The following is a 72089-nucleotide window of genomic DNA, read 5'->3' on the forward strand; positions in this document are numbered from 1 at the left end:
ATTAAGTTTATTTTATTTTTCAATTCCTATTATTAAGAACTAGTTCTCTATTATATTTCCTTTACTTTTGTAATTCAAGATTCAAGCTTTCTACCTTCAATTCAATTCAAGATTCAGTATTTTCTTTTAATCTCTTTATTTATTCATGTTTTCTTTATTATTTATTGTTCTTGTTTTTTTTGTTAATATGTTAGAGTAGATTGTTGTTCTAGATTTAGGTTGAACCCTAATATGGTTAATACTTAGTTTATTCTTTTAAATTCTCAATTAATTATTTATATTGTTCATGCTTAATTGATTGCGCTTATGCCAATACTAGATTAGAGATAATTACTGTTGTTATTATTCCATTATTTTAATCGCAGCGAGAGTTGGGTTTTAACGGATTTGAATAGATCAATTAAGGGTTTGATATTCATCACGAGAGTAGTTGAATGGATAATTAGGAAGTTAGAGTAATGTGCTTAATGTCTCTAATTTGCATGATTCCATGAGAATAGGCTTGATTGTTGGTTAGAGAAGCCATTGATACTCGAGAGAGGTCCTTGGTATTATTTAGGGATTACTTTTCCTTGTGAGCATATAATTAATTGATTGGGGTAGGAATTTATCTTGTATTGATTATATTAGCGGTGATACTTAATTCTAGAGTCTTTATTATTATTAGATTTATTTTGTTAGTTCATAGTATATATTATTCAACTCATTATTTTATCTTGATTCGGCTATTGTAATTCATAGAAACCATTGTTTAGTCCAACCTTCTCTGTGGGATCGACCCTGACTTACCTTACTACATATTAGGAGGTTTAGTTAGGTTTTTATTATTTTTGTTAGGTGTGCGACCGCCTACCAACGTTCCAAGAGTTTTGGTGCGTAATCTCTTTCACTTTACATTGTTTATTAGACTTAGTGATGACTCTCAAACTATAACACAATCAATTATAATAAAACATTCAAGCAATCAAACATACCGATTTAATTCTTGAATAATTAGTTACCACACAATTTAATGTTGAACCCTTTTTAAACTACCTCGGCGTTAAATAACACCTTAAGCGCATAAAGCACCGCAATCCTATCTCTCAGTGTTTAGAACACCTTAAGTGCACTAGGCACTGTAATATATTTTATTCCTGTGTACTAAGACACTTAATAGCTCAATTCCCGTGTTTAAAGCATCAATAAAAATTATATGAACCATAATAAAATTCCATTTTTATATTCCAAACCAAATTAAACATTTAGTTTAATTAAACATGCTCTCAATCATGCCAATAGTAAAAGTGTGGTTCATATTCAACATGCCAACATAATTAATTCCAATCATCAATTCACCACAAATAATTCATACTTCACAAATCAATCACCAACATCAATTCAATCAACAATTCCTACCAATACCTATCATGATACTACCTTGGAATTAAGTAAACAAAGCCTAACATGCTACTACACACTTAAATAAATACCGAGTACGCGAACGTACCTCGAATATGATTTTAAAATCGTCACGACTACACGAAATCACTCACTTGGAAGTCTCCTACAACCCAAAATTACAAAGAGACATTAATACCTAGTCATAACAAATTTCCAGCAATATATACACTCTTTAAATCACTTTTAAACCCTCTAAAACATGCTGAAAATTAATTTAAACCACCTACTTTTATTCCCAATTAATGGGCAATTAAAAATCCTTTCAAGAAACATAATTCTAACCTTTATATAAAAATTCCAGCTTCATAAAAACTTATAAAATTGTTGTAATTATGTTTTAAAAAACACCTATTTCAATAATTTCAATCAATTACAATCAATTTCCATCAATAAACAATAATTTAGAAACCTAGGGTTTTCAATTTGGGGGATTTTTAATTCAAAAATTAAATCTGAAAATTATATGCATACTAATCATCATTAAAATCATAAAATCATCACACACACCAAAAACAATAATTAGATTAAAGTTGAATTGAATCCAAACAAAGAAGATTTTTTTTATGAGGGTTGCGCACGTACACCATCACGGCAGGGCTGTTGCAGCGCGCCCGCTAGTGGTGCTGCTGTCGGTGGTGGTGGCCGGCTAGTAGGTGGTTTTGGTGGTGGTCGGCCACTCGTGGGTGGCGTGTGTGGTGTGTGGCATGGAGGTGAAAAAATAAAAGGGGAGGGTTAAAATTTATGGGAAAGAAAAATAAGAGGAGAGATAGAGAGATTTTACCGTTGGGTATTCTCCACCTTGGGCAAGGTCTAACTTGCTCATGTGATGGGTATTTATACCCTCTCTCAAAACCCTCCTAGCTTAAATTCCTTTTCTACCCTTAATGATTCCTACTCATATTCAAAATGACATTTGACTTTCTTTAAAACTCCATTGACTTTAAAATTTCCTTTTATAAAATTATTACGCCCCCAAAGTTTTTAAATAATAAAATAAAGTATTTCCAAAGCAATTAAATAAATAAAAATGGACCTTTAATTAATATAAACCTTTTTAAATTAATAAAATACCATAAATAATTCATTTCAAATTATTTAAATACTTCATAAAATAATGTTTTAAATTAATATACGTATAAAAACACAGGGTATTACACCAAGAGCAACCACAACAGAAATATTACCAACCCCCTAACCAGAGACCCCCACAACAAACTCTAGCTCCACCTAACGATCCTGCCCTAGCTGAAATTAAAATGATGTTAGCCAATATGCAGAAGCAGATGCAGAGTAAGGATGCGCAAATTGATTCGTTGATTGCTCATAATAAAATTATAGACAATCAAATTGCGGAAATCTCCTATACTCTACAAACCAGGCAACAGGGAGCCCTACCATCGCAGCTAGTAAAACCTACAGATCATGCGAATGCAATTACTCTAAGAAGTGGTTCAAAACACGATGGGCCCTCTGTGCCCAAAGATGATGAAACTTCATTACAAATATTGTTAATCCTGATTTTGTTATACTAAATATTGTTGTTACTAATACTGCAGGGCCCCAGGGTAAAACTAACTCTTCTGATGATAAATTGAAGGGTAAAACTCAAGATAAGATCGAAGATGTGCAGAGTCCTGCTATCAAACTTCCATTCCCAAATAGACATCTTAAGAATAAGTTGGATAAGCAGTTTGGTAAGTTCCTGGAGGTTGTTAAGAATTTGCAGGTAACAATTCCTTTCACATAATTAATTACATAGGTTCCTGCATATGCTAAATTTATGAAAGATATATTGACTAGGAAGAGAGCTTTTAATGAGGTAGAGACTGTACCTTTTACTGAGGAATGTAGTTCATTATTACAAAATAAACCTCCACCAAAATTAAAGGATCCCGGTAGTTTTTCTATACCTTGTTATACTGGAAATCTTTTCATTGATAAAGCATTATGTGATTTGGGTGCTAGTGTTAGTGTAATACCATCATCTGTGTGTTCAAAACTTAATATGGGTGATTTAAAAGTTACTAACATTACTTTACAAATGGCGGACCGTTATATTAAATACCCCATAGGTATTCAAGATGATGTCCCTGTTAGAGTTGGTAAATTTTATATCCCTATCGATTTTTTTGTTTTACACATGGCTGAAGATACACAAATTCCTATAATATTAGGTTGACCTTTCCTCCACACTACAAGGACCATTATAGATGTCAAAAATGGAAAACTCACTCTTTATGTCAGGGATGATAATATCACCTTTAATTTAGGGAAAGTTTTGAAAGATCCTATGTTAGAGGAAATTTGTTATAGTATTGATGTGATTATATTGATGTTATTTGCCATGATAGCTTACCACAGGTCCTTGCAAGGGATCCCTTGGAGGAAGTACTTTGTTGTGATTTTACTGCAGGTGATGCTAGCATTTGGAGCAGTGAGGTGGATGATATTGAAAAAGCTCTAGCAAATGAGCAACTTGACCCTAAGGAGAGCAAAAAGGTAGAAAAAATAGTTCAAGAATCGAACCCTGTAAAGGTGAAGAAACCTGAACTAAAACCTCTTCCTTCTCATTTGAAATATGTAATTTTAGATGAGTAGGAACTGCACCCCGTGATCATTAGTACTGCACTTGATAAACCCCAAATTTCCAAACTCCTAGAGGTTCTTCGAACCCACAAAAGGGCAATTGAGTACAATATTGATGATCTCAAGGGTATTAGCCCTGAAATTTGCATGTATAGGATACATTTAAAGGAAAATCACAAGCCATGTATTGAACCCTCGAGGAGGTTGAATCCTAATATGCAGGAAGTCTTCAAGAAGGAGGTTATAAAATTACTTGATGCAAGTATTATCTATCCAATTTCTGACTCAAAGTGGGTAAGTCCTGTACAAGTAGTTCCTAAAAAGGGTGGGATAATAGTGGTTAAAATGAGAAAAATGAATTAAATCCAACTAAAACTGTAACAGGGTGGCGTATGTGCATTGATTATCGTAGATTAAATATTGCCACTAAAAACGATCACTTCCCTCTCCCTTTTATTGATCAAATGTTAGAAAGGTTAGCCAATCATAAATTTTTCAGTTATTTGGATGGGTACTCGGGATTTTTCCAAATTCCAGTTCACCCCGAAGATCAAGAAAAAACGACATTCACATGCTCTTATAGTAATTTTGCATATCGTAGGATGTCCGTTGGATTATGTAATGCCTCTACTACTTTTCAACGCTTTATGATGAGCATTTTTTCTGAATTCATAGAGTCTATCATGGAAGTCTTTATGGATGATTTTAGTATGTATGGGTCTTCATTTGATGCATGTTTAGCTAATCTCACTAAAATTTTGAAAAGATGTGAAGAATGCAATTTGGTTTTAAATTGGGAAAAATGTCACTTTATGGTGACAGAAGGTGTGGTCTTAGGTCATATTATATCTGATAAGGGTATACAGGTAGATAAAGCAAAATTTCAAGTGATTGAGCAATTACCTCCACCAGTTAATGTTACGGGGGTTAGGAGTTTCCTTGGTCATGCGAGGTTTTATCGTCGCTTTATCAAAGATTATTCTAAAATTGCTAAACCACTAACTCAGCTTTTACTCAAGGATGCCCCATTTGATTTTACTGACGAGTGTCTTGAGGCTTTTAACAGGATTAAGCAAGCTTTGATATCGGCACCTATCATATGTGCTCTTGATTGGGATCTCCCTTTTGAGATTATGTGTGATGCCAGTGATTTTGCGGTAGGAGCCGTGCTAGGACAAAGGAAGAACAAAGTTTTGCATGCTATTTATTATGCAAGTAAAACTTTGGATGAAGCTCAAGTCAACTATGTCACCACAGAGAAGGAGTTTCTTGCTGTAGTTAATGCTTTAGAAAAATTTAGATCATATTTAATTGGTTTTAAAATTATTGTTTTTAATGACCATGCAGCTTTGAAATATCTTATCTCCAAGGCGGAAACGAAGCCTAGGATTTTCCGTTTGGTACTTTTTCTCCAAGATTTTGATGTTTAAATTAAAGATAAAAAGGGAGCGGAGAATGTAGCTACACATCACTTGTTGAGGATCAGGTATGATGAGGGTAAGGATTTCATTCCTATAGATGATTCCTTTCCCGATGACCATTTATTTGTAGTAGTAGAGAAACACCCTTGGTATGCTGATTATGCCAATTATTTAGTAGGTGGAACCCTACCTCCTGATATGTCCTACCAACAAAAAAAGAGGTTTCTTTATGATGTGATACATTATTTTTGGGATGACCTTTTTTTGTTTCGTGAGTGTGCAGATGGACTTTTTCACAGGTGTGTTCCCGAATGGGAAGTTCACAGTGTTCTAACTAGATGCCACAACTCACCATATGATGGACATCACTGCCCCACAAAGACAGTAGCAAAGATCAATGAGTTGGGTTTCTATTGGCCTAGCATGTTCAAAGATGCTCACTCCTTTGTTCTTTCTTATCATTCTTGCAAGAGGAATGGAAACATCTCGCAACGGCATGAGATGCCTCAAACTGGTATTTTGGAGTTGAAATTTTTTATGTTTGGGGTATTGATTATATGGGAGCTTTCCCTTCTTCAAAAGGGAACCGTTATATTCTTGTAGGCGTTGACTGTGTATCCAAGTGGTTAGAAGTCGTTGCCACACCTACCAATGATGCTAAGGTGGTCCATAAACTTTTCAAGAAAACCATTTTTCCTAGATTTGGTGTCCCTTGAGCTACTATTAGTGATGGAGGCTCTCACTTTCATGAGCGGAAGTTAGATACCCTTCTAAGAAAGTATGGCGTTTACCATAGGACGGGTTTAGCTTACCATCCCCAAACTAGTGGCCAAGTTGAGGTTTCTAATCGGGAGATTAAGGCTATTTTAAAGAAGGTGGTAGCAAAGTCTAGGAAAGATTGGAGTGATAAGTTGGATGACACACTTTGGGCATATAGAACCGCATTTAAGACCCCCATTGTTACTTCCCCCTATAGACTTGTGTATGGGAAAGCATGTCATCTCCCAGTGGAATTAGAGTATAAGGCTTATTGGGTAATTATAGATCTCAATATGGATGCTAAGGTAGCGGGATAGAAGAGACTTGTTCAACTTAACCAGTTAGATGAGTTTCGATTGTTGGCCTACGACAGTGCACGTGTCTACAAGGAGAAGACCAAGAAATGGCATGACAAGAAGATCCTTCCGAGAGAATTCAAATAAGGTGACAAGGTTTTGTTATTTAATCCTAGGCTTAAACTTTTCCCTGGAAAGTTGAAGTCTAGGTGGTCAGGTCTTTTCACTGTGAAAAGGGCAAATAAATTTGGTTATGTGGAATTATATGATGAACATGGAGGTGTTTTCAAGGTAAACGGCCAAAGGTTGAAGATCTACTATGAAGAGGCTACGGTAGGTGCAGCTGAATTACTTCACCTAACCGATTCTACCTCATCTTGATCTACATATGGTAAGAGGTCGTGCGAGACCTAGATAAACCAGCGCTTTGCAGGTGGCAACCCGTATTTACTTGCTTTCTAGAGTAGTTTTTATTTTTATTTACAGAGAGAAGAGAGGAGGGAATTTTACGTGTGTTAGAGTGTTTTTGTATAGGTTTGGAGCCAAGAGTTAGCCAAATTTCGAAGGAAAAAAAAAAAAGAAAAATCGAAGAATAGTGTTGTACGTGCGCCCGACCGGGCACGAGAGCATGATATTGGAGAGGAGAAAATCGCCCGACCGGGCGCTAGAAGAAGATTGATTACGAACAAAAATCACCCGATCGGGCGCGAGAATGAAGTTGGAAAAATCGAGCAAAATCACCCGACCGGGTGACGGAAGAGTTCCGTAAAAGATTTCCCAGGCGATCGGCGCCCGACTTGGTGCGTGAAAAAGAAGAATTATGAAGTTCAGATCGCCCACCGGACCCGAGAAAGAGACTCCCAAGTGTATCATATCGCCTGACCGAGCTAACACACGGTCGGCCGGGCGCAAGTTCTTTTTTACCCTAGATTTCTTCCTTCTTTTCCTTCATTCTCTTTCTTTCCTCTTCCTTCTTCTTCTTTCTTTCTCCTTTTCTCACCCAACTCCATACTTTCTCTCTCTAGAAACTCTCTTCGCTCACCTTCTATCTAAGATTCCTACCTCATTTCTCATCCAAACTCAAAGATTTCTACATACTCTTCACCTTCTTCACATCTATATTAATTTTACTTGTTTTTGAAACAAAAATTTTAGACCCATTCAACCATGGATTCTTTAATTTGATTTAGTTTCTTCTGATTTATATACTTTATTGAAGTTTACTAACCGTTTATTCACGATGTAGTTGCAAGGTTTCGCAATCGAAGTAAGTAGATTTAATTATCCTTTCCGCTTAATTAACTCTACGATATTTATTCTTGCTAGCATCATGTTTAGGATTTATTTTTAATTATTTGTATCATGTTTAGGCGTTATATTAATCTTATTAGTGTCATGCCAAGGTTTTTATTAATAATTGTTTAGTATCATGTTTAGAACGTTTAATTCATTTCTGTAATCATCAAGTTGCTTCCAATATTTATTATGCATGCTTATTTATTTTATATGATTGTTCTATTTGTTTTGATCACCCTATATTGCATGTTTAATTGGGAATATGTAATTGAAAATCACACCTAATAAGATAATTTAGATAATCGGTTTAGGTTCCTAGTAATCATGTTACTTAATTCAAGTGATCACAATAATTAGATTTATGTGTGCATTAAATATTCAACCAACTTAGATTAATTAGATTGGAGTGAATTGAATCTTTTTTGTATGTCTTTTGAGTTCCAATTAATACATGTCGCTATAAGAATCAAGTAGAGGCCAATACGGGCGGCATTGGGTTCATGACTCAATCTGTACCATTGTCCCCGAATATCTAATTATGGTTCAGGTTCGCTATAGAGTTAGTAATCTCATGGATTATGAATGGGGTGTAACCTTCATGGATCAAATCGTTGTTGCCTTCGCTTTGTTGTCCCTTTTGTGGTTGCCTTTAATGATCCATGAACGGTTTACAAGTTCCCTAAAAACTTGTTGGTGGCTCCCTACTTTTTTGTCCCTATCGTTATATGTCAAATCCAACTTCTATGATTATCAAGAATATTCACCTATGCTCCATGTAGGCGCACTTCATGCGACGCCTTACAATATCATAAAGATGTTTTCTATTTCGTACGATAAATTAATTCCACTTGATTGTAATATATCAGGAAAAAAAAAATCATTTTTAGCAAATAATATTAATATTAGTAATAAGAATCTTTAATTGCTATTTTATTTCATAAATTAAAAATATATATTTTTACTGTCTTAAATAAGTTGTCAATGAAAAAGATATAAAAAGAAAAATAAAGTTAGAATAAAATACTTTTTTTAAATATTGGAAAGTGATTTTTGGAGGGAAAAAACAACACGAAGAAGTGACATGTGTCATTCCTGGTGTCCGTTTTAGTATTATAATATATACAAGGTTAGATCCCGTGTCATGCATGATGATCTATAATTATAGGATGATAAATTGATAAGTATTATAATAAAAAAATTAGTCGATGAATAATAACAGTATGTGATATGTTTATTTGATATTTGCATTGTTTTAATTATGACTTCTAATACATAACTAAAACAAAATAGCTTAGTAATCTCATGGATTATGATTGATGGAGCCCACATTAATGAAAAAATTGTTTATTTATTTACGAAAATGCCATGTGAGAAACAATTTTTGTTTCTCATTACGAGAAACTGGGGCAAGCCTAATTAAAAGAGAGCAAAGTTATTGGTCTTGTGTTATGATAAACATTTTTATTTCCATTGAAACATGTTTATATTAAAATGGATGATGTGGCATATTATGGTGATGTGGCATACTTCTAATGCATGTGAAGGGTGCCACGTGGCACATATCTTTTATTTGGAACGTTCTTAAATATATAAGTATAAATATTACAATTGGTACTTGAATACATAAATATAGGATTCTAATGCAATATTTGTGGAGAATTGATAGAACGGTAACCACAACTACAATAATGATGATAGGTTCTATCAATCATCCTTGTTATTAATATTAATCCTGTTTGACTCGTTGATACATACATCTAGTAGATTTTAGTTTACAATGGGTGCATATATGTACACAGGATTGTTTCCCCAAATTATTGTCTTTGTTATTCCCTCAATCTCATAATACAGTTTTTATGTCATTTCTATATTTATGGTCAAAATATAAAGACTTTAACCAATATCTCGTTGACACATATAAAAATATGGTAATGTGAGATATTATTAGATCCATCTTAATATGTAGCTTTATAATATCAACTTTTTATAATATTTGCTAATAGGCAATTAAAAATATTGATTGTCAAAGGTAGGATTTAAAGATTATTGTGCAAATAGAAATGGAAACTATATAATGAGACAGGATGACTAGTAAATATAGTATATGAACCATTTTTGTTGATCCCTTGGAGGTTTTGATGATGATAATTAGCAAACTTTAACTAATTAGTGATGTTTCTCTAGTGTATAAGTATTTGTAGGATTAGTAAACTATGGGAGTTGAAGCAAAGCTTGGAACAAGATGAGCTCGAGAGAAATGCAGTCTAGCAAGTAAGCTTAGAAGAAGAGTTCCATAAGCTGGAAGGAATTGAACCAGTACAGTGATCCCTAACAGGAACACACTCAGAGCTCCTTAAAAAGAGCAGGACAACCAACTAACATGTTAAGCTTGGCCTGCGAAGTAGACTACAAGTGTTGTAAATAAGGAGTGTCTAGTGCAAATGGTCAACAAGAATGAACAAGAGAAAATAAAACAATCTTAGATGAATTTCGGTGTGGCGTGATAATAATCACTGACTTGAAAACGAAATCTGGCACAACCGAAGTGCACAATTGTATTCGCCGGTACGTTCCCTAAGGTTACACACACCACTCCCACACAAAGACACTTTTGGGTGGGAGGTTGGAGACTAGTAAACTTATGCCCCAAAGAGAAGGATTGTGTTTAGATTAATGTGTTTGATGAGTAGTCATCTGATTTTTCAATCATGAATATATATAATGAAAGATGGGATAATCAAGAGTTGAAAAATCCAAAAAGACAAAGCCTTAATCAGAAATTAAGGTGAATTAACAACCTCTTAAATATCCCATTAATATGGAAGTTAAGGGGAAGTTACAAAGGAAGAGGAAGAGAAAGAGTCATTGGTATGCTACGTGCATCTGTGCCCGGTCGGGCGAGATTCGCCAGATCGAACGAAAGTGATACGTAATCTCAACTTGCATGCACGGATGGTTAGGCAAGCTCCGCCCGGTAACACGTCCAGTCTAGCGAGCTTCCACCCGGCAGGGCGAACAAACGACAAAAATCAACTTTGCACTCGCGCCCGGACGTATCAAAAAACACTTGACTCGGGCCCGGTCAGGCGAGCTCCGCCCGATCGGACAAGAGGTCAACTACCTTTCTTCTCTTTACTCCAACAACAAGTTGCAGAGGGACTTGGACTGCGAGTTCTAGGAAGATGCTAGGAGTAGAGACAATAGGTATCATTAGAACCTCGTCTGTGGTTCCAAGAGTGGAACATGACCCTAAGTTTCAATATGCAATGCTTGAGTTCGAAAAGTCAACTTGGAGATATCTTGAAGACTTTACATGAAGACCAAAGTTAAGTTGTTACTGTAGAATTAATGTAAATATGAGATTGCTTGTAATGCATGAAATCTATTAAAAACATGATATAGCTTGGTAATAAATAAATTCGGAAGGTTTAATAAAGATAAACTTGTTTTATTGAAAAAGATTCTCTTATGATTTTATCTTTATAAAACCTGATCTTAAAGCTATTTATCTTTTTCTAAACTTTATCTTTTGTATGGTTTTACAAATGATTTTATAGAATAAATCATTTTTACTCGATTTTGATAAAATAAGATAAATAAGATTTTTTGAGTTTTAAGCAAAGAGTTTTAAATTTAATCATTTATTAAAACCCTACTTCGTAACTGAATATTCTCTATAAACATGAGACTTCATTTTTCTGAGTAAAGGTGAGAGTTTTATGCGTGAAAACCTTAGAAGCACTTAAGAGTGAGTTTGTCAAGTTAAATAGCTTTATCATATTAGTTTCAAGTTTCATATGTTGCTTTTCAATCTTATATTAGAAATTTAATTCATTGTGTTTTAATTAATGTTTCTATGGGAGTGAGAATTCGAGAGAATTCATATTGTAATCAAAGTTGCATTGAGAGGGCTTCTAGTGTGAAGCCGAGTGAGCAGTTTTATGGGAGTATAGCTGGGAACTTGAATCCGGGATTCAAGTTGTTTAGGATAGGTTAGGTTCCTATCGCGTTAGCGAGTTCATATAAGTTGAATTTTGTGAGAAATATCCTATTGTAATATGTTGTAACTAGGAGTATTTTAGCCTATTATAATGAAAAGTTTGGTTAAGAAAAATCCCTAGAGGATCGAGGTGGTTTTACTTATAGTTGGGCCCTAGATGATTTCCTTGTAAATCTCGTTGTGTGCTTAAAGTTCTTTTCAACTTTCTATCTTATTCCGCGAAATTTGTCCTTATCGAAACACACTACATATATAATTCACCTCCTCTTATAGTAATTCAATTATCAATTTTTCATTTGAAAATTAACTTACACTTCGTAAGCTTTAAGCGTAAATTTTCACTAATATAGAGAAATATAGTCAAATTAGATCTTGTTAAAAATATTTCACTTGAGACCGTGAAAAAGCAATTAAGCAAATTGGGCAACTTTTCAGTTATGGATGAAATACTTAGTAAATCACAAACTTTTAAGTTATAAGAAATACACCCGTTACAAGAAATTTAGGCTTGTTTAACGATTGGCTTGTAGAATAGGATTGAAATTCAAATTGGCCGTCCAAAGACAGCTTGCTTATGTATTGATTAAGCATACAAAATATTGCTCAAATGCTATAAACTTGATGGCAACTATGAACCGTCTTTTTAATGCAAAACTATTTGATATTGATTTAGATATATAATACTTCGTACATACATGAGCTTAAAATCTAGAAGCTTAGAAATTGTCGACTCCTACTCTTTCTTGTGGTGGCTCACATAATCATATTCTTGCAAGCTTAGATCTTGGAACCACAGCCAATTAATTTGTCAAATACTTGTAATAAACATGCATGACTTTGATTTACCCTTCAAAAGCAGGGGTTGAGATGGTAACGTTATCTTTATAGAGGTATTAATTTTGGGCATCGGCTGGGTTTTAGTCAGTTTTATTTTGGTCAAGTCAAGTCATTTTGAATTTGATTTATGCTAAATTATTGTGTCTATTTAAATCAAAGTTTGGATCGGGTCACTTCGGATTAAGTTGTAGTTAACGCCTCTTGTTATCATAAGTCAAATCAAGGCTTATATTATTTTCTCAGAATTACCGTTGTTAATTTAGTTAAATTGCATTCTATATATTAACCTAATGTAACTTATTTTATAAACTTTATTAAATTTTATTTTTTTAAATTGAGCTTGATAATTTTATTCAAAACCTATCTGAACTTAATGTTCTTGAACTAATTATCTTATAAGTTTTCGTTAACCCATAGTTTATCTTGCCTGAAGTTGTTTTCTAGAGATAAGTGGAAATAACTTGAATATAATAAAACAGGACCTTAAGGCCTGAAAGGCATACAAATCTATGACTATAACTAAAGTAATAACTATTGACATCAATATTGTCAATGTGTTGACTTTTCATTGAAATTCTTTTTTTTCACTAAAACTGTTAATGATATCATCCTATTTTTCCTTTTAAGAGAAAGTCTTGAAAAGGGTATGTAGACTAATTGTACATTTTCCTAAAAAAATTTATGACTAAATTGACTAATTGCACAATTTTAATTTCTATGGTAAAATTTGACATTCCATTTTTCTCTTCCATTTTCCTAGCAACTTTATATTGCCTCTTACATTGTTTTATTAGTACTAGCTTTATATGCAAGCGCTGTGTGCGTTAATTTCAAGAATTCACTATCTAGATCAACCAACTCAACAATACAAAATTTTAAAATTTTGACATAATAAATTTACAATAAAAACACGTTAAAATTTGAAATAAATAATCATGAAAACTAATTAAACATATAAAAACAAAAAATGAAATTTCTAATAATTATTACCAAAAAAAAAAAAAAAATTGGCATCTACAGAGCTTTTTGAAAAAAATTAAATAAATAAATAAATAAAAGGAAAATGAAACAAATACAGGGTTAAAAAAATCTTTTTGTTAATTGTCAATTTTTCTTATACTTTTTACTTGATCTGATTTAAATTATTTCCCTAAATTATTTCTACTGAAATGAAAGGTATTTCATCTAATTTTTTATTTGTTTGTTTAGTTATGTGTCCCTAATTTTTTGCCCCATTTGACTTTTGATGGCCTCCAAAACATGCCTAAAAACGAATCTAATCTAATATATATATAAATAAAGTAGGCATTTTTCGAGAGCATTTGGAGCGCCACGTAAGCAAAGGTATATTTTCGACCAATTAAAAATTAGATTTCTATTTTATTTTGGAATTAAAAAATTTGTTTGCCACCTAAACAAAAGTGACGAATGAAATTTAAGAATTTGCCTAGTAAGTAAAAACAACGAATATTGATTTATTAGGATTTAATTTATTTAAAAAACTAAAAATTATCTTTTAAAATAATCATCTTTAGATATAGGATTTATATACCTACTATTATAAGATAAATTTTGATAGTGTTTATGATAAGAAATAAAAATTATTCCTTAATTATAATTAAATTAAAATTTGTGATATTTACCATTATAAATTGACGCATCATATGACACCAACAAAATTTTGTATCAATACAAACCAAACCAAGCAAATTTTGTGTCATTAATTTTGTGTCAGTTTTAAAAGGTCATCAATGGCTAGGTAATTCTTAGCCTAATTTTTAAAACCCATGTTTAAATGTATATTTGTGATTATTGCTTAAATTGTGTTTATTTGGGATACTTATTGATTATATGTTTATGTTTTGTTTACTGAATTTTGTTTTTACATGCAGATCTAATTTAATCAGAGAATTATATTCGAGCAAAAATCTTTGGAATATCATAGTATGAGTTTCTCGCCTGATGATCCTATTGGATGAGGAGGTATTATATCTTTATAAATCGTTTACATTTATTAAATCTTTAATGAACCTTTTAGTTTTTATCAATTAATTATATGATTAAAAGAATTTTTTTGTGATTTAGGTAGCTTAATTAAGTCATAAAATTAAATTAATTTTTAATTTTTAACTACAGGGTGATTACATTCATGCCTCAATTAAAGTCAACTTTGTTCTACAATTTTGTTCAAAATTGATTGAAGGAAAAGTTTACTTCATTAGATGTTTTTCAGTCGTTACAAATAAGAAGTAATATCACACGCATTGTCAGCGACAACAAAATAATGATTCAATTTTCTAAAATACTATTATTTGGGTGATTGGGGACGATGAAAAAATTCCAATGCATTGATTTAATTTTGTATAATTACAATTTTTAGATTAATTACACAATAATTATTCAATTTCTGGTAAATATTTTAATTTATTTTATAAGACTATAAATATTAATTTTATATAAATTTTATTTTTGCTAACATGTTCTATTTATCCACTTTTATTATATGGAAGAGTTATGGGTGTGAACAAAGTTGGTTATCCTATCGAAAAAAAAATTAATACAAATTTTTTTACATCGAAATATTACATCTAATAACTATTATTTTTAATGTTCTTATCAAAATATTTATTAGGGGAATAAAAAATTAATAAAAAATTATCTTTAACAAACAATAGCAAAGTAATAAAAAATAGGAAATTTTGATTTTTACCACCTTCAAATAACGACTTTATTGAATTTACCACCTCCAAAAAAAAAAGATTTACTTTACCACCTCATAAAAAAATTAAACATCAGTTTTCCCACCTAAGCCTAACTCCGATGACGGAAACCGCCAGAGGGGCCCGCCATAATAGCTAGTTTTTGAAATTATCCCCAAATTCTCCCGATTTCCCATTGATTTAAACCTAACTTCTTCATTTCTACATCTATTTCGTGAAGATTGAAATTTTTTTTTGCCATTTTCTTCACAAATTCGGATTTTGGGTGATCCTTAACAATCCCACATCCTCAAATTATCAAATTATTGAAGATTGTACTCGGCCCTGAATCAATTGAACTGTTCGACGACAAACAGCGAAAAGGTAAGCAATTTTCATGAATTCTGTTGTAATTTTTTGCAATTGTTTGCGTGATTATGTTACAACTGCTAAGTATAATTGAAATTGCATGTTTTCTGTTATTAATTCAACCCCAATTTCATATTGTAAATAATTAGGGTTCATGTAAGTGTAAATTAATTTGGGGGTTTTTGATATTTCAATTAGGCAGTAAAATTAGGGTTAGATTATGGTAATTGTGTTCAAATACAATTAACTTCAATGAAAATTTGGCAGTAGAAATGGTCACACTACCTCCGAATTACGAGAACAATTTTTTTTCCAGAAGTCGAATCTATTCTTCGTCGCCGTTTGTTTTCTGAAACCTCTGTCATATAACAATCAGGTTCAGGAAACAGAAATTGAAGCAGCTCAGGTACGAGTAATTGTTGTTGCTCATCCACGGATTCGGTATTTATAAGATCAAACACGTTTTTGTTTGCAATCCTTAAGCCATTAAGGATACAAATCAGACCAAAAACCAAGCTATAAGCAAATTATAAGATGAACTTTGGCTCATTTACTACCCAAATTAAGGATTTGTAAAGAAAATTGCAAAAAAAAAAAAACTTCAATCTTCAACAATTTGATGTGGAGATGAAGAAGGTTGTTTAAATAGGAGGAAAATCGAGATAATTTGGGGATAATTTCAAAAACTAGCTGTTATGGCGGGCCCCACTGGTGGTTTCCGTCACCAGAGTTAGGCTTAGGTGGGAAAACTGATGTTTAATTTTTTTATAAGGTGGTAAAGTAAATCTTTTTTTTTTTGGAGGTGGTAAATTCAATAAAGTCGTTATTTGAAGGTGGTAAAAATCAAAATTTCCTAAAAAATATTATGAGTATAATCTAATTACAAACATTATTTTTATGAGATTTTATGTATAAAAAACCGTGGGATATTAGGATTTAAATTATTAAAAAAATATAAATTATCTTATGAAATTAATGGTTTTATCTAAATACCCGATTAATAAGATGTTTTTTTATAACGCAATAAAAAACTTTACCTTCTTTAAACATTTTATGTCTAAAAATTTGAAAAGACATATAATTTGTTAGAGATCACAAGAAATATACAAAATGATATATAGGTTTGAGAGTTTAATTCCAAGTATAAAAGCAATGAATTATGATTTAGGATTTAAATTATTTTAAAAATAAATATTATTATCTTTTCACATTAAAGATTTTATCCTAATATGTAATCAATGAAATATCATATTTACAATTATTTTTTTTTGAAAGATATCATATTATTGTCATATAACTAACAACAACGAATAAAATACAAAACAACAATAAATTAAGTCGCATTATAAATTACATTAAAGAATTTATACTTTTGTAATTGGCAATATCATTTTAATTAAATTATTATTTGTTTTTTTTTTTGTCTAAAATTATTAAATTGTAAAATAAATCAAATAATTATTAAAAATAAAAAAATAAAAACTTAGAGTATATAGGAAAATATATTTTCTTGAGATATATGTATGAAAAATCGTGCATCGCACGGGCTTCCATCTAGTATATTTTTATTTTCATGCACGTAAATAAAAACTTGATATTAATAAAATAAATAATGAGAATCCAATAAAATCTCACATGATTATATTATCTCTTTAGATAAATTAGGTTAAAATCCTGTGCAATGCACGATCGGTAAATATTTTTTACAATAATATTACAAAGTATAAAGTATATAAAAGATATTCAGAAATATTTCGTTTGGGTATATATGGAATATAATTGTCAAACTAGAAAGAAAATATCATAAATTATAAGTAGTTTACTTAAGGATTTTGCACAAAAAAAAAAAAAAAAAAAAAAAAAAAAAAAAAAAAAAAGACGGGAAATTTTTTTACAAGGTAATGACAAGTGTCATGAAAATATTTGCTTTTAATATAGGTTAATAGATGACAATTAATGATCAATTATAAAAATTTGACCCAAATATTAACCATGTGGCAAAAATTTGGGGACGGAGGAATATATTTTATTTGATATGAATTACGGAGTACTTTAGAAGAAAAGGTCAAACTATACTCTATTACATGTGTGTATAATTTAAGTGTGTCATGTACATTGATACTGCTCAAAAATAAAGCAAATTAAAGGAATAAATAAATAAAATAAAAACATACCAAATAAAAAATTGTAATAAGGAGCAAAATTCAAGAACACGTCAAACCATGTATGATTGTATGATATGAAAGTAATTTATGAGACAATGGATAATGCTCTCTCAAATAAAGAAAAAAAATTCAATGAAAAAATTGTCATTCAATAATACAAGATTTCGTACAAAACCAATTTATAGCAGAATCATCCAAATTCTAATCCATATTTGATAAAGTAATTAATTTAGAAGAAAAAAAAAAAATCAATGGATACGCCCCACAGGCCCACATTAAACAAAGTTTTAATTCATGGTGCGACATTTATCATAGCCTAGAATTAATTTACCTTATATTTATTTATCTGATGTGATTTGAACTTATCTGAACTTATTTTATCAGATTTGGTCTAATCTAATCACTTGATTTTACTGAGCTTTGACGCTAAAAAACGTATGAAATTGGGTTTTATTTTGTTTGTACTAGATGGAAGTTCGTGCGATACACGGTTTTTTCATCTAAGATTTTTAATTATTTGATTTATTGTATTTAATAATTTCAGACAAAAACACAAAAGTTTAATATTTATTTTTTTTACTATAATTTATAATGAATTTATTAAAGATAAATAAAATATAAATATGAAATTTTTTCCGTTATATAAAATCTTTAATGTGAAATGATAAATTTTTAATAATTTAAATCCCAAATCATTATTCATTGTTTTACCATATCTTTTATTTCGATAGAATCACCAACCTCGTCTACAACCAACCTACTACATCAATGGATAAATTGAAACTTGAAATGTTAGCCAAACTGAAATTGATATAAATTAAATCTTTACATTTATATAAAATAAATCAAAATATTTACCAATAAATGAAAATTTGTTGTGATATAAAATCAAATCTATGCATTGGAATTTTTTCATCATCTCCAAAAATAACCAAAGCCATCCATATATTAAGTATACAACATCTAATCGTATGCCATTACATAAACAAATAATCGTTAAGTATCCTAAATAAATACAATACAACTAATAATTACAAATATAAATTTAAACATAAGATTTTAAAAATTATTCGGACATTGATGACCTAAAACTAACACAAAATTTGCTTGATGGGGTTTTGTATTGATACGAAATTTTATTTGTGCCGTATGATGTGTTAGATTTACATGTAAAAAAAAATTAGTTCATAAAATATAAACATGTAATCACTGAGTATCCCAAATTTATACAACATAAGTAATAATTAGAAATACTAATTTAAACATAGGATTTTAAAAATTAAGCTAAAAATTACCCCTCCATTGATGACCAAAAATTACTAATACAAAATTTGCTTGATGGGGTTTTTTATTGATACGAAATTTTGTTTGTGTCGTATGATGTGTCAATTTATAATGGTAGATATCACAAATTTTAATTTAATTATAATTAACGAACAATTTGTATTTCTTATCATAAATACTATCAAAATTTATCTTATAATGATAGGTATCAAACTTTATTATAAGCGTTTATCATTTAAATATTTTTTAGTATATTTTTTTTGGATTTTTTTATACTCGTAGCATTGAATTAATAAATTTATCTTTTCCTATATTTTTACTTTATATTTTTCATTAAAATAATTTAATTCGTGGATTATAATCTACGTGGCAATAAAATTTTAGATATATCAAATCTAATTGGTTACTTTTATCTAGGCGGTGACATAATTTTTTAATTCAAAAATAAAATACAAATCTTTTTTCTTATTGGTCGAAATAAGTATATTTCTTACGTGGCGCTCCGAATGCTCTCCAAAAATGCCTACTTTATATATATGTGTGTGTGTGTGTGTTAGATTAGATTAGATTAGATTAATATGTGTTTATTAATATGCAATATTTAAAAAATTTCATTATGAATTTACAAATATTCAACGATTAAAAATCGCAAATAAAATGACAAAGTATGATCAAAACTTAATTTTTTTTTCCTCCCTTCCAAATTAGACGACATGGTTTGACTTTGTACACTATTCACATAAGTTGTTTTGACTTCGTTTTGTGATTTCGTGTTGAGAAAAAGTATAGTCATGTGGATTTTGTTAGATTCGTCACAACATCTAATTTTTAAATATCAAATAATTATAACTTTTGCTAATATGTAATCAAAGATATTTGCATGAGAAAGTGTGCATTGGCAAGTGTGCCTAAATGAAATGTGTCATCTTATATGAAACAGATTCGTAGAGGCGTATGTATCGTGCATGGTACAAAAGTTTCATTAAAAAAAAATAATAAAAAAAAAAAAAGCGAAAAGAACATATTTTTAAAATATAATAAACATATAGTTACAGTGAAAAGAACATACTATTAAATGTAATGAGCATATACCTAGAATGAAAAGAACATACGGCTAAATGATGTTCTTTATCTCCATGTTCTTTAATTGTAAGTATAATGTACTTTAATTTGTGACATAATGTTCATTGTTTATTTTGAAATATCCTTTGAATTTTGTGTTTAGATTATGGTGGGTGAATAATCTGAATATAAATAATGTTCATTATATTATATTATCATGCTCTTTAATGTTATGAATATTCTTTAGATATATAAATGAACATAAAGTTGGATCGGATATTCTTTATAAAACAACGATATGTTTTTTACAAAACATATATATATATGTTCATTCCGCTTTTTTTTATAAAAAAAATTAAAAGGTTGTATGTACCATGCTTGGTACATACGCCTCCACAAAAAAAAAAATCAGAACTAAACATAGCCTTATTGGCTTATTGTTGGTATGAATCGGAGAAACTAACAAAGAAAATGTAGTATGATGATTTTGTTCAATTAACTTCATTCTCATTACAATTGTTTGTTGTTACATTTAATGTCGGCAAATTAGATGATCTAAATTTGTTATTGAATGGCAAACAATTTATTTAAATTTTATATTTAAATTACACAAGTTCACACACACAAAGCATGCGTGTAACAAACACTTTTGTAAGCATCTACGTCGAGGTAATTATTATTGAATTTAGGATAATTTTTAGAATATTTTGGATAACTTTTATCAATACAGCATCAGGGTAAACTTATATATATTGGATAACTTTCATTTATTACAGAGTAAATTTTTTATCGTTTTAAGGTAACTTTATAGCAGATGTAGAATATTTCATTGTACATCCAATTTTTTTTAAATATTTGTATGCGTATAAGCGATATAATTAGACTAGTTTTAGTAAATTTATCCATTTACGTTCTCAAATCTCTTCCTTAAAATACAGGTTAAGTGATGATAATGCCCTGGAGACAATCATTAATTAAACACGTGCTTTATTTAATAATTGATCTCACAAATTCATTCACATGTTTGGACAATGATTGATGTTAATTGTTAATGTATGCTATCCCCGAAGTCCAAAACCTGGTAGGAGATACGGAGAAGTTCAGATTGTTTGGTGGCTGACAAAGTAAATAAACATTGAGCTCATCTTGCTGGACCCTTTGAGGCTTTGATAAAAATTACTCCCTCCATCCCTAAAAGAACGATTCTTTTGGGGAGTTTTTACGGGTATTAAGAAACTTAAGTTGGAAGTACAAGAGTGTATGAGAAAACTAATAAAAGTAAATGAAAAAGGAAGTTTACAAGAGATTTGCAAAAAAGTAGAGAGAAAATATAATAAAAGTAAGTAGAAAAAGCAAAATTTGCATGGGGAAGTTAATTTTGCACAAATATTATTGCAAATTAGAGGCTATTTAAATGCAAATAGGATGAACATTTTGGAACTAAATTAGGCCAAAAAGGTCATTCTTTTAGGGATGGAGGGAGTACTTCCTAATATTGTTAGTAGTTGCAATATGTGGCTTGGCATTGTAGTATTGTACATTTGTACGTACTATTGTTAATATATATCCATATTGAAATTTTAGCAAGTGGAGCTATCAAATCGAGTTTGCAAGTTTGGGGTTCGAATCAGTTATGAACATATTTGCTCAGGTCATCAAATTCAATTGAAAAATAAAGGTTATTCTATTAGGTCAAATTGGTCTGATTCATTTCGATTCTAGGCGAAGAAAGATCATTTATTGTTTCGAATTCAAATTAGTTTTAGTTTGCACTATGTTCTCCTTGTGTTAATTTTGGATTTGTGGCGGATTTGTGCTTGTTTATATTGGATTTGGATCAAGTTTGGATTGGCTGAAAATTTAATTTTTTTGTCAAGTTTTGTCTAGATTAAATACTTTTACTTATATGGTGTTTGAAAATATATATTGAGATTACTTTAACAACAATTAATATTTAGTCAACATTTATCTTTTGTATTATTGTTATTATTATTATTAATTTATTTTATTTTTTTGAAACGACTTATTATTATTATTATTATTTTTTTTTTTGTGCCGGTCAATGTGTGACACTTATTAAAACACGGAGGGATTACTATTATTATTATTATTATTATTATTATTATTATTATTATTATTATATAAAGTTTCGATATAAAAAGTCAAAATATAACATTGAGTAGTTTATCAAAAAGAAAAGTAATGCCTACATGAGATTCTAAAAGACTATGTCAAAGTCCACGCAATTTGACCCTTTTTATACGAGCAAATGAAGTATTTCTTGTTCCTAAAACAGATTAGAATGAGATATGGAAGACATGATTATACAAGAAAGTCAAAAAAAGAACAAGTGACATCTCACCATCAATTTAGCTTGCTTTGCCCACTTTAACCATTCTGAGGGAAATCTCAATCAATAGCCAATACAAATTTCCTAATTGAACAACAAGCAATGTCAAACCCCTTATTACAAGTAACTATATATATTAGGTAGACAATTATATTATGGTTGTTTAATGTTGTTCAACAAAACAATATTTATATTTTAGTAGAAACTTGAATAAATGTTCATACTTTAACGATGACAGGTTGTTTTGTCCCTAATAACTTATTATAGATACGTAAATTGATAGTTTAATTTAATTTTTTACAAAATAGAAATATTTAATTTTATGTCAATATTCTTACTACAAGCAAGTAATTTAAAAAATTAGGTTTTTTTTTTTATTATTTACTGTAGCATAAGGCATGAGTTGTACTTCATACTAAGTACTAGAAAGTAGAAAGTAATAATATCCATTAATTTGGCATGACTTTGTGTGTATGCATTTGGTATATAGGTTGAATATCGATTTAAGAAAAATACTTATCTAAAGTGGGTTAAAATTTTCTACTCCATAATTAAATATCTAGGAAATGGCCATATAGGTGTACCCACATGCATGTTTTTTAAAACATTCAAAGCATAATTTCCAATGGAGAGCGCAAAAGTAAATGGAGCGTTAATAATAATAATAATAATAATAATAATAATAATAATAATAATAATAATAATAATAATAATAATAATAATACTCCGTAATAATTTTTTTGAGTTAGCAAAAATGAAAGTAGATAGCAAAATTGACAACCTTTTTCAATAATTTTAGTTTCATTTCATTCTTGAAAAAAAAAAAACTTTTACAATAGGCAATGCACCAACTTAGGCCCTGTTCTTTTGAGCTATTCTACTCTGCTCTGCTGATATCTGCTCTGTTTTGCTTAAAAATAATAATTAACAATAATAATAATTAATATATAATAAAAATTAATAATTATTATTATTAATATTTAATAATAATAATAATAACTAATATTTATAGATAATAATAATTAATATTTAATAATAATAAAAATAATTAATATTTCATGATAATAACAACAATAAATATAGAATATTAATTGATAATAATAACTAATATTTCATGATAATAATTAATAGTTTATATTATTTTACACATTTTCTAATGTTATAAAAAGAGTAAAAAAAATCAAATAATAATAATGCAATAATAATAATAATAATAATAATGCAATAATAATAATAATAATAATAATAATGATAATAATAATGCAATAATAATAATGCGATAATAATAGTAACGATAATAATAATAATGCGATAATAATAATAATAATAATAATAATAATAAATAATAAATAATAATAATAATAAATAATAATAATAATTAATGATAATAATGCGATAATAATAATATAATAATAATAATAATAATGAAAATAATGAAATTTGCTCTACTCTGCTCTACCCTGCTCTACTCTGCTCTGCTCTGCCCAGAAGCTCAAAAGAACAGGGCCTTAATGCACCAAAACTTTGATAATCAATATATGTATTTGTCTAGTAAGAAAATTAATAATAAGCTGATATTATGGATGTATAAATTACGACTAATCTAGTAAAAATTTAATTGCCCGATTTACTTTATTAATCCCAACTTTTGATTATTTTCCGAACTTTAGAGCGTATTTTCTTAATTTCTTTTATTGATCCCATATGACCAATGAGTCGATGCTTGATAGATGATGAGTAAATTTTATTTCTCTATCTTGACCTCGTTTAAACTTTAAACAGTAGCCCCTTCACTACCCTCTTTCCGGCAGCCCCTTCCCCCCTTTCCGGCGGCCCCTTCTCGTATCTCTTCTCTCTCTACTATTTTGGTGGTGAGGGGATTGAGGGAGGGAAGGAGGCGTTTCGGTGGTGGAGAAAGGGAGGGTTTTAGTGGAGGAGAAAGGGAGGGGCAGTTTCGAGGGGTTAGGGGAAGGGGGTTGTTTTGATAAGGGGGGTGGTTTCGATGGTGAGGGACGGCAGGGGGGCGGGTTAGGTGGTGGTTGTCGAAAGTTTTAGTTTATTTTTTTACTAATTAGGTGTTGACACGTGTCATGGCAACAGGCTAATAAACTGTTGAGACAAAAAAAAAAGAAAATACCCCCCTTTCTAAAGAAATATTGTGTCGCATCCATTCCACATATAACATGACAAATGCTTTATTGATCATTTTCACACAAATATAATACAAATAGCTTTTAAAAATTGTATGATATGCGTAGCTTTCAGATATTCTAGGCTAATTAAAGATGACAATATAGCCGTTCCGACTATTTTAATCTAATTAGAATTTGACAAAAATATCAAATTTTCACACTATCCAAACTTGATCCAAGATTAACTCAAACCGAACATGATGCAAACTGAAACCGACTGGAATTAGAAACAATAAGTGATCCTTATTCACTAGTTACTCGTAATTGGAAGTGGATCAAACCAATTTGACCGGAATGAACACTTGAACCCAGCATTATCCAAATTTGATATTATAACCCGATTTGTTCATGACCCTAACCACCGCACACTCGATTTGAGGTACCAGTGTTGGGCTAAGTGGCGATTCAGATCAATGCCAATTCTCATTATGGATAGTAACAACATTTAAATGCTAAGCCACACTTGTAACTACTAACAATGCATTCATCAAACAAACAATCTAAAGTTAAATGTGTGTAAACAACCATGTTTTGGACTTTGGGGATCTTTTGGAGTCATACATATATTAACATCAATCATTGTCCAAAAATGTGAGTGAAGTTGTGAGTTCAATAACTCCGTACGTATTAAATAAAGCATACAAATTTCACATGAAATAATTTGTATATATCGCAAAAAAAAAAAAAAAAAATAATAATAATAATATATATATATATATAATGGATGATCTAATAGACCATTTGCTTCTAAATATTCTGTATTTTTTCAATATTTGTCCTTAAAAAAGTTCAGTTCATATCTTTGATCAACCATCTTTAATTATATATAATTAAAGATTGTATAGATAATATCGATATATAATTATTGTTGAACTTTCTCTTTTCAGATAGAATATTCTAAAATGGGGCAAATGAAAAATACTCGTAACAATGAAAGCACGGAATATGTTTTTTCAGCTAATTTTTAGCTATCGATACTTTTTTTTTTTTTTAGATATTTATGGAGTAGATTTTAATTATCTGATTCTAATTTTCCAAACTTAACTCAATCAAATTTATTTTTAGTTTAGTTTAGTTTGTTGTGAATTGGACATGAATTCCCTTATATTTCTTACCATAAATAGTCTAATCTTAAATCTTAAATTCTACTTTGTCATCTTTCTAATTTATTTGAATTGTGCTCTAGATTTTTTTTGTTATGTATACCTCGTAATCTATGTTTGATTACATCTCGTTTGAGGGCCAAGATCAAGTGCGCGTCCGAGTTCACCTGACCCTCCACGATTATGTAAAAGAGTCGTTGAAATGTCATTTTAAAGGCGAGGCAGTAGCATTTGCGCGAACGCGCAAATTAAAGGGGCGTGTCCGCGCAAAGGGGAAGCCACAAAACTTCTTCTTCTACTCCATATTTTCTCCACGTGTCTTGTTTTCCTCCGTTGACTCTTATTTTGAAGCCGGGGTCTATATGTTTCCTTCTAGTTGCTTTTGTTCATGAGATGAGATTAGATTCTAAGTTTCTACAGAGAGAAACACATTGAAAGTGAAAGCATAATTAAAAGTTCATCCTTGTAATCTTTGTAATTCCTTCCTCCGTTGAAGTTAGTAATAAAATCTCCAACTCCCATCCCCTAAAGTGGATGTAGCTCATTTTGAGTGTACCACTATAAATCTTATATGTTCTTTACTTGTGCATTTTTAATTGCTTTCTCATTTAGCTTTGAATTGTTCTTTAATCAAAATCAAAGTCCAAAAAGATCCTATTTGATAACATTTTTCAGTTGAATATAAGATTCAAATATATAGGTTCAATTACAAGACTCCATTATTTATATTTTAAATAATTAAAAACAAGTTTTTAAAGAGCTAATTGGGATCAATCAACCACTACCTATCTCCATATCACTATCACCACCCTCATTTATCATCTTCAACGCTGTAAGTATGGAACCATTTGCTTAAAATAGGGACATGTAAGGATGTTGCAATCAAAATGATGAATTATACAAAGTATTGCAATAACTATTACGAGTATGGAAAAAAGATTGGCCATGGACCACATAATTCATAAATGTGAATATAGTTACACTATATTAGATAGTTTGGTAAAAAAATATTGTAGCAATCAAAGCATTAACTTAAAAATAGGGTTACACACTTACTAAGACATGCCTATTAGCCACATAGAGAGGTATGAAGAAAATGAAAGATTAACTAGTGTAAATCCCTAACAGGAATGTTTGGTTGACATAAGATTGAAAGAATAATTTAAACTCTAAAGAATAATTTCAAGAAAGATCATCTATTTCTTTATTAATTTACTTCATAACAAATTTGGCATTACACAATTTATGTGATAGCCTCAATACATACTCATCACTGAGATACTCATAAAGTCATTTTAATTACTAAACTTGGCAAAAACCAACCCAACATGAAAGACTTGAACTAAATAAGTAAATGACCCAATCCAAAACCTAATATTGACCCGAAAATGGAGACTTGAAAGCAATCCAAGCCTGAATTCAGGAAACCTAAATGGAACTCAACCCAAAAACAAAACAAACCTAAATAGCCCAATCAAAATTGTACCAAATCCAAACGGGTTCTTTGTCAGGTCTAATTCACAAATTTTTAGCTATACACTTATGCAGCTAAGCTAGCTGCAACAGCCATATATATGAACATTAAGTACTTAAAAAATGAAGATACATTTTTTTTCCTTCCTTATATCTTAACCCTTTCTCTGCTTCAATTCTTTCTTACCTTTATTAATTTTCTCTCTCCTCTGTTTTTTTCTCAATTCAAAATTTTCTCTCCTCTTTTTTTCTTTTCCTTATAAATTAATTTTGTTTCTTACCTCACTTTCCTTCAATCTTTAAACTTCTTTGCCCTTCTACTTCGGATATTCTCCAATCCTCCATCATCTTCGTCGCGATCATGAATCTTGAGGCAATTTTGAGGGGTTTTTTTTTTATAAAAATGTGAATGTTATAAAATTTTTGAATTCCATCAATTTTGCATTTGTGATTCCTAATCTACCATGTTATAGATCAATAATTATTGTTTCTATGATGAACCAAGATAGATTTAAGGTGGATATTCAAATTCTTAGGGTTAAAATAATTACAATCGAATTTGTGTATAATTTTTGTAAAAAAAAAATGAACACACAACACTTTAAATTTGAACATTTTGTACAAAATGAACATTTAGTACACTAAAAATGAACATTTAGTATATAAAAAAAGAACATATTTTAACAATTTATTTTATCTTTATATTTCGTTAATAATTATATACAATGAATTTGAACCTATATAAATTTATGAAAATTATGTTCATTTTTAATATACTAATTGTTCATAATTTTTTTTTGACATGTTCATTTTTTAACACTAAATGTTCATTTTTTTTTACGTATTTATTATTTTTTTTCTTCAAAATATTCATTTTTAAGGTCGTGGTCCAACAATTTTATAATTATATGATAATCATGCTCATTTTTAATCTACTAAATGATCATTTTTAATATGTTTACTTTTTAATGCTAAATATTCATTTTTTTATTACCAAATGTTCATTTTTTACATGTTCATATTTGTTTTTAGCTACACCAGTGTGCAGCTAAGACCTATTGGGTCTAATTAACATAAGCCATAATCCTCCAGCCCATCATCGCAAACATCAACATCATCAACAAAAGATTAGTGAATTAGTGATGATACAAGAGAATAAGACTACAATCAAATTTATCGAAAAATAATACAGCACAAAGTAGAAGCAACTAGATGAATCCTAAATAAACTCTATTGATTGTCAGAAATTTAAACAAAAAGGTTCCCAATACAATAAGAAATACAGACCGTTAGAGACATCTAAAAACAACCTACAGAACGGTTTATAAAGGTAAAAAGAAAAAGAATTGTCTATGATACATAGACCACTGCTGCAGGCTTTCTCTAATCTACTAGTCTACAACTCTATGGTATGACGAACGCTAACACAATTCAAATGCTTTAATCAATCACACGAGCAGGCTGGCTAAATGCTTTGGAACAGCCAGCTAAACTACACCTCTTCATATACTTATGCTTTTCCAGAGTCGTCTGTATCCTCACCATCATCCTCATCCTCGTCCTCATCATCATTAGACATATTTTCAATTACTTCTGTAATAATGGCCTTGACTTCTCCCTTTCTGTGCATCAAGTCCACGCCAAAATGGGAACCTGCAAAACATATTTACAGCATATCAGCATTGTAAATTGCATCCTGTCTCTGAAGATCATCCCTTGTAACACCGGATTCCAGATCCCTAAACAAGACATATATGGTGGTGCCCTGTATATCTAACTAGAAGGAACATCAAGTAGTTCAAAGATCTTATCCTAATAAGCAATTGTCAGGTAAAAATGTAACTGTATTAAGAATGGAAAGAGCAGTAGACCCGACAACCTAAGTAGGCAAGTAATCAAAGTACAGGCACACAAGCAAGAATAGGGGATTGAACAAAAGCGATCACAGCAATATGCAATGACAGCACAAAACAGTCAAGAGTACTGCAAAAGTACTAGACAACAAGATAAGATAAAAGCACAAGCACAAGCTGAATAAAGGAAGCAAAGACGAGGAAAGCACATGTAGAAAAAAAATTAGAACAGTGCATTTTTGTTAGCGCCAAGGGAAAATGTTACACATGAAGTCAACATATAAACACTCGCTCCATCCTCAAATAATTTTCCTGTTAGGTTTGGACACACATTTAAAGAAAAATAAAAATATCAGGTGTACAACAAATATTGTATATCCGTTGTAAAGTTATTCTAAAATAATTAAAAGTTACCTCGAAATATTACCCCAATATAAACAAAAGTTACCCTATTATATATAAAAGTTAAATATACTTTTAAGTTACTCTCTTTAAATGAATAGAAATCAAATATTAATGAGTGAAAGTAGCTATGTTACCCTTATAAAACTTCTCACGTCTTCCAAAGAAGGGTAAAAGTTATCCCAAATTGACTAAAAGTTATGTTAAAACTATTCAATGTACATTAAATTTGTTGTAAAAACTTTTGTTAAAGAATTTAGTAGGGTGTAATGAGAATGTGAACAAAGAGTCACTGGAGGGGCCTATATCATATAAGTTAAGTATAAAAATTTTCCAATTTAAGTAAACGGAATTATAAGTTATGCATCGACATGTGCTAAGGAATAACGAGAGTAAATCCTACATCTATTTTAAAAGTTCTTAACATGTAGTGTATGGGTAATAGGAAAAAGAGTTTGATATTGTGAGTGTGTAGAAGAAAAAGTGAATGCAATAAGATTGTTGAAAAGTAAGTTTAAATAAGAAAAAGGTTGATAAGTGGAAAGGTGTAAATATTCTAAGATATGAGCGTAAAGTAGTAAATAAAAAAATAGAATAAAGTGATACCATAAAGAACTTTTAGATAGCAGCGTGTTACTCCATAAATTTTTTCAAGTGACATACTAATTTCCGCAGAGTTTTAGGAGAATTAAATAAGGTAATTAAAACATTTTCTCTATTTCTGAAAACGTACACCATTTTGACTTTTAAAATCGTTGACTATACTATTTTAAGTTTTAACCATTGACGGCTAAAATTATAAGTTTGAAAAGGTTTTAAAAACCCAGTATTTTAAGAATATACTTTAACATTCACCCACCTACAATAAAAAAAAATGACATTTATTACACATAATATTAAATAACAAGATCAAAATTAAAAACAATACATCCTCCATTTTTATATAAGTGTTACACTTTGACCAACACATAGTCTAAGGTAATTTAATTTACTTTTAAAAAATAACAAGATGTAAGCAAGGTAATCAAGAAATTAAAAAAAACTGTAAGAATAAATGCTAAAATTAATAGTTTATAGAAAAAGTAAAGGATGCAAGAAGAGGGAATAAATAAAATTAAAAATGGAAAAAAAAAAGGAAAAAAAAAAGTATAAGTGGGTAAGAGTGAAAACAATGAAAAGAGAGATAAAATGTTGATAAAGTAATTTGCCCAAAAAACAAAAGGTCACACTTAAAAAACACAACTGATTATAGAAAGTAGAACACTTAAAAATAAAGGGAGTATAAGAAGTTATGATGGTGTATGTGTTGTGAAACGAAGAAAATAATATCGTAGTGAAGTTTCTTAAAGAATTGAGTAATGTAATGAGCATATATTCTATTAGAAAGTTAAGGATATAAGATGTGAGAGAAGAGGATGTAGTACTATAGTGGTAGAAACTGTGTGAGAAGAAATGTAATTTAAATTTAATATTGAAGACCAAAGGAGAAAGATATAATAAAAAGTATCCAAAATAAGGAAGAGTCACTTCATAAAAGGTACAAAGGGAGCACATATACATTAAGCTAATACTTCCTTCATTATAAGGATTCAATGGTGTACACTTTTAATGATCTCAAACTTCAATTACATATTGTGATCTACACTTAAAGAAACAATCATACGGGATTTTGTGAGATTCATCTCAATCTATTATATTAAAATCTAATTTTTATAATTTTTACAACGGATTTTCTAACGTGTCCATGAGCACACGACAAAAGATTCATTATCAATAAAATTATTCTAACAAACATAATGAGAATCTTTCCATACATAATTAAATTAAATCAATAAATATTGGTAGGAAATACTTCCAACATTCCACAATGATGTTCCCGTTTTAAATCTTTTGACTTTTAAAAATAAGAGAAAATCTTCTAAATTTCTCTCAATCTATAAGAACAAATATAGTCATATGGGGTCTAGTTTCAGTACATTATTAATATCTATAATTTTTGCTAGTATGAGATTATAGATATTTGCAGTCAAAGTTTTGAAAAAACTTACATTAATTTACATAAACAAGAACATCATTCTGAAACGAAGAAAGTATAAATTTGGTAAGAAGGAATTAGGAAGGATATGAAACAAATGGATTCGCAAGGGATAGAGTAAGAAGATTTTTATAGATGACAAAAAGAAATAATCACTTTTGATTCAGGTAGCCAACCCCACTTATGGAATTAAGGCTTTGATTGATTGATTGAATGAATCTTAAAAAATGCCCTAAAGGGTTAACTTATTTTAGTATGATTTAATGTAAAACAAAAATGTTGCAAGAAAAAAAACAAAGTAGGAGGGAAAAAAAAGATATCAGATTGTGAAAAATAGCAGATCACAAATTGGAAGGGAAAATTGAGAAAAAAAATTAGCTCAAAGAGACAAGGTTAGATTCATAGGTTTCTCGTGAAGTTTGTTAATCACCTCTCTCTCTCTCTCCCCCTCCCTCTCTAGTTCCATATTGTACACCACGACCTTTAGCTAGCCAACTTCATGAATCACAAAGTCACAGCCATACCTACATCCCTGAAGCTCATTGTACACTGACAAATAGGCCTACAACCAAAGGCTCAGCAAATACAGTTATACAGAGCAGGCGGGCAAGTGAGCAGGTCTGTTCTTGTAATCTTGAGTAAATATGTGAAAAATATGATTAATTAAGTGAAGGGATAGGATCATGGGTACTGATATTGATAAAAACAATACAAAATTAGTAAGATGCACACCCCACCTTGTCAGGGAAAGAACAAGTTAGGAAGTTGGAAAAAAAATTTGTTGTTGTAGTTAATAGTATAATGATTAAGCATTCACAGGCTTGGCTTCTATTTGGCCTACGTAAAAATATTCTGCACTTCTTTAAATTATCTTAAGATGTTAAAATTAATGTTTCAGTCATTAAGTTGGATGTGACTTTCTAATACTTTCACAAAAGGTAGTGAAATGTACTTCATTTTTTATATATATTGGTGTATACCTGATGTCTTTGATTACTACTTTCCCAAACCCATGTCAGAGGCCACCAATGTGCAGCCTAGCCACCAAACTACAACTCCTGGCAACAATTCTCCCTCCCCATACAGAGCAAGTTAAATTCACATAAATTTCTGCAAACACAACTAATTGGCCTTGTTTCTACACACCTATAAGCAATAGGCAAACAAATTGACCAAATTTAATGAGACGAGAGTAAAGGCATAAAAGAGATCAAAGTAGTATACCAAGTAGTCGGAGGATATCTGATAGAGTTGCCTGCACCACAATACCAGAAGTTTAGAAAACCATCTGAAAATAATAGCTCAAAAAGAAACATAGAAATCACAGTTACATACAGTATTAAAGTCCACTTCTTTCAAAATATTAACTGCCTGAGCACGCAATTCATCATTTGTTGGCTCTGCTTTTGCTTCTTTCTTTGTTTTCCCTTTACCTAAATTATAGAAAACATAAAGAAAATTTAAAATATAATAAGGAATAAAAGGGGGAAAAAAGTCATTAAAAGGCTACCACAAGCGGATAAAAGATGATAGAATAAATGAGCAATCTTAACAGGCAAGAGTTTTAACTCGACAGTTATGCCTCAAGAAATTCAACAAAAGCAAAAGAAATATAATGATAGGGGTAACAATGGGTAGATCAAGTTTGACTGAAGGTAAATTCAGCCAATAGGTTCAGAATTTTGGCTTTGAATAATCTCAGGTTCAATCAAACTGCCCCAATTATCATCAGTTATATATTAAAAATTTGACTTGAAATAAACATCCCAGGCAACCCAACTCTTCTGTAGAACCAGCCACGTTCAGTTCTGAGGCAAGGATTGGGTTGGTCAATTCACATTGTGTAACCAAGGGAAACTATATTCTATGGACCCTAAACTCACACCAAAAGTGCGAAAATATTGGAGATAAAAGAATTAAATTTACCTTGATCTTTGGTAGCAGACTTAGCTGCTGACTTGCTTCCTTGCTTCTTATTTGAGGGCTTATCCTCAGCAGGGCTGGATTTCTTTTGGGTTTCCTCCTCAACCTTTTTCTTCTTACTTGAAGACCCCTTAGATTTAGAGGATAAGGCAGAGGCTTCAGCAGAAGCTGTAGATTTTTTAGAAGCAACTGCAGTTTTCTTGGCAGATTTCCCAGAGCTACTTTTCTTAGTATTTATAGATTTTTTACCATTTTTAGCCCCAGAATCATCCTTGGCCGAACTCTTGGGGGTTGTTTCTTTAGAATCCTCTTCCTCTTGCTCCGAATCTGTCTCCTGATCACTCTCTTGTTTCTGCATGGAACCCTCCTCTTCTGAAGAGTGAGATTGAGTTTCCATATTATCATCCTTATCATCAGCTTCAATTTCTTCTTCAGCTTTTGCTGTCTTTTTTTGTTTTTCCCCAGATGGAGCTTTCTGCTAATATAAATTTTGTCAATCAAGTGTAAGAACACCAACACATCCCATAAAAACTACAGAAAAACAAAAACTAAAAAACCATTTATAATCCAACACAATCCTACATCCTACACTGACTTATAAAAGAGCTTAAAAAGGAATTTTGGTCTTAGGGAAATAATCCAAGGCATAAGAATTCTCGTACACATGAATACTAGCAGTCTCATGAATTTTTATGGCTAACCTATTAGACAATTACCTCGTATTTCAGCCAAGCAATTTTAATAAATCCAGATTATGTTAAGGACTCAATGAAAAATGTTTTCTGACCGCCTATTTGCAAACAATCATAAAAATGTATAGAATATTAATGTGTTGAGCTACCTGGCAACTAACAAAGCAAAAAATAAAAAAAAATTTAAAAAATAAATTAAGAGAGAGAATAGTAAATGCATCTTTTCCCTTCTCACTGTCTATCTCTCATGCTACAGTACACACCACCACACGAGGCAATCAGACCATGCCAGGTCAATATTTAGGGCTAGCAAACTAACTAATGGACTCCCATCTCAGGCAACCAAAACCCCTGTATTTTTGGGCTTCATAGATGCCTGGCAATTCCCCAATCATAGTATATTGGTATATAGCTTGTTCCCGATTTACAAATGCATTCTAAATAAATTTCTCTTTATTTTATGGTTTCCGTGTCCAAGTGCACAGTGTCAGGTTTGCCAGATTTCATAACCGTATTGGCTCCGTGTTATGTCATGACATGGGTATGGCATGAAAAATGTCGTAACAAAGTTTTTAAATCTACAAACCTCTCCTTTAATCAAATGGGGGTGACCACAAATCTTGTATAACTAGTCAATAAATGGCCATTAGACATACCTCATAATTCATACCCCACACAATCTATACACAGTGCGTTAAAAATAAACCCATCCCCATTACACCAACAATTCTCAAAATTACATAGCAATTAACCACCTTAGGAACACTTCAAAATTTAACTTTGTTATACTCACTTTCACAAAAACACACCAGCTTCTTTGCCTATTTTATTCAATCTTACTAGTAGACAAATATTACATCATTCTTAATCAACACTCAAATGCTTCCTAAGATCAGAGCGATATGAGCTCTATACGAACAAGGTCTAGTACATTAAAACCCATACAATACACTAACAAGTCAGCTTAGTTTTAAAAGCGTGCCTTAGGTGCGCCTAGGCACAAGGCACAATAAGCACGACGCCTTAGCTCTGTGAGGCTCAAAGACCTACAACAGGTGTGTGCCTTTGTGTTCCTTTTAGGCAGCTTCTCGAGCCTTTGTGCCTTGTGTTGCGCCATATGTTGCAAGGCATCAATAGCTAACATGTAAGATAATTTTTTGAAAAAAAAAAAAAACCACGGGACTTTATGATACACTCTACTTCAAGAGAGAGAAATCCCATATCCCCTAATTGAATTTGAAGAACCCTTGATTACATGGCCCTTTTAACTTTTCTCATACTTCTTTTTTAAGACTTATATTTAATTAAAAATAAATATATATATTTTATACAAATAAAGTACACCTCACCTACAAAAGGCACGCGCCTTCATCTTGCGCCTAGGCTCCAAGGACTTTTGAGCCTCGGTGCCCCTTGCGCCCTTTAAAACTAAGCAAGTCACACATATAAGTGCTACATGGTATGGGATTCAATTTAATGAAGGTATGAAAATGAATATATGTAGAACAATTACTATGGTGGAAAAAATACATTAAGGCAGAATATATTTAATACTCTTGTCCTAAAACTGTATTTACACTCACATTTGGATTGTTTATAGGTGATAAGTGGTTGTTTAGTTATATGTTATTGTATTCAAAAAGTAAATTAAGGAGTTCACTATGTTTCTCTCAATTCTTCCACTTTCATACTATCAATTATTTCCTTATGATCATTCATGTTAGATTACCCCAAATCATGTTGGGATCAAGATGGTAGGAATTAGTAAATTATTTCTTTTATTATATACAAAAGGGTGTGAGAGCCAAACTTTGTAATAGTGGGAAAGATATGTATAAAAAAAATGGTGAGTTAATAAAAAATGGAGGTATGAAGAATTGAACGGCATTCTTAAACAAATGAAACATTTCAGGTTAGACTTGGAGCACTATATTCATTTGACTAAAGGCTACTTCCCAATAAAGCAATATGCAATAATGCAATTTGGGTGAAAACTAGTTGAGTAAGAGCTTAATTTTAAAAAAAGCACTTCCAAGCACAAGCACATAATCTGAAATTTAAAACATAGAAAGAAAAGGAACCAAAAAAAAATGACCAAAATGACTTTTCAAATTAAATCTCACTCGATCTTTATGACGCAAATTCAACTATAATCCCTAAACTAGTATAGATCCCGTCCATGCACAGACAAAAATAAGGTTTTTTTCATAATTTTAAGACTACCATAATTAAAATTCATAATTTTAAGACTACCATAATTAAAATTTATTTATGAATCAACTAACACACAGGTATGTCCGGCATTTTTGAATGTATAATACTAACATTAGTTTTATAAGAAATTTTTGTGTATATAAAAATTTTATTTTTTAAATTGAAATTAGTTTATACACTTCCTTTTCATTCATTAGAAATTTAGAAATTATTTGTTTGTAGAATATTTTCTCCAAATTTAGATTTGTTTTGATATAAAAAGGTAAATTTATTGTTATTAGTAGTATGAAATATCGTATACATATTTCGATTTATTTATCAAATAAAAAAGTTATTATTGGAATCATGAAAATGATAATTTAAGATACTTGTATATTTAGTTTTAATAACAATCAACCAATCAATAACTATATACTAAAGGCGAATCTCAAATGACACGTGACAAAATCCGGTTAAATAATTTCCCGCCAATTTTTCATTTACTTTTTTGTCAAATTATCTAAGGAAATTTTTAATTCACTACTTGTATAATATTTTCCTACTTTACCAATATATATATATATATATATATATATATACATAAATCTTCCACATATTTTATATAAGGTAATCTTTCCCTCCCAAATTAAATAAAACAATTTTGTAACTTATAGAAAATTTAAGCAAAATATTATTAATAAAAAAGATATGCATAATTTTTAATATAGTGTAAATTAGTACGAAGTATACATATTATACAGGTATGTACAACTTAAAGTTTACTACGAAGCATTTTTTAAAGAATATTGACCTTTGTCATACTATTTAAATAGAAAAAAAATTATAAAAATTGTTGAAATACAAACTTATATAAAATTTGGTAAATTCGTGCATTGCACGGGAACATAAGCTAGTTATAATAAAAAGAGAAATTTGGAAAGAAAAAATATTTTTTTGTCACAAAAAGACACGTGTCATTTAAGATTCGCCTTTAGTATATGTTTATTAATTGATTGATTAATTCCATAAATTAACTTCAATTATAAGTTTATAACCCTAATTAAACCCCCCTAATCTATATAAATAAAAATAAATAAAATTCTTCTAAAATTGGGTTGCAATTAGAGGTGTCAAATCGGGTACCGAGATGGAGTTTGGGTTAACCTACGACAAGTCGAAGTGTTTGGGTCGAGTAATGACAAGTCATTTCAATCTAACAGACTAAATCAAATCGGGTTGAGTTAATTTAGATTTGGGTCAAAGTTGGGTCAGAATATAGTCAGAGACAAATCGAATTTAGGTCAAGTCAAATTCGAGTCAAGTCATATCGAGTTCATATGAAATCGGTTCCGGATTTTATCAGATTTATTTGGGTCAAAACGGATTTTTTAAACTTTGGATCAGGTCATTTTGGTTTCGGTAAGATCTCGGTTAAAATTCAAGTAGGTTTACTTCAATTATTAGCTCATTCTTGGTTAGAATTATTTTAGTTTCGATTTTTGAATCGTGTAACATGAATTCAGGTCAATCTAAGTTTGAGTCATTTTAGTTTCAGCTATATTAGCATAAAGGTGATGTCATTTTTGTTATTGGAGATTTCAATTCATATTTACTTTGTATCATTTTTTGGGTTTAATTTAAGTTTTGCGTTGGCTTTACAGAGTTGGTAGGTATAAGATTGACAACAAAAGTAATTAAAGAAAATGATTACTTATCGCCTTATTAGGTGTTTATCACGTCATTGTAAAACGTCTTTTTTCTTACCATTTTGCATTTATCGTCTTTCCGACTATTTATCATCATTAATTCATTAGCAACTCATCATTTATGGTCATGGAAAATTTTGGCTTAGGTTATTATTAATGGGTTGGGTTTAATTAGACCATGAGTAGTTTCGAGTCGATTTTAATCGGTTCATGGGAAGTTTCAAGACAGGTAAAATAAATATAGAGTAATAAAGGCCGGATAAAAAGATATATTTTTTGGGTCTAAATGGTTTTGGGTAGTTTTCGGTTTGGGCCAAATTTATTTCGGATCTTGGATCATCCGATCTTATTGGTTTCTGATTAACTATGAGTCGATTTCAAGTTGGGTTTGGTTCATACATTACCGGTTGAAGTCGATTTCAAGTTAACTTCGGGTTGACTCCAGATCGAATTCGGACAAAAAATTGTCGGATCTAACCGGATCGAAAATAGTTAGATTTTAGGTAAATCTCTTTCGGGTCAGGTAAGTTTTTTACACCCCTAGTTGCAACTAGGGGTGTTAACGAATCGAACTGCTTGATGAACAACTCGGTCCTCATGCTTATTTTTTAATATTAATATTTTATTTTATTATAAGATAATTTACAACTAAAAAAAGGATAATTTAAAACCTATAATTATTCACTGTATTAACATTGCATCTAGACTTTGAGGGTATTACCCACATTGGGCCTTATTCCCTATTAGGTCTTATTTCCTTAGGGCCTTAGTAATAAAACACAGCATGTAAAACCTAGCCATTTTTCCTCTTTCAGTCCTTTGTTTGCCCCCATCACTTCTTCATTTGCCTCCTTCGTTTATCTTCCGACCAAACCACTCAAGCAATAGCATGTTTGGCTATGATAATCCAAAATGAAAGGCTTCACATAGTGATGGTCATGCTTAGGTGGTGCTTCTAATAGAAATTCAGAAAGTAACGTTCATGCTCAAGAAGAATCTACATTTTCCACTTCCAAGAACAAGCAAAATCACAAAATTTATGCCACCAATTTGCAGTTAGTGATAATTTTACAAAAATACGTAATCATCTTGTGCTCTATATGTATTTTAATTTCTTAAAGTCAATATTATTGGTTTTTTTAAGGAAAATTGTTAATTGCTCCCTATCTCCCTAAATATAGTTCTCATTTTCATTTTTAGTGATCCTAAATATAGTTTCATTTCCTTTTTTAACATTTAATTTTCCTTAAAATTCATCCATTTATCATCAACTTTTTTTGTCTTTATAAAACCAAAACAGGTTAAACAGGTCAAGCCGAGCCCATGTCTAGAGGGCTTACCACTATTCAGCTCGAGCCGAACCTAGAGAAGCTCAGTCTTGGCTTGGCTCGTTAACACCACTAGTTGCAATGATGGTTGCCAATAGGCAATCACCAATGGAGGCAGACACTAGATCTTCCAATGTTAGGTAAGAGTCAAATTAGGGGAAACATTCAAAATAGAAACGAAAAACAAATAACAATCCCAAAGTTGAAGAGGAATCAAACACTTTGCCCAAAATTCAACAAATCACTTTAACTCTAAAGACAAGGTAATAACTTTCAAATACCAACTTTAAAGTATCAACTGTCAAGGTTGAAACTCAAATATAAGCATAATTATTATTAATAAAGGATTTTTATACTAAGTAATGATTAATAAATTTAGTATCAATAAGTTAATGTAATTACATTGTGTACTAACTCATGCATGCAAGTCATGTGTCATGTAATACTTTGAATCAATACTAGGTATCTTGTGCATTCTAGACATTACTAGAAGATTTCATACAACATTTTAACTCACGCTTGAGAACATATATTATCAACTCTCTAAATATATGTAGGTAAAATATATAAATTTGATATTGTGAAAATATAAATCGAGATAACTCTAACAAGATCACATATGACTATATTTAGTCCAGCATATAAATCAACAAAGGTGGTCAAATAGGAAACTATGAATAGCACAAATTCACAAATATTACAACAAGGTCTCACAAATATTGCATATTAACAAGATCTTCTAGCCACTGCACTTCTTTATGCGACAATTTGCGAGCTTAAATGCCACTAAGGAGGCTCTAGCTTTATGATCATAATAAGTATAATGGACAATCGTAACAATTGGGTGACACGGCTAAGCCATGGAAAAAAACTAAAGGGCTGATTGCTTTACCAGAGAAACTTCTCCATCAATTACCAAAAATTTCAGTCAAAATCAAATGTGCCTTATGGTGATGCACGAATGAGCTTGTAAAATCAAATTTTTAGTTAGAAAAGTAGAAACAGCACTCAAATTCATACTTCAATTTAAATGTCACCACTAAACCATTATCACCGTGATAAGACAAGTACCTTCAATCTATTGAAATCAAGCGTGACTCATCTGCCCCAAGTATTATTTCAATTTAAGTTATACAAAAGCTGATAGAGAATGGATAAACAAAAGCAATAACAAACCTTGGCAGACTTTTCAGCAGATGAAGCTTTCAAGCGGCTCTTCGCAGGGGTTGCCTTTTTCTTCTGTGTTTTCCCTTTCTGTCAATTATTAGGAAGGATTAGGACAATTATTTTTCAGTAGAGCCAAATTCAAAATTACCTTAAGCAACACTAATTTATTACTAGAGACCTGCTCAGCAAGCAAAACTTCAGTGGTAGCATGTGGTGACTCCAAAAACTCTAACAACTTCACAGAGAGATCTTCCTGAAAACATTGATTAAGACAAATATAGATTAATAACAAAACATGCACTGAAACAGATAGGAAAAATTAAAAAATAAAGGAATGTGTTTTATCATGCTACTACTCTACTATTCACCTTTCTGACAGAAGCTTTATTAATAGGAATATTTAGCACATCACAAAAGTCCAACAATTTCTCTTTAACACATTTGTCAAGCTTTTCCTTTGTTTTGGCTCTCTGTTTTTCCTGTCAAAATGAAAAATATTACAAGCTGAGACCATTGGGGGATAGGAGGAAAAAAGGCTGCAATAATCTTGTTAAAAAATGCATGCATGTTAACAGATAAGCAGTGCAAAGCCCTCCTTATGATATGACAGACACCTACTTGGTGTCTCTTACAGTCTTACTACAGAGTATGTCTTTATTTTTCCAACAAATAAAATTTCGTTTACCCCCTACACTCACCTTGACGGCTTGACCCCAAACTTTACCATATTCTTGTATCCCCCTCCTCACTTTCTCTATTCATACTCTTTCTCCCACAATTTCAACTTTATCAGCCCAATAATAATAAAAAATTAAATTAACCAATAAGATCAAAAGAGAGTTCCAAAAAACCTAATCTCCATTTGTCCAGCTAAGTCAAACATAATTAATCTGCATATGCTCTGCCAGGTAACTAACTACTGTCTATTTACATAGACACATAACTTCACAGCCAGATAATAATTTCTGACTTATACCCATCACACATTAGGCGATATATCTCTAACCAATAATATACACCAATGTTAGCCTTTTAGTTCCATCTACACCAATGTTAGCCTTTTAGTTCCATCTAAGACAAAACCAAACGATACTAGGATTACTAATGACCATTATTTCCAAGTTAATATAGTGATTAAACATTCCATGGCAAACTATTACTACCTCCATTCCCGAAAGTTCTTTCTGGCTACTATTTTCACACAATATTAATGTAATTAGGGAAGAGTGTCGATGTGGTGAGCAGGTGTAAGAAAAAGGTGGATAAAGTAGGAGAGAGAGTGTAAAAAAGTGGGTTGGTGTAAAAAAAGGTGAAAAATGTAAAAGATAGTGTAAAAAAGTGGGAGTTGTAAGAAAAAGTTGAGAGAATGAGTGGAAAGATGTTCTCAAAATTGGAATATAGTAAAAGTCTAGAGAACTTTCAAGAATAGACTAACATGGAAAGCGTAAAGAACTTTCTGAAACAGTAGTAGCATATAAGAATTTGACATACATTATCAAAATTTTAAACCAACATGGGAATCCTACTACTTTTCATAACACAAATATTCCAAAACTTGTTTGGAAACGAGTGGCTATCATATCGCCAATGCATGTTGTTATCAAACTAGGAGCAACAGCAAAGTTTCAAGATAAGGAAATTGGCTATGGCCATCCAAGAAATTAGTGATCTATAAGACATTGACCACAGGAGCTTAATTGCAAATAAAAATAAACAAATAAAAATGCAGATATACATCATACATGTATACAGAAGAAACATTATTCCCTTAAATTTACTACTACAAGAAAAGAAAAAATGGGTGTAGAATGAGAAGAACAAAGTGGGTGTTAAGAAAAGGAAGTTGAAAGCAACGGTAATATACCCTAGAGATAATGCCATAATCTTTTATATGATTCATTACACGACCTTAAGAACATGAATAGCATGTAACTAACAAGATACTGTAAAAAAAATAAAAATAAGTCAACGACAAAAAGTAACACCAAAATAATGTTATTGGAAGATTTGGAACAGCAAATGAGCATTCTTGGTTCCAAAACTTCAAACTGATTACTTCTAAGTGACTCATAACGCCATGTCTGCATAAAAGAAACAAATAATAATATAAAGCTTAGGTGAGAGATAAAGACAAGCTACCTCATTATCAACCCACACGAAGCCAGAAAATTGACCAATATCTTTCTTCAAATTATGTACCTAAGAAGAAAGGCAAGGATCAGAAGTTTGAGTACCTATCAGACAAAGTATCATCAAACACAACCTAGAACATGAAAAGATTTTTTTTAATATAAAAAGTCATTAGATTAAAAAAAAATTAAAACAAATAAATAAATAAAAACTTACCTTTGCTTTCTTTCCGAAAAGAATTGTGTGCAGTAATTGCAGATTATCATCAGGTTTTCTTTTTGAAAGCTTATAAGCCACTAAAACATGTCAAAAGATCAGAATTAAAACAAGCCAGTCTGCAGTAAGTAAGCTTGGCAGTGTCAATATTCATCCATCAATGTGTATTCACAAAACAATCAGATTTCAAAATTACAGATATAGACTGCTTTATCTCTTCACAGAGACATAACTAAAATTAAACAGCATAATACCAAGGAAAATTGAAAAGCCAATAGCACAAGACAATAGATACTATACATTAGAAAAAATAATGTCCAACAGCTGTTAGACAAAGATACATCATACTCCTTATCAAACTTAGCTGTAAATAAGCAATAACACCATACACATCAAAATTTTCACTTTTTCAGTTTTTGTGTTGGTAACACCTATATAAGGGCACTGAACAATACAACTGCTTATCTAGTGAATGAATTGTACCCTGGTCATACCACACTAATCAAAAAAATTTAGGCATTCACAACTTTACTATCAACCTTACACCACCTTCACCTCAGCTCCACAACTTAGCTTTTATACTTCCCAACAATGAAAAGAAACTAAAACCAAAATCAGTTATTAAAATAATAATAGCTTAGCACACATAAGTTGCAGGTTCTAACAATTGTCAATAAACAAAATCTCACGAGCACTAATGATATATCTTATTAATGATATATCTAATTAAAGCAGCTTAATTTCCATCCTCATTTGACTTCTATAAATATAAATCCCAATCTCATAAGCTACTCGCCTTCTCTAGTAATAGCCCCTCCCCATCCCCAGCCTCAAGAAAACATCAAGGTCAACAACATGTAAAATCAAAAGAATGCAGTACGTATTATCAACGCACCGGTTTCACCATCCTCATATTTTGACTTTTACAATTATAACTCACCAATGTCATTAGCTTCTCACATCTCCATATCTCAACCCAGATATACATCAAGGACACCAACATTTCAATCCTCTTAAAAAACATAATCCTAAATGCACAAAAACAGATCGAATCCACAACACTAAACCCAATTTACTATTCCAAATACAAAATTCACCACAAAACACCTACATTAACCAGCAATTTCAAACACATACACAAATAAAACACAAAAAACTCTGAAAAACGAGAAATTAATTCATACCATTAGGAATTTCCTTGAGCATAGTTCCACTACCCTACAAATTGTTAAAAAAAATCAAGAATCCATATTAATACCACATTCATGTACAAACTATATAATGAACAGCAAAATGAACCTTTCAATATAAACCACAACCAAGAACAAATCTTTTCACAAACTACAGACAAAAGAAACAGAATTCACCTTCGCAATCGACAACGATTTTGCACCGGAGGACCGACTAGCCGGCGAAGCAATCTGGTACCTCTCAACAGCTTTCCTCTCTCTAGTAGGCCTCTCAAACTTAGGAGTAACATCTTCTTTCGGACTCGAAGGCGGACTCTTCTTCCTCTTCTTATTCTCAGACTCTTCCTCGCCTTCCTCCTCCTCTTCAACTTCCTCTTCCTCGTCTTCGCCTTTCGTCTTCCGATCTCTCTTACCCTTCTTAACCTCCTCCTCCTCAACTTCCTCATCTTCTTCTCCTTCCTCCATTTCCTCTTCCTTCACATCATCTTCTCTCTCCTCCTCCCCTTCCTTCTCCTCTACTACCTCCTCATCCTTCCCTTCATCTTCAACCTCCGGCTCATTCTCCGGCTTCTTCTCGTCCTGAACTTCCGTCGCCATTGACGAAGCTTGAATCTGCAGAGGTTTAGCGGAAACCCTAGCAGAAATTGGAAACCCTAGCGAAGTGAAGCAGTGATCGGACAGTGAGTTTCAAAGTATTGCGAAAATTTGGAGAGAGAAAATTGAGAGGAGAGAGAAATTCGGGGGGGAAAAGAATGGAATTGGATCGATTGGGGGGGAAAAGAGAGAGAAATTGGGGTTTTTTAGGGGGGCGAATTTTTTTGGATGAGGGCGGGCTGTATTGCCGATTAGGCGGGGTTCAAATATTTCATCACCAAATTTTTCATTTTGTAAATTCAATCCGCGGGTTTTAATTTCTTCAGATTTTTTGGGATTTCTTTTGATTTTGGTCTTTTATGGTAAGCGATCCGGTTTGATTGGTAAGGAATTGGGTTTGATTATGTAAGGGAAAATTTTAGTTTTAGGATGCGCAATATTAAAGGCATCTTAAGTTATACTTTGTAACTTTGTGTCTTGATTCGTTTGAGATGTTTTATCCATGTTGTAGTTGGTTGATTGGAATTTATAAGTATGGCGATATAAGCGTAACAATTGATTTTAAGATGCTAATGTTTGGGATCTATATGGCATGTAATCTTTGCTATTTTATGGTAAATGAATCGGGTTGATTATGTGACAGACAACTTATATTAGGATGTGAAGTATTAATAGTGTTTTAAGTTTTACTTTGTGCATGTCTTCATTCATTTGAGATGTTTCATCTACAATATAGTAGGTTGATTAAAAAATTTACGTTTTTTTCTTTTTTTGGTGAGAAATTTTTTAAGTATTGTGACATTGAAGTAATAATTTAGTTTATGTTGCTAATGTTTGGAATCAATCTGGTATGTAATTTTGCTCTCTTATGATAAGGAATCGGGTTGATTACCTAATAGACAAATTATTATTAAGATGTGAGGAGTTAATAGTGTCTTAAAATTATACTTCGCACGTGTATTGATTCGCTGAAGATATTTCAAACAACCCTTGTATAGTAGGTAGATTAAAATTTTTTGGTATTGCGACATTAACTTAACAATCTATTTAAGTTGCTAGTGCTTGTGATTAGGGGATTTTTCCCTACCAATCACCATCTGACAAGTGGACCATTCAGGCTCTGCCAAGTGTCCGTTGCATGGGCCAATAGAAGCATGTCACGTGTTAGGAGTTGATCTATCCACCATGGACCGGTTGTGTCACGCCACGTGGCCTCCGTATGCCAAATAGGCCAAACGGCCACCTGGGCCCAATTTCCAAGGGAAGCCCAGTCAGCCCTAGGTTAACCTAAACCTAGTATTTGGCACGTTTCCCAAAGTTATAAATACTCTAATTAATCCTCATTAAGGGGGATGAAACAATTAATTACTCTCACCTAGAGAACCTAAACACACTGATCATTCCTCCCCTAGAGGAACCAGATCTCCCAACCTTTACTTTTTACCGCACTAATTACTCCTCAAACAAGTACTAACTTGACCGTCGGAGGCGAAGCTCCCACCACCCGGAGTCTCCGTTGTTTTGCAGGTACAGGCGCATGGATCTAGTCCCGGATTTGTAACTCTCCCGCAAGACATCAGAAAACCCCGAAACATTTTGGCGCCGTCTGTGGGGAGAGTACTTTCGAGATGGAATCACAGTCTGTACCGACTCAGAGCGAGAGGCGTCCTACGGACGACCCTCAGATCTATAGTGACCAAGATACTGAAAATGACGACCCTCAGGTCTATAGTGACCAGGATACTGAAAATGAGGTTGAGGTTGAGACTCATACGGCCCCAGACGGGACCTTGCGAGCTTGACGAACCCGTTCCTCTGAAAAGAAGGAACGAAAAGATTGTCAGGCTGGATCTAGTAAACCTGCCAGCCAGCCGCTTGATCATCAACAGGCGGCCGAGGGATCTGCTCCCATCACTAGAAGTGAACTCATGACTTTCATGAGTAGCTTCAAAGGGGAGATTCAGGATCTCATCAATAAGAAGACTCCTGCTCCCTCCAAGGAGCAGTCGGCTAGAAAACCTTCTCAGTCTGGAAGAAGGAAGCCTGTACAAGGTCGAGAGGTGACTCCTCACCCTAATTATAGGAAGTGGGAGCTGCTTGTGATTGACTTAACAAAGTATCGCTTTCCCTCGCCAGGAAAGAGAAAGCCCATTCGTCATGTACAAGCGGATGGGTCAAAGAAAACTTACTCAGATGCTCGACTGTTGCTAGAGCAGAAGAAGAATGACCGACTGTCAGAGTCGGCCTCTACTTCAGATTTTCAAGATAGTTTGCATAATACCTCCATGAGGTATACTCAATCAAATTTTGAGAGTCAGACAGGCGGTACCTCCCGTCGGTCCGGATCTCATAAAGATCAGTCGGTACCGAATGTACCATACGCACTGCAACAACAATATTTCTTGTAGCCCCTTTGTTTGGAGGGCAGGCGGCAAGAAACGTCCAACCATTGGACTGGAAACTACGTTTGCTCAGACTTGGAGAACAACCGTCTGCCTTCTCCAAGGAAATTATTGAGGCCGCCCAGCCGGCCAAAGTGAATAATGTGTTAGTAGGCGCCTATGATGGCACTACTAACCCAAAAGATCACCTAATGGCGTTCACCAACTTAATGTACCTCCAAGGGTTGGATGATCCCACTTGGTGCAAGTGTTTCCCAGCGACTCTCAAGGGAATCGCACAACAATGGTTCGACAACCTGCCGACTGGTTGTGTAAATAATTTCAAGACACTTGCCTATTTTGTTCACCTCCAATTTTGCTATGAACATTCCTGCTAAAAAGACGACCCTTAACTTAGGGACTATTCAGCAGGATGAGAAGGAGGGACTCCGTTCTTACATCAGGCGGTTTAACCTAATGAGGATTCAAATACAAGGGCTGTCGGATGAGGTAGCCTACACTGACTTTTTCAGAGGTCTTAAGGATGGGTCGACTTTCAAGTTCGACTTGGTCCGAAAGAGAGTTGCGACTCTCCAAGAAGCATTGATTGAAGCAGAAGCCTATATACAGGCGACTGATCTCTGTAACATTGGAAAACAGTCGGATGGAAAGAGGTCTGACAAGAAAGAAAGCCGACCAAAGCAGTCGACAAATAAAGATGAGAAAAAACGAAAAGAAGTCTGGGCGGCCGACTCCTCTGCACAGCCGGCCCAGAAAAAGAAGAAAGAATTCAAACCATACTCTCCCAAGTATGCGTTCAACAAGGATAGTCAAGCTATCCTCAAAGAAATCAAGGGTCGGATCTCAATCGAGAAGCCGGCCCCCATGAAGGGTTCTGCGAGCAATCGGAACCAAGATAAGTTATGTCACTTCCATGAGGATATTGGTCATGAAACCAATGAATGTATTAGCCTCATGCGCTACCTGGACCGCCTGGCTGAAAAAGGCGACCTTGACTCTTATGTCAAGAAGTCCAAGGGGAATGCTCCCCCCAAGCACAAGCAGTCGGCCAAGAAGAATCACAGCCCGGCTAACAGTTCTGATACTGATGACGCAATCGTCTACACTATAGCCGGCGGCTTCTCAGGAGGCGGCCCCACTATAAAGGGCAACAAAGACAATATCAGGCGGCTAGATGTTAATTCCATTCACCAAGGACGGACCGACAAGAGTTCATTTCCAGAAATTATCATCACAGAAGAAGATCTGGGAGGAGTTAGGGGGGCGCATGATGACCCCATTGTCATTGAATGCAAGGTGGCCAACCAAAGAGTTGGCCGGATCCTCATAGATACCGTTAGTTCCTTTGATCTCATCAGCAACAAGTGCTTGGCAAAGCTCAAGTACAAAACTGATTGCATACATCCGGTATCTCACCCTTTAGTAGGGTTTGGAGGAAGTGTCGTACACCTAGTGGGACGAGTGGATCTGCCCATCCGCCTGGGTGAGAAAGGGGAGGGTCGTTGCATGGTGGTTCGGTTCTTAGTGGTTGAGGAACTCTCGGCCTACAACATGATCTTGGGACGACCCACCCTGAACAACTCTAAAGCTGTCATTATTCCCTCTCTTATGCTGCTCAAAATTTGAGAGGGATGATGGAACAGTCGGCTCCCTAAGGGGAGATCAGAAGATGGCACGAGAGTGTTACCTCTCGGATATCAAACCCACTGTGGCGGCTGCTGGCCCAAGTGGTGAAAAAACTAATCTTGAACTCATCAAGGAGGATGTGCCTGCCCAAGTGGCAGGCGGCAAGAAAAGAAAGGCTACCCAATTGGGGGCCGAGAGAAAAGAAAAAAGATAGCAATCACTGGTAGAGGAGCGGTCGGACAAATTCCGCCCTCAGCCGGCTGGCGAGCACACGGATGTTGTCCTAGACGACTCACGACCTGACCGAACAGTCAAAGTAGGGACGACTGCTCTTGAAGTATTGGGTGAAGATTTTCACCAACTTTTGAAGGAATTCAAAGATATCTTTGCATTCGAAGTTCATGAAATGCCAGGCATCAGTCCTGACCTGGCTGTACATAAATTGGCTGTGGATCCGAAAAAGAAGCCGGTCAGGCATAAGAAGCGGAACCATGGTGAAGAAAGAAGTCAGGCGGCCGCCGTCGAGGTTAAAAAGTTGCTTGATGCAGGGTTCATTCGCCAATGTTATTTCCCAGACTAGGTTGCAAATGTTGTGCTAGTAAATAAGCTGAATGGTACCTGGCGCATGTGTGTGGACTACACTGATTTAAATAAAGCATGCCCAAAAGATAGCTACCCACTGCCTAAGATAAATAGTCTGGTCGACTCAACAGCCGGCCACGCTTTAATGAGCTTCATGGACGCCTACTCTGGCTTCCATCAAATTCCGTTGTGGAAAAAAGATCAGGAGAAGACGGCAATCGTCACTGATCAAGGGCGGTATTGCTACACGGTCATGCCGTTTGGTTTGAAGAACGCCCTGGCCACCTTCCAAATAATGATAAACACGGTCTTCTTTGACCAAATTGGGAGGAATGTCGAGGCATACATAGATGACATGATTGTAAAGTTCAAACTTCAGACGGATCATCTGGCGGACCTCCAAGAAACATTCACCACACTCAGGCGGCACCATGTCATACTCAATCCCAAAAAATGTGTTTTTGGGGTTGAGTCTGGGAAGTTTCTCGGATTCCTCATTAATCAGAGAGGTATAGAGGCGAACCCTGAGAAAGTTTCTAGCATATTAGCTCAATTATGATGTCACTTGTTACCTTAAATGTAATTTATGCCATTCTAATCCCATTTTTGAGGCTTAATAATCACCTTATTAGCCGAAAAATGTAATTAGTGGCGTTATAAAAAAAAATGTAATTTATGCCATTTTAATCCCATTTTAATCACTTATCAATGAATTTTCCTTACTAGCTTTAATGTAAACTAGATTTAAGTTAATAAGTAACGTCATAATTGGACTAATTTTCCAATCTCTAGTTACTACTCCAAGCCTAATCCAACTCTCTTCACTCAATGATGTATCACAATTGTGCTTAACGAAATCATCGAGGGTGGAAGCTATACTTTAGAATTCCCAGTCTTCAATGTTCTAGGCTGTAGACATTTAAAAATGTCTCCCCGACCAAAGCCTGATGACGAAACAACCTTCATTGCCTAATTTGGTCCTATTCGCGTGATGGATTTAAGAATTACTTGAATAGACCTTTTGTTTTAGCCCACTATTATTTTCTAAGCCATTTTAACCATTTCAATAACCCAAACCCCTTTTTTAGCCCAATATCCATAAACCTTAGCCCAATTTCCTCTTTTCATAATTGCAGCCCGAAACCGAGCAAGTCTGATTTTTGTGCCTTATAATTTTTATCCAAATCTTTCATGGTTGGATAGCTCAATTCTGATTTGAAACGAAAAAGATATGATCAAAATACTAAACTCTATCAAAAACTGACACCATCCCACTATTTTGGCCATATCTTTTATTCTACAAAAGATATCAATCTGATTCTAATTAGGTTGAAAAGTATAGACTTCCAGAGCTTTCTAATGATATATTATTTATCTTATACCGAGATCTAGATCAAATGTTATGATAAAACAATTATTGCTAAACTGCTGACTCGCGCGACGCGTTTTTCTAAATTCTATCTTATTTTTGAAGTTCCATCTCCACTCGTTTCTAAGCCTACAAATACCATCATCTTTTCTGATTTTTAATGAGGCGATTTCGAGATCGCGACAACTATTTTTCATCCCTTATTTTCCAAAAGGCTTAGACATATAAAGCTTCGACGTAATTCAAAGGCCAAAACAAGATATGAAAGGTTCTACGTATTTTACTAAGGCGTGAAGGTATAATCCCGAGGGTGAAATCGATTTTTCTAACTCGTTAATTTAATTCTTTCAATTCAAATTATATTTTTATTAAAGTTACTAACAATTTATTCATAATGTAGCAATTTAAAGGAGCGCACGTAATGTGAGTAATTAATTACTTTAATTACTTATTTTATTTTTATTGCTACTAGTATCATATTAGGATTTATTATTATGATTTTGATGATTTGACTAACGATGTTATGGGTAAATTGCTTCCAATATTAATGTTTATTCTATTGTTTGTGTTGATCACCATATATGTTAATGAACATCACGCTTAATAAGATAATTTGGACAGCCAACTTAGGTACCTTTAATCTTATTTTTAATTCAAATGATCAAAATAATTAGAATTATGTGTGCATCAATATTCAACCAACTTAGATGAATTAGTTTGGAGCAAATTGAATTTTTGTTTGTGTGCCTTTGAGATCGCAGGAAATATTTTTCACTATAAGAATCGAGTAGAGGCCAATACGAGCGAAGTGGCTCCATGACTCACTTCATACCATCATCGCCGATCCTCATTTCGTGGTATTGAACCATATGGAGTTAGTAATCTCATGGATTATGAATGAGGTGTAACCTTCACAAGTCAATCGTTGTTGCTTATCGTTGTCCTTATTCGTGGTTGCCTTAAAATGATCCATGAACGGTTTACAATTTCCTCAAAAACTTGTTAGTTGGCGGCTCCCTACTGTTTTGTCCCAATCGTTATATGTCAAATCTCACTTCCTATGATTGTCAAGCATATTCACACCATGCTTAAGTAGGCATGCTTCAATCGACGCCTACATAAGCACACTGCAAACTTTGGTCGAGTAGGTGCTGCACTTCAAAGCTAATTTGTTCACACACTCTTGGATAATGGCCAAAGGGAATCTCCTTGTTACAAATCATGTCATTATTTTTTTTCCAAAGCAAAATCGCTCCTTTATTTTTCTTATTTCCTTCCAAGTAGACTTGTCAATCAGGTAGGGTCGCTCCGGGTTACAAGTCATTTCAAGTAAGGTCACGGGTCGAGAAATGCTCAACCCTAACCCAAAGTTCCGGGTTCGGGTCAACCCAACAGGTTTAGAACAATTTTTTATTATGGCTAATTTTTAGAAATTTCTGAATTTTCAAGCTTATTTTTTTTTTAATCGAACATTTTCACCTTATTATTTTTAGCCATTACATGATTTAAACCATCATCATTTCACCAAAGCACATCAATTCCTAACTAATAAAAAATGATAATAAAATTAAAAATAAAATATTCCCAAAATTTTAGGAAGAGGCTAACATTATTATATATGTGAAGTATAATATCACCTGACATAATATCAGCAAACATATCAATCGGTGGCATGACGGTGATGTGGTATTAGTGTTGATCAATAGTTGGTGTTGGAGGTGGTTGGTGTGGATTTGAGCAAGAGTTATATGAGATAGATAAAAGAAAAAGAGATTAAATAAATGTCCGATGGTAGACAAACGGTCAAACTTAATAAATAACCTAATATTAATTTTCAAATTAATGTGTTTATTAAAAATAAACCCATAAAATTGGGTCGACAGGTCAAGTTCGGGTTCGAGTCGGGTTTGACTCGCAAATTTGCAGGTTAAACAGGTACAAGTTAAATCAAGTTACGGGTCAAAAAAACGTTGTTCAAGACCCAAAAAAACAGGTCGGGTTTGGGTCGGGTTTATAGGTCGGGTTGAAAATTCACATTTTTACTTCCAAGGGTCCCCATGATTCAATCAAATCAGCGAAGCCCATCACTTCTTCACAATTTGCCATTTCTCTACAGTCACTAGTCTCCAAGAGGTCAACAACATTCCAACACTCAAACAATGCATGCGCAAGAGTCTCTAGACAACCTACAAGCCAAGGATAACCCTCAACTTCCATCATATGTACGTATTTCAGGCATGTTAGAACAGAAAGCGTGTCGGTACATGCTCTCCAAACAAAGAGACGGACCCAATGGGTCACTTCAAGTTTCTAAATATGAACCCACACATTAAAAAGCTTATCTAGTTTGCAAGATTTACCTAATTTATAAGTAGATTTCACCGAGTAATGTTCGTACATAGAGAAGGCCCATCAATAAGCATCTTGGGGCGCTTTGGAACTAAGAGGAGTGGATAAAATACGAACATCTATCTCGTTCTTTGAATGTACTTCAAATTAGCTCAAACTTCCATTCCCTTTTTTCATGTTCAATTAAATATCCAACGTTAATGTGCCTCAAGTTCTCGGTGACAGGTCATTCCATATGCTTATGCTAGCTCCATTACCTACTTTCCATCTTAACCCCTCTTTCAATAGAACCTTGACTGCCTTATATTTCTCACCAAAGACTCTGCCAACTAGAATTTCAGGTGAGCTTGTTAGCCTCCACACTTGGCGGCCTAAGAGAGTTCATTAAAAACAAATAAATTGTGGAATTTCATTTACTACCCCCTAAGCAATTCGGAGAACATAAATTTTCTGATACTAAAGACCCATTTTCTAGTAGTGATACTACCCTCTAAGCATTTAGGAGATTACAAATTTCTCCAACTAATCCAATACACTCTCTGTTTACCGCCTTCTTGTCCCCACCAAAATCGAGCCCTCATGGATTGTATGTCGTTGATAACACTGTTGAAAGTTTATATACTTTTTCCATTTCTTTATTATCTTAATCAAGAACACATTTTTTCTTCTTCATTATCTTAGTAAAAAAAAAAAAAAATACTACAACCAAAGACCCATTGAAATATATATATCATATCACTAATATATATAGCCAGTCTCGCAACCAAGCCACGAGATATCGATACTTGGATCTGACACAATCTAGACATTCCTATACCCCATTCTTCGAGCTAATAGCTGCGCATACCTTACATCTTGGGCTTCTACACATTCTGGAAATAATGATGGAGCGTTCTTTGTTGCTATCAATAGGATCTTCCCATTCGCATCTCTGAAGGCCACTCCCAAACCTGCCAGGCCTACCTGTGGGACGTGGGCATCAACATTAATCTTCACACACCCTTTGGGAGGGCAAATCCAAGCACTGATCCTGCTGAAATTTTGAGCTGCAATTGCACCTTTGTAAACACGAGCAGAGTACAAATTATAATCTTGGACAAGCCTGCTATACCCTGCCGCAAGCATCACAAAGTTGGTTCGATTATTCTCAAAGATGATCAGGTTTCTGCAGCGCCAAGAAGCCCATAACAGAGCAGCCATCTCACTTAATTAGATCCCTGGCACTGCACTTGCTATTGAGCCAACCCCAGAGTACAGCAAAAGTATCAGTTGGGGCATTCACAAAATTGTGTTCCGCTTAACATTCAATTAAGGAGTGTATAATAGACTCTTTAGCAGCCCCACAGATCGTGCAAGAAGCATCATTGATAATGTGGCGTTAGACGAGTCTTTCTTTGACAGAAAGGTTTCCTTTGACCACATTCAAATCATATTTAAAAAACTAATCCTTATCGTTAATAATGGATATCATTATTATATTTTATTTAAATTAAATGTATAAGCAAGGGCTTATTTTCACCAATGATAAAAGAGATTTGCATTTTATTTTTTAATTTAAAAAATACAATCGCCACGTAAGCAAAATTAACGAATGAGATTTGAGAATTGAATTTAAAATTTAAAAACAACGGATAGTGATTAAGGATTTAAATTATTTAAAAATAATAAAAAAAATTATCTTTTCACATAAATGATAATCCTACAAATGACATAACATTTTAAAATTAATTGATATTTAGTAAAAATTAATATGTAACTTACCATCACGAATTAGGTCGCATCCTAAATTACATTAAAATAAAATTAAAACTTAGACTTTTTTTTAAAAGGCAATAGCAATTTAATTAATTTTTTTTTGTATGAAACTGTTAATAAATAATAAAATGAATCAAATAATTACCAAAAAAATAAAATTCTTAGAGTCTAAGAAATATACGGAGTACTTTTTTTTTTTTTGGGAGATTTATGTATTAAAAAAGGGAAAGAGAAAAGTAAAACTACAATTTTGTCCCTATTTTATTGGTTGAAAAGACAACTTTAATCTCTAAAGATACATTGAATGTATATCAAGAAGAGAAACTTGTCACATATAGGTAGTAGATATTGAGTGTTACCATGTAGAATTTTCGTTAGGCCGTGTTTGGAAACACTGATTTCATTTCAAATTATATATTCCAATTCTAATTGCTTGATTTCAATTACAAATTACTTGTGTAGGAAACAATAATTCATAATTCATAATTTAAAGTAACCATAGTGTTTGGCAATACTTTGGAATTTTAATAGCAAAACTAAATAATTTAACTAATAATTCGTGTAAAAAAACAACAATTTTTCAATAGCCACAACAATAACCTTCATCATCATCAATTCCAAAGATTTTACTCACATGTTATCATAAAAATAATCAATCACATCCAGAAACGAGATTTTTTAGCCCCCAAACCCACTACTATACATAGGATCAGAATCAATTCAACGATTCCATCAACCCGCCGTCAATAAAGGAGAAGGTGGTGGAGGAAAGAATGGAGACTGTCAGACTGATAAACGTTTAAGAGCGGAGAGAGAGAGAAAGTTTAAGAAGGGAATTATAGGGAAGAACTAGGATATATCCCTACCTTATAAAAAGTACTAGTATAAAAATTCTCTTATAAATAGTGTGCTTTCTATTTTACCCTTTAAAATGTGTATTTATATATTAACCCTCTTTATTAAATTAAATACTTTAATCTAAGCTTTTCTAATTTCTTTCTTTACACGCCCCTTTGTTTCTCCTTCCTCCTCTGCCTCTCTCCTCTATTGAAGCGACCTATGTGTCCTCCATTGAAGTGCTTACCGAGCTTTCTCTCCTCCATTGAATTAATATATAAGGTGAGCTAATTTTTTCAAAAAAAATTATTGAATATCAATTTCACAATCAAGGCAGATTGTTAAATTTATTGAAAAATCTCAAAATTTGTCAAGGGGGGTTGTTTGCGATTCAAGTACGAGCAATGGGTTTTGGCAAAAACGAGAAATCTGCAAAATTATTAGTTGATGTGAATCCAAATTGTCAGAAAAAAAGTCTCAAATGTTGGTTTTTTCTATATAATTAAAAAGTTGGGTTTTTTTTTTTTTTTTTTTTTTTTTTTTTTTTTTTTTTTTTGGGGGGGGGGGGGGGTGGAGTTTTTAATTTTTACTGTGCACTTGTACATGTGTAGGAAAATGTTGTTGTTGGAAGCAAATTAGCTGAAATTTTGAGCATAAAAAATGAAAGTTGGAGATGACGGTTCAAGAGCTTAGAACTGTATTTATTAGGTGATTTCTTGTTGAGTACAATATGTTTTTGGACCTAAGCATGTGTAATTCGGGGTATCATCATCAACTAAAACAGGTGCTTTTGCTGAAATAATATATTCCCGTGCTCTTCATAAGAAACATATTCACTCTAACGGCATACCTTTTGCATGATGGGTCAGCGAGGAAATGGGAACAGCGGCTTAACCATTTTGAGGCGCAGTAGTGTAAAATATATTTGAACTTTATAATATTGTTGGTGGGAAGCTTGTTTATTTGGCTTGCTATGATTATATCACCATCTGAACAAACAATGCTAGCTTCGACATTTATTGATTAGTACTAAAGAGGTTTTAGTTATTATTAATATGGTATTATAGCTATTAGAATATAAATCTTTCTAGAATCCTGGCATTGTCTTGGTATGAGTCATTTAATACAAGGAAGAATAAGTCACTTATAAACATTGACATACAGCAAGGCTGTTATTAGAAAGAAGCTAAGAGGATGAAATTACTCCAAATTTAATAGGAGTTTGGTTTATTTATTTATTTTTAATGTGGAAATAGTGAAATACCCTTCTTACTGCTTATTTTAGCCATATAACTGAAGAATGATGTTAGTTGCAATGAGATAAATGTTAGATTTCATCTCCTAGACCAAATATGGGCTGAAGGAGTATATGAGTCATATTATGATGGAGCTGGCAGTGATTATCATTGCGTGGTTGATATAAAATAGCATAAATAATGTACGTGGGGCCTCCTCTTCATCTAGCTGAAGTTGAACTTGTAGAATACATCGTTTTGGGAAGCATTAGATATTTGAATATTTCCAAGTGATAATTATGATAATTAATTATCTCATTCACACTTTCCATTATATCAATTTGTTAGAGACAACACCTATCCATAACCCTCCTACTGTAGGTCTGTAGTCATGAAATGATATACGTATGTTGTTCCAAACTTATGAAGGAAAATAGCTTTGATTTGTCTTTTTAAATAATTGGTGAGTTATAATCGTTTTAAACAATCATTGTTACACAAAAACGTGTTTCTACAATATAATACTACCTGCTTTTATTATTATGTGCAACTTTGGAATATTTTATATCTCACAAATAATACCCCAAAGTTACACATAATAATTTATGAAGGTAGTATATGATAATATAATATGTGTCTATTGATCAACTTAATACAAGTGTAATTCAACATCAACTAAAAGTCTATAAACTCTGAGGTTCGAATATTCAACATCCCTGCGATAGCTAGCCATGTCGCGTGCATCGCGCGCGTGCCGTTATGATCAGCTATAATGGACACCTTATTATACATCTCATAAAAAAAATAATAATTATTTTATAGATTCCTTACATTAACTAATTAATTTAGACCGGTACTTCATTTAAAAAATTCCACACTCCTTTAATTTCTTTTATAATTTTGACAATGTCTAATTTTTTATTATAGGCTGTGCCAATTTGTATTTACATAAGTATAGATTAAGTCATGTGCTACATGACTAATTAAATTTAATTAAATTATTAGATTTCATTAAAAACATTACTTTTTATTTTTTTATTATTTTTTATATATATAAAGAATAATTGAACTAAAAAATCTTTGTAATTCGTTAAAAAATTTAATAAAACTGTGCGTTACACGGGTGCTAAACTAGTTTTATGCTATAATTTAAACTAATTTTCTGACGTTGAACTAATTTTCCGGCGTTGACCTACTTGCAAACACCCTTTAAACCACCGCGAGAGTTGGTTTTCAAGGTGGTAAAGCTATTTCGGGGTGGTTGGGGGGATATTCCTAGTTGATGGGGGTAGTTTCGGGCTACGGGATGGTGGTTTTCGAGGTAAGAGGTGGTGGTTTCGGGGTTGGAGGGTGGTTTCGGCGTGGTGGAGGGAGTTTCAAGTGGGTTGTATTGGTTTTGGGGATGAAAGCGGTGATTTCGAAGGTGTTTTGAGGTGGGTCAACGCTGGAAAGTGGTCAACGGTGGAAATTTACAACATTTTACATTGTTATTCGTTTCAATGTCTACTTTTAAAGTATCATATTTTTATAATTTTTGCATAAACCTCGAAAGCTCTTTTAGCAAACTCGAATATCCATAAATATTAAGCAAATTTACCAAACGCATGATATACCTTTGCTCCTCTATACCAAGTGCTTGTTTGGTTGACAACAAATGGGGGAAGTGGAAGTTTATGAGAATTGTAATATTGGGTAGTTGTTTGGTCACAAAAAAGTGAAAATGGAGGAAATGAGAATTCATGGGAATTTGATATTCCCACAAAATATGGGAAATAAATTACCAAGCCCCCCTTTGTTCATTCATAATTCATGAAAATTTCAACTTCCCATGTTGTCATCAATGCAATTTTAGGAAATTCCTAGGAATTTAGCTAGGGAAATAACTTTTCATAGGAGTTTAATTCCCATATCAACCAAACAAGCACCAATTATGTACTAAGGCGCCCTCTATGTGTAATTAACTACATTCTTTTTATTGAGAAAGCTTTATTATACTTTGTATTTTGATAAGTGTTCATTACTTGTTGTTTTGCTAATGTGTGTGTTTATTTTTTATTTGTGTTTGTGGTCATTTTCTCTATGGTGGCCATGTGACGATACATTTGGAATTTGTCCTCCTAGTGAGCAATCAAGATTAGCTGGAATAAAATGATCGTACGTGCAAGATTGCAAGTTCAAGCTAAAGGAGCTTAAGTGCTTCTGTTTGATCTTTAAGAATAATAGGTTTGTCGTGCACCTAACAAAAATAATAATTATAACTAGTCCTCCTAACTATGTAGTAGGGCAAATAAGGGTCGAATTCCAAGAGACCAACCAATTTAAACTAATCAGATTGAATTAAATTAATACTAAGTAAGCAACCGAACAACACTTGAAATTATATTAAACTAATTCTAACTATTGAGCAATGAAATTAATAAAAAATAAATCAAGAGTTAAAGACATTTAGGACTAGGTATTCCCACTAATATGGATCAATGCACCAAACGTATCTCTCTTCCCTTAATTAAACTAAAGAACATTCCACAGGACAAGATGCTCCCTATATATATATTAATAACAATAATTTCTTTCAATCAATTAATGGTTTCCCTAATCATACAATCATACCATTTTTCATGGAATCATGCATATTAAAGGTTTTAAGAACGACATTACATAAATCCTAGCAAGAATAATTAGCTATTTTCATGCATAAATGCTCTTAGGCCTCTTACTTTTGACTAGGGTTCTAAAATCAATTAAGAATCAACTTTCATTACAAACCTAATCACATTCAATAACACTTATTCTAGTCGTTTACAGATAATAATGTCAACCTTAACAAAGAGGAATTATAAATCAATTAATATTGGGAATTGAGAATCAAATCATGCATTAATCCATATTAGGGTTCAACCATGAGATTCATAATAATATTCATGACAAACAATGATAAGGAAAATCAAGGCTAGTAATAATGAAGAACGATAATTAAACTAATAAAGAACATAAATTGAAAGACAGAAACAATTAAAGAAATACCTCAAGCTTGATTAATGGAGATAATAGAAAAGTAGGGTTCACAATGGAGAAGAAAGCGTAAATAACGTACTTGAAAGAGGAGAAATAAGAAAATAAAATAGAGGGAAAATAAATAACCCCTTGGAGTATTTATAAGTTTCCTAAACTCTAAATTAAAGAAAAAAAATAAAAGAAATAGATAATAAAACATAAGCTAGCATTCAATTGGTCGATGGACGATGACGAGGCCAGACAACGATGACGACGAGCCAACACACTACATCACGCGCAAAGATACGTGGGTTGCTGGACGTTGATGGGCTTGCGTGGCTTAAGAAGACGTTACAATAGCGAACTATCACTCACCATCGAGCGATTCTCACTAGGCGAAATTGCATGCGGCATGTACGAACTATAACTTGCAGGCGAGTAAGCTATTGCTCACTAGGCATGTATTGCAGCGGTAGTGATAGAGCAAGATAACCATAGCTTATGCATATGTACGTGACCCTAAATGCAACTATAAGAACTAAAATGACCAACAAATGCAACCTAAAAGTGCCTAAAACTTTATACCTTGTATAAATGTAACTTATCAAAGAACAAGTATTGCAGCGTTGTAATAGTTGGATTTTATCTGCTTTAAAACTAGACAATATGGTCATGTATGACAATGATACCTCGGATTTAGGTGCTTTTACAACTGTATTTACTCTCATTTCTTATTTATTTTTAGTTAGAAAATCTGGGGTGTACAGAAAGAGGTAGGGGCTTGGGATAAGCAAAGGATTACACTTCTCTTGTTTTGGTTTAATTTTAACCTTATTATGTGGCTAGCTAAATAACGTTACTCTTTGTAGACATATAACGTAAAGCTCCAAACATCTATATACTGATTTAACTTCGAAGCATAAAATTGTTTTAATGCTATTTGTTTGGGTCCAATTTAGTCAAAATTGGGCCTAAGCACTAAATGATCCAATTAAAAGCCCAAGGTCAAGGTTCAACTCTCCAATTGCTCAAAAGTCAAAGGTCAGCCCACAAAGTAAGCCAATTGGGCTAAGGCCCAACCTCTCCATGTATGATGAGGTATAAAAGCCATCATATTGACATATACACAAGGAGATTGATATTCCAATTCATATGCTCATTCTTGCATTCAGATATATTCCACAAAAGCCTCAAGCTACAAACTCTCTTGCATAGTGTCTTCCTTTTACACATTGTACTGACTTTAGCATCGGAGGGGCCTTCCTCGGAAACACCCCCGAGGCTAGTTTACGTGTGTTTGCTGTGCAGGAAACCTTCGGCCCAACACAACTTGGACCGAATCCAGTCTTCTCCATTTCAGCGGACCTTCGGCAAGGTCCCATTGTTTTCACCCGAAACAATTTGGCGCCGTCTGTGGGGAAGACTTTCAAAAATCTTTAAGCCGAATTCCTAACCAAGATCATCTTGCAATTATCTTAGCAGCCATGGCTAAGAACCGCAAGAGCAAAAGCCTCCGTCAAGGAGCGGGCGAAAAGCCTAAAACCCCTACACCATCGCCCTCGCCGGACCGGAACTCTCCCAAGGGTGCCGGCTCGGGGGGAGGATCATACAAGGAGAATTCCCTATCTCCTGTAATGCATGACTCTCAATATAGGCCGGACCACTCTCGGTCTAGCAGGGGTCAGTCTGATCATAGGACATATTCAGTGTCCCAAAGCCAACCATCGGCTGCGCGGCCTCATTCCCACACTCGGCCGAGGACCCCTTTGACGGGGCCCAGTTCGGAAGAGGTGGCAAGAGCGCTGGCAGTACTCATGGAGGCAATGAGGGCACAGAATATGCCACCGCCTCGTGATCGAACTCCTCCGCATACTCGGCATCAACGGAGGAAGTTAGACCATGACGGTGGGAAGCTTCCTTCCTTCCGGGAACTGGAAGAGTGGGAGGAGGATTCTTGGAAAAATGAAAAACAGAGGAAAAAGAACTCTCAAGTATTTAAAGGATCCTCATCCTCAAGACCAGAAGCGCATAAGAGCAGCAGCTCAGCTTCTCGGCCAGAATCTACTCGCCGAGAACCTGAGACTGTTCGCAGAAGCGTCCTTGACCGACTCGGCGGCCAGGAACCGAGCGTGCGTAGTCGCCTCTCGTTCCCTGCAGCCGAGGCCCAGACTTCCCAGCCAGGGACGAAAACCACTCCTACCTCTCTAAGAGGGCGGAGCGCGGTCCCTTCGGCCAGGAACAAGGGCAAGGCCGTTATGCTACCCGCTAGTTCACCATTCGAGCAATGGATACTGGAAGAGCGCGTACCCACGGTTAAAATACCGTCGCATATCACATATGACGGGACCACGGATCCGAAGGACCACGTGGCCTCGTATGAGACTCATATGCATCTTTGCCCCAGATCCGAGGCGACTTGGTGCAAATATTTCCCAACCACTCTCAAGGGGGTCGCGCAAGCGTGGATCTCCAAGGGAGTAAGGCAAGGCTCCATAACAGGTTGGGATGATCTGTCCTCCAAGTTCAGGAGCAAGTTTTCCACGGCAAACCGCCGAGAGAAGACTACCGCAGAGCTCATGGGTCTGCAACAGGGGGAAACCGAAAGCCTCCGAGACTACCTGACCCGTTTCAGTAACGAGTCATCAAGCGTCTCCCAGCTGGACCAGGGGTTAGCTGTTTTTGCAATGCAGAATGGCCTTCAGCCAGGAAAGTTCCTAGACTTCATGGTCATGCATACCCCGCAGACCTTGGAGGAAGCTCTTAGTGCTTCGGATAAGTTCATCCGAGCCGAAGAATGGAATAAAGCAAAAACCCAACCTCAATCCGGGGGAGGGAAACAGAGGCAAATACCCTTGTCTGAAGGCCAAGGCCATAAGGCAAAGGGAAAATCAAAGGCTCCGGAGCCATCTTTGGCCAACGACCTAAAGAAGGACAGATTTGCCTCATACACAGGCAGATACGAGTCCTACACTCCGCTCTCTCTTCCACGCGCCAAAATTTACAGTGTGACGAAGGAGGAGCAGAGTTACCGAAAGCCGAGACCACTCCCAGAGTGGTATCAGCGGAAAAATAAAAATCAGTGGTGTGAGTTCCACGAGTCTTCGGGCCACAACACTGAGGAGTGTATCCAACTGAAGGACCAGATAGAGGACATGGTCCGGAAGGGATATTTGAAAAAATACATCGCGGATCACCGCGAGAAAAAAGAATCCGAGAGGTCAGCAAAGGACCCTCGGCAGGACCTTGATTTCCCCCGGAAAAACAGTAAAAAACCGGAGGGGAAATTCCCTCCGATCAATGTTATCTCGGGAGGAATATACTCTCGGAGGGAGCACAAGCGTCACCTTAGAGCTTTGACTCACCAGGTGAACAACGCTGACATTCAATCTCCCCAGTCGCCGGTGCCGAACATGACGTTCACAGCCGCCGACTGCCGGGGGATTACGTTCCCTCACGAGGATCCGTTGGTGATCATCGCCACGGTGGCCAACCACGACGTCAGTAAGGTCCTTGTTGACGGTGGCAGCGGAGCAAACATTCTGTTCCGAAAGGCCTACAATCAAATTAAGCTGAAGCCCAAGCACCTTACGCCGGTACCCTATCCGGTATCCGGGTTCAATGGGGCTTCAACTTATCCAGATGGGAAGGTGACACTTCCTGTCACCATCGGTTGCGATGAGGCAGCCCGAAACGTCATGATTGAGTTTTTGGTCATCGACGCTCCTTCAGTGTACAACGTGATTTTGGGGAGACCCATAATTCACGAGATCCAAGGGGTCGTCTCAACTTATCATCAGCTGATGATTTACGTCTCAGACGCCGGCTTCCCCGAAAGGATACAGGGCAACCAAAAGGACGCCCGAAGGTGCAACTACCTCAAGCCATCCAGTAGTCGCCCAGATGACGACAAGGATGAGGAGGAGAAAGAAGAAGAAAGAGAGCCAAGCACAAAAAAGCCGAAAGGCCTAAGTGCTTCGGCCCAAGGATCCGTGCCCAGAGAAAAAGGTCCCGAAAGGGAAAAGGTTGACTCTTCAGCTGAGCCGCAAGACTCAGAGAGCCATCCGAAGAACACAAAGACTGGGACACCTGCTGACATTGGCAGCAGACCAGATTCTGAAGAGTCCAGTCCATCGGCAATGGACATGGATCAACAGACTGAAACAGTTGAGTTGGCCGAAGGAGATGCTGAGAAATGTGTAACAATCGGGATGGACCTTGATCCGAACACCCGTTGTGAACTTATTCAACTCCTTCGGGACAACAGAGATGTGTTTGCTTTCTCGGCAGCTGATATGCCCGGGATAAGTTCAGACCTCATCTCCCATAAGCTTAATGTTGACCCAACGTGTCGACCAATTAAGCAAAAGAAGCGGAATTACTCCGCCAATAAGAACCGAGACATCGCAGCCGAAGTCAAAAAATTATTGGAGGCAGGGTTCATTGAACCTTGCCAATATCCGGAATGGCTGGCAAATGTGGTGATGGTTCAGAAGCCCAATGGTACCTGGAGGATGTGCGTTGACTTCACGGACCTAAATAAGGCTTGTCCAAAGGATTTCTATCCCTTGCCGAGAATCGATCAGCTAGTCGATTCGACAAGTGGCCATGCCTTGCTTAGTTTCATGGACGCATTCTCGGGGTATCATCAGATCTTTATGCACCCCGACGATCGAGCCAAGACAGCATTCGTCACGAACGCTGGGGTGTATAATTACAAAATGATGCCCTTCGGATTGAAAAATGCGGGGGCAACCTATCAAAGGCTGGTGGATCAAGTTTTCGCCGATCAAAAGGGCCGAAACATGGAAGTCTATGTTGACGATTCAATCGTCAAAAGCAAAAAACTAGAGGACCATGTAAAGGACCTGGCTGAAACTTTCGCCACCTTGAGAAAGCATCAAATGAAGCTGAATCCGAAGAAGTGTGTCTTCGGCGTGAAGTCAGGGAAATTCCTGGGTTTCATGGTCAGCAAAAGGGGGATTGATGCCAATCCTTCTAAAGTCAAAGCGACGCTCGACCTTCCTGAGCCGAAAACGAAGCGGGATGTTCAGCGGCTCACCGGAAGAATGGCAGCCCTCTCGAGGTTCATTTCCAGAGCTTCGGATAAGGGGTTACCCTTCTTCAAAGCCCTGAAACTCCCGAAAACAAAAGAGCTTGTTTGGGAGGAAGAGCAAAAAGACGCCTTTCAACAGCTTCGGGAGCATCTGGCTCAACTCCCAACGCTGGCTAGCCCAGCTGAAGGAGAAACTCTATACCTATATGTGGCCGTTAGCCCGGCCACCATCAGCGCAGTATTGCTGAGGGAAGAGAGTAAGAGTCAACAACCGATCTATTTCGTCAGTCATACACTGACGGATGCCGAGACCCGCTATCCTCTACTCGAGAAAGTTGCTTTCGCGGTAGTAGTAGCTGCTCGGAAGCTGAGGCCCTATTTTGATTGCCATCAGATAGTGGTCTTAACTGATCAGCCGTTGGAAAAAGTTCTCGGCAAGGTTGAAAAATCCGGTAGGCTAGCCAAGTGGGCTTTTGAGCTCACCGAATTCAGCATCAGCTACCGTCCGAGGGCTGCCATTAAGGCTCAAGCCCTGGCGGATTTCTTGGCCGAATGCTCATACCAAGAAGCGCTGGACAGTGAAAGAAAAGTCTGGACCGTGTTTACGGATGGGTCTTCCACCGAGAACGGTTCGGGGGCAGGAGTAGTGATAACTTCTCCCGAAGGCAAATCCTTTGAGTATGCACTAAAATTTTCTTTTAAGGCCTCGAACAATGAAGCCGAATATGAGGCAGCAATCGCCGGCCTACAAATATGCATCTCCTTGGAAGCCGATCATGTCTGCTTAAAAACAGACTCTCAGCTAGTTGCATATCAGATCAGTGGCAGCTATGAGGCCAAAGAGCCCTCCATGATAGCTTATCTTGCCAAGATCAAATCAGTCATTGCAGAGCTGAAAACTTTTGAGGTTCGGCTGATCCCAAGGGGTCAGAATACTCAAGCCGATGCACTCTCCAAACTTGCTAGTTCATCTTTTACCGAGCTGAACAGGTCTGTATATGTAGAAGTGCGTCGAGAGAGAAGTGTCGACGAAGCACCTGAAGTGTGCTGCGCTGACCTAGAGCCTAGTTGGATGGAACCCATCTTAGCTTTCAAGCTTCGGGGAGAAACTCCTGAGGATAAAGCTTTGGCCTCCAAGATGAAGAGAACCAGTTCTAGGTTCATTGTCTTCAGGGGGGAACTTCTGAAAAAGTCCTTCTCAGCCCCATTGCTGAAATGCGTGGGACCAACAGATGCAGATTATATCCTACGGGAGATTCACCTCGGCATCTGTGGGAACCACATTGGGGGAAGAACCTTAGCCCACAAGGCATTGAGGGCCGGATATTACTGGCCCACCATGATCGCAGATGCTAAGGAGCTGGTTCGGAAATGCGAAAAATGTCAAAAATATGCTCCAGTTATCCATCAGTCAGCAAGGGATCTTCAGCCGATCCTTAATCCACTCCCGTTTGCCCAATGGGGACTGGATATACTGGGACCATTTCCAGAGGCTGTGTACCAGAAAAAATGGCTAATAGTTGGTGTCGACTACTTCAGTAAATGGATCGAGGCCGAAGCAGCCTCGAACATTACAGAGCAAACTGTCAGAAAATTTATCTGGCAGAATATCATCACTCGCTTTGGCATCCCGAGAGTATTTGTCTTCGATCATGGGAGGCAATTTGATAACTTACCGCTGAAGCGATATACAGATCAGTTCGGCATAAAACTGGCATATTCAGCAGTATGCCACCCGCAAAGTAACGGACAAGCCGAAGCAGCAAATAAACAGATCTTAAATGCCCTCAAGAAGAGGGTGGAAGATCAAAAGTCCAAATGGCTAGAGGAGCTCCCTGGAACCCTTTGGTCCCTTCGGACAACTGAAAAAGAGGCAACGGGCCACTCACCTTTTGAACTGGTGTATGGTGCCGAAGCCGTCCTTCCAGTGGAAATTGGCTCTGAGAGCCTTCGAGTGCACCATTTCTCGGCTGAGAATGAGCGACTGATGAGGGAATCTCTCGATTTCCTCGACGAAGTAAGAGACTCAGCTCGAGATAAAATGGCCGCCTATAAGCAGAGAGTCAGCAAATTTTATAACCGAAGGGTCCATGCAAGGCCTCTCAAAATTGGAGATCTTGTCCTTCGGAATGCTGCTGCAGTTCAGAAAGGCCGAATCCATGGGAAACTCTCAGCTACATGGGAGGGACCTTATGAAATTTATGATGAGCTTCAGCCAGGGACATACCGACTTCGGCAGTTGGATGGAACTGAGTTGAAAAATCACTGGAACGCTGATGTACTGAAAAAATATCATGTGTAAACCCTTCGGGGCAGAGCAATCTTTGTAAGTACATTTTGAACTAATGAAAGGCCTTGGAGCCGCCATTTATATAAATATTTACAACTTTTTATCCTTCCAAAATTTTCTTTGTTCTATCTACTCTTTAAGGGTTTTTTATTCAGCCTCGTCTGAAGCCTTCGCCTTCGGGTAACTGGGTTTCAGATTGCTGACAAAACCTGTCTTTTTAAAGAACACCGGTCTTTCAGCTGAAGTCAAACTTCAGTAAGACTTGTTCTCCAAAGACATGAGTCCATGGACAATTCTGGGATATTGCCTTAACTGAGCCTTGTATCCCAGAGAGCCATTATCCGAAACATTGCCTTAAGTTGGCCCTGTGTTTCGGGTATCCATTTTTCAAAGATAGACAGAAAATCAAGGATAACAGCAACAGTTGAAATTTTTTAAAATCAGCCTCGTCTGAAACCTTCGCCTTCGGGTAACTGGGTTTCAGATGGCTTACAAAACTCGTCTTTTTAAAGAACACTGGTCTTTCAGCTGAAGTCAAACTTCAGTAAGACCTGTTCTCCAAAGACATCAGTCCATGGACAATTCTGGGATATTGCCTTAACTGAGCCTTGTATCCCAGAAAGCCATTATTCGAAACATTGCCTTCAGTTGGCCCTGTGTTTCGGATATGCGTCTTCTTTAAGAACACTGGTCTTTCAGCTGAAGTAAAACTTCAGTAAGACTTGTTCTAAAGAGGTTAGTCCATGGGCAATTCAGGGATATTGCCTTAACTGAGCCTTGTATCCCAGAAATTGCTTATTCAACTGAAGTCATACTTCAATTTCTGGGGGGGCAAGAAGCACTCAGTGCAACTATGTTCGGCAGAATTGAAGAAAAGAAACAGTAAAGCATTCAAAAATAAAGCAACTAAAGAAAAGAGCATCAAAATAAAGCAACTGAAGAAAAGAGCATCAGATTAATATTTCATGCTCAAAAAATTGAGCTACAAGTTCAATAATTCAATATCGGCAGCCGCCCACAAGCGGAAAGTAACAGCTGCCGAAATACGTACATAAGCAAAAAAATAAAACTGCTGTACGACAAGGCAAGCTGAAGCAAAAAACAAGGCAAAAAACTCAGAAAGCGGCAAGTCTGAAGTTAAGCACATGATGAACCGCAAGATTCTGAAGACGACTGCCCGAGTTCCTATGCTTCAGCCTGAGGATCAGACTGATCAGCGTTGAGCCCCCAGCAGCAGAAGAAGCGGGCTTTGCACTTTGCCGAGCCTCCCTTTCCCTCTGCTCAGCTTCCAACTCCAGTCTCTCAGCTTCCTCTTCGGCTTCCTCAGCCTTAAGAATTTCAGCTTCGGCTGGAGTTGCATACTTCATGTGAGGGTCTTCGGGATTCTGGACCCACTCAGCACATTTAGACCAGTCCAGCTTCGGCTCAGCATGAAGGCAGACTCTTCGGCATACTCGGAATCCGTTTCTGAAACCCATCTCATATTCCTCTTGGGTATAAACACGGACTTTGAGTAAAGCCTCAGCATCAGCCAGCTTCTTCTGGGTCTCCTCCAAGTCTTCCTTGGATTTCTTCAACTCATCAGCGACTTTGGAGGAGGAACCCTTCAGCTCATTCAGCTCTTACTGAATTTGGAAAGCCTTTGTCTGAGCTTGGGCCACTTCAACTTTCTGGATCAGCAGTTGATCCTCAGCCTCTTGGAATTTAGCTCTTTGGGCTTCAGCAGCAGCAGCAGCCTCTGAGAGTTGGACGTCTTTGGCCAGGAGCAACTCTTCAGCAGCCATTCGGCTGGCTTCAAGAGCCTCTAGACGCTGCTGCACTTCAGCTTGTGCAGCAGTTCCCTCTTGAATTCGGCTCTCAACAGCAGCCTTGAATTTGGAGACGTCCACTCCCATATGCTCTTGGAGGAATTTTTCCCCTTCCATCAGTGGGGGAAAAACTTCCTTCTCCATAGCATCGCAGAAGGTTTTCAGGGCTTCGGCAGCTTTTTTCCCGTACTCCTCAACCTCCTGCTGCTTCTCTTCAGCTGCTGCTTGCTTCAGCTTAGCAAGCTTTACTTCCTCTTCAGCAACCTTCTTGTCGTGCACAGCAGCGTCTACCCTATCTTGTAGGGTATCTATCAGCTCTACAGTGAGAGTCTGATTGTGCACGAACTGAAAACAGGAAGACAAAAATAAATAAATAAATAAAAATATATAAAGAGTTGAATTTCGGAGGAAATGAAGACAAGGAAAATTACCTGCATCATCAGCAGTTGGTTAGACCTGGCTGGGTCAGGAACTGATCTGCTGGATTCGCCCATCCCAGCAGTGGCCTTCAGCGACCAGATCCTTGCCCTGTCTACTTCGGACATGCCAGCAAAATTGCCGAAGTAGGCTGCAGCTCCTTCTCGGTTTTGACCCCATATGAGATCCCAGATGTGGTCTGGGATTGGAATTCGGGGGGCCGAGAAACCCATTTCTCCAGAATGCAGAGTCTGGAAAGAAGGGAAGGACGACGATGGAGCTTGATTAGCTTTGGTTGTCTCAGCATCGTCCTTCTCAGAGGAGTCAATTACTATGACCTCCTCTTCTTCAGGGGTGAGGACGAAAGCCTCAACCTCTCTTGCGATATCTGCCGTGAAGCCCTCAGCACTGGACATCACGACATCTTTATTTTCGTGCTCAGCAGCACTCTCCTTGATTTCTTCTTGGACCCCTCCCTTAGGTTCGGGAGTTCTCTGATCCACCTCCATCTCAGGAGGTGGCGGAGGGGTCTTTTGAGGTGATTGGGGTGTTGGCTGGGGAACCCTCGGCGATCCATTGCCTTCCTCAGGTTCCCTTATTGCGACGCCGATGGTCATCGGCCTCTGCTGAAAGTCATGAGGGCCGATGATGGCCATCCTTCGGCGCCTTTTCAGAAGGGGCTGTTCGTCCATATCTGAGTCTGAAGACTCCTGTATTTGGTCTTCGGGACGAACAGGAGCTTTGCCTTCTCTGTGTCTGTTACTCTCTTCAGACTGTAACAGACAGGGGGGAAGAAGAGTGTGAGTAATAAAAAAAAAAAAAAAAAAAAAAAAGAGAAAAGAAAAAAGAAAAAAGAAAAAAGAAAAGCTCACCGAGGTCTTCAGCAAAGCCTCGTCTTCTTCAGCTGCTCTAGCTGCAGCTTCGGCTTCAGCAGCTCTGGAGGACCCTTCTCCTCCTTCGCAAGCCTCAAGTACCCGTGCAACCTCTTCGGCTGTGCGGGCAGCTTCAGCTTCTTCGTTCAGCAGCTGAAACCAAGGGTCTCTCTTTTTCCACCAAGGCTTCTGCCTCTGATACAGAGCAACAGCCTCAATTTGGAAGTGGGAAGAGTCTAGATGAACTTCCCTATGCCTCGGCTCAGTGATAGACGGGGCCCGTTCAGTTACAACTCGCTCTCGGTTAACACCAAGACGAGCGTAGTTAATGCCAACGTTGGTCTCGTCCCGCTCTGAAAAAAGGAAAGGGGAAAGTTTAGCTCAGATATATCGGCACAGCATAAAAAAAGCAAAGCGAGAGAAGAAAAAGAGGTAGTTAAAAAGCATCGGCCCCAGCCGAAGAAGCTTACCATCCTTAAACTTTCGGCTGAGGCCAACAGCTGCTAGCATGTTCTCTTGGAAAACGTAATGCGTATCGGGGAGCCAAGTCTCCGGGATATGCTGCATTCGACCACTCCCCCCCGGGTTCGGCAGCTTGCCGAAGATATGTTGCTGATCCAGGTTCGGATCCGCCCCGTTATCTGCGGGGGGACCTAGACTTCCCATTTCGGGATCAGGCTCAGCTAAGTACCGGGGAGCGCTGAAGACGCAAGGGTGGCCCGGATCTGTGGGTGCCCTAACCCAAATCCATTGACCTCTCCAGTCCTTGTCTGAAGAGTCGTTTGGCCACATGGTCAGGTATTGGGGCCGGGACTCAATCCGGTACCACCCAGAACCATGGCTTCCGTGCCCACTTTGAATATTTGGCACTAGCCGATGGAGCTTTCTGAAGCAGTGCAGGTTCGGCACGTACTTGAAGAACTTGCAGACCCATAGGTATGTCATCACCCTTCGGATGCTGGTGGGGGTTAGCTGACATAGGGAGATGTTGTAATGGATCAGCAAGTCTCGGACGAAAACGTCCAAAGGGAACCTCAGCCCGTACTGAAGCTGTCTCGTGTACACCCCCACATACCCCGGGGGTGGACGATGGATTCTATCGGATGCTGAGGGCATTCGGCACCAATATCCATCAGCTTCAAAAATGCCGTAATGCAACTCAATTTGCTCGGCAAATCGATATTGATCGGCGTTCTCTACCCACCATGAGTAGGGGCGGTTCTTTATCATGGCCGAAACGACTTCGGCATTCTCCCATTCTGAAAACCCAGGGAGGATATCCCAAAGTACAGCGGGAACTTCATCATCCCGTCCAGAAGCGCTCGGCTCATCCGTTCTTTGAGGAGGAGCCGAGGAAAGGGGAGTCGCCCTAATCCCTTCAGCAGGGTCAGACTCCGGCCTTTGACCATTCCAGGTCCCAATCCTGTTCCTAGGATCGGGAATCGGCCTTGCTCTTCTTGGAGCACGGGCTCTACCTCTAACTCCTCTTGCCATTGATTATTTCGAAGAGAAAAGTCGAAAGAAAAGGGGAAGGAGTTCGAATTCGAAGAAAAATAAACTGAAATCAAAGGAATTTACCTTAATCTGAAGCGAAAGTTGCCGATTTACGAGTTCGTAGTGGCAAGTCTCAGTTTCTAAGCTCAATGCTCGGGGAATTTGCGAAGTTTTGATGCGGGTTTTTGGTTTCTCTCTCGAGGAATTCTGGGTTTGTGTTGGTGAATAAGTGAGGAGAATGA

General features: G+C 35.1%; 1 protein-coding gene across 2 annotated transcripts; it reads right to left on the reverse strand.

Annotated features, from left to right (window-relative positions):
- Nucleotides 1-28481: 28481 nt before the first annotated feature.
- On the reverse strand, nucleotides 28482-45174 carry LOC110739677 (protein DEK-like). Of its 2 annotated transcripts, none has more exons than XM_021920132.1 (11): nucleotides 44348-45174; nucleotides 44165-44198; nucleotides 42981-43060; nucleotides 42774-42833; nucleotides 41003-41113; nucleotides 40813-40887; nucleotides 40644-40721; nucleotides 33552-34026; nucleotides 32961-33058; nucleotides 32850-32880; nucleotides 28482-28988 (listed from the first exon to the last, which is right to left on the reverse strand). In XM_021920132.1, exons 1-11 carry the CDS (start codon nucleotides 44765-44767, stop codon nucleotides 28846-28848), a joined length of 1605 nt encoding a protein of 534 aa, XP_021775824.1. In that variant the 5' UTR covers nucleotides 44768-45174; the 3' UTR covers nucleotides 28482-28845. The 2 variants fall into 2 exon arrangements, with proteins under 2 accessions (XP_021775824.1, XP_021775825.1); XM_021920133.1 differs by having other exon boundaries at nucleotides 33552-34023; nucleotides 44348-45170.
- Nucleotides 45175-72089: the final 26915 nt, after the last annotated feature.

This window comes from Chenopodium quinoa, unplaced genomic scaffold (genome assembly GCF_001683475.1).
Source record: "Chenopodium quinoa cultivar QQ74 unplaced genomic scaffold, ASM168347v1, whole genome shotgun sequence".
Taxonomy (NCBI): domain Eukaryota; kingdom Viridiplantae; phylum Streptophyta; class Magnoliopsida; order Caryophyllales; family Amaranthaceae; genus Chenopodium; species Chenopodium quinoa.

Coding starts and splice junctions, on each gene's coding strand:
- LOC110739677 (XM_021920132.1), bottom strand. CDS start 44,767: ATGGCGACGGAAGTTCAGGACGAGAAGAAGCCGGAGAATGAGCCGGAG. Junction 32,881..32,960: donor AAGAAGTGGACTTTAATACT/GTATGTAACTGT, acceptor ATTGTGGTGCAG/GCAACTCTATCAGATATCCT. Junction 28,989..32,849: donor AGATATCCTCCGACTACTTG/GTATACTACTTT, acceptor TATGTTTTGCAG/GTTCCCATTTTGGCGTGGAC.